We start from the raw sequence: 72,089 nt of genomic DNA on the forward strand, positions 1-72,089 counted from the left end.
TAGAATAATAGTGACGACATCAAAACCATGAAATAACACATATGGAATCATGTAGTAACCAAAAAAGTGTTAAATCAAAATATATTTCAGATTCCTCAAAGTAGCCACCCTTTGCCTTGACGACAGCTTTGCACACTCTTGGTGTTCTCTCAACCAGCTTCATGTGGAATGCTTTTCCAACAGTCTTGAAGGAGTTCCCACATATGCTGAGCAGGTGTTGACTGCTTTTCTTTCACTCTGTAGTCCAACTAATCCAAATCCATCTCAATTGGGTTGAGGTCGGGTGATTGTGGAGGCCAGGTCATCTGATGCAGCACTCCATCACTCTCCTTGGTCATATAACCCTTATACAGCCTGGAGGTGTATGTTGGGTCATTGTTCTGTTGAAAAACAAATGATAGTCCCACTAAGAGCAAACCAAATGGGATGGTGTATCACTGCAGAATGCTGATGTAGCCATGCTGGTTAAGTGTGGCTCGAATTCTAAATAAATCACACAGTGTCACCAGCAAAGCACCATCACACCTCCTCCAAGCTTCATGGTGGGAGCCACACATGCGAAGATCATCCGTTCACCTACTCTGCGTCTCACAAAGACACGGTGATTGGTTCCAAAAATCTCTAATTTGGAGTCATCAGACCAAAGGACAGATTTCCACCAGTCTAATGTTCATTGCTCGTGTTTCTTGGTCAAAGCAAGTCTCTTCTTCTTATTGGTGTCCTAGTAGTGGTTTCTTTGCAGCAATTCGACCATGAAGGCCTGATTCACTCAGTCTCCTCTGAACAGTTGATGTTGAGATGTCTGTTACTTGAACTCTGTGATGCTTTTATTGGTGCTGCAATCTGAGGTGCGGTTAACTCTAATGAACTTATCCCTTGCAGCAGAGGTAACTCTCGGGCTTCCTTTCCTGTGGCGGTCCTCTTGAGAGCCAGTTTCATCATAGCGCTTGATGGTTTTTGTGACTGCACTTGAAGAAACTTTCAGAGTTCTTAAAATGTTCCGTATTGACTGACCTTCATGTCTTAAAGTAATGATGGAATGTTGTTTATCTTTGATTATTTGAGCTGTTGTTGCCATAATATGGATTTGGTCTTTCATCAAATAGGGGTATCTTCTGTATATGACCCCTACCATGTCACAACACAAACGATAGGCTTAAACGCATTAAGAAGGAATTAAATTCCACAAATTAACTTTTTACGAGGCACACCTGTTAATTGAAATGCATTCCAGGTGACTACCTCATGAAGCTGGTTGAGAGAATGCCAAGAGTGTGCAAAGCTGTCATCAAGGCAAAGGGTGGCTACTTTGAAGAATCTCAAATATAAAAGATGTTTTGATTTGTTTAACACTTTTTTGGTTATTACATGTTACATGTGTGTTATTTCATAGTTTGATCTCTTCACTATTATTCTACAATGTAGAAAATAATAAAAATATTTTTAAAAGCCTTGAATGAGTAGGTGTGTCCAACATTTTGACTGGTACTGTATAGAAAACTCAAAGCATACCTTGTTGATCCATTAGAACTGCAGTAGCATGGAAACGAAGTCAGAGGGAGCATTAACACTGCCTGTTGCTATTAAGCCATTCCTGCATTGCAGAGTACACATTCCACATACTGTACCTGAAAATACCCTTTAGTTTGTAATGACTTAGATGGAACTTAATTTTTCATGATATGATTAAGCAGGCACACTATCTTCCTTCCTGTGTACTAGTATTTATAACTAAGTAGCCTACTTTACCCAATTACATGTTATACAACCACACTTGGAACGGCTTGGCTCGCTTGACCTTCTTGGGCTGCGCTGCCATTGCAAACCTCTGTGCCATTTTCTGCTGTGTTACACAAGCACATTACTCACATCAAGGGCTTTATTATGTCTAGTGAATAAGGCACCTACACACCCAGTGGATGGCCCGGGCCAGGTACTGTTATGTAAAGGCTGTTCAGCTGCAGCTGTCTAAGTGCAGATATGTCAGCCCAGCCATTTGCTTCTATGGTCAGAGTGTTGAAGGGTTACAAACCTTATTAAATGCTAGGTATTATTTATTTTTGACAACTTAGTGAATTGAGCTTCACCTCACTAAGAAGTGTGATTCTACAGTTTTCCTGATGTCCACAGTGTCCACTTTTTGACTACTGGACCGTACTGACAGTGACCGGGCTGAAGAGGGGTATTTGTTACATCATGCACATAAAAGCATGTACAGTGCTGTGAAAAAGTATTTGCCCCCTTCTAATGTTCTCTACTTTAGTATATGTTTGTTTGATACTGAATGTTATCAGATCTTCAACCAAAACCTAATATTAGATAAAGGAAACCTGAGTGAACAAATAACACAACAATGACTTACTTATTTCATAAACAAAGGTATGCAACACCCAATGCCCCTGTGTGTAAAAGTAATTGCCCCCTTACACTCAATAACTTGTTGTGCCACCTTAAGCTGCAATGACTCCAACCAAATGCTTCCTGTAGTTGTTGGTCAGCCTCTCACGTCGCTGTGGAGGAATTTTGGCCCACTCTTCCATGCAGAATTGCTTTAACTCATTTGTGGGTTTTCAATCATGAATTGCTCATTTCAAGTCCTGCCACAACATCTCAATTGTGATTAGGTCTGGACTTTGACCAAGCCATTTCAAAACTTCACATTGGTTGCTTTTTAGCCATTTTCATGTAGACTTGAGTGTGTGTTTTGGATCATTGTCTTGCTGCATGACCCAGCTGCGCTTCAGCTTCAGCTAACAGATGGATGGCCTGACATTCTCCTGTAGAACTCTCTGATACAGAGCAGAATTCATGATTCCTTCTATTAAGGCAAGTCTCCGGGACTTGAGGAAGCAAAGCCTCCCCAAACCATCACACTACCGTCACCATTATGTCTGGCGAAAACTAAATGTGAAGATTTGGAATGGCCTACTCAAAGTGCAAATCTAATCCTAATTGAGATGTTGTGGCAGAACTTGAAACGAGCAGTTCATGCTTAAAACCCCACAAATATCACTGAGTTAAAGCAGTTCTGCATGTAAGAGCGGGCACAAATTCCTCCACAGCGATGTGAGAGACTGATCAACAACTACACATGTTGTATTCGGCGCATGTGACAAATACAGTTTGATTTGATTGCAGCTAAAGGTGGAACAACCGGTTATTGAATGTAATGGGGCAATTACTTTTTCACACATGTGAATTGGGTGTTGCATAACTTTGTTAATTAAATAAATAAAATAAGTATATTTTTTTGTTATTTGTAAACTCAAGTTCCCTTTATCTAATATTACGTTTTGGTTGAAGATCTGATAACATTCAGTATAAAAATATGCCAAGACAGAAAATCAGACAGAGAAAATACTTTTTCATGGCATTATACTTCCAGATGACAAAAGTGGTTCGGAGAGGGGAGATAACCGAGGCACTGACTCATGAAATCTCTTTTGTGTTCCACAACCTTCCATTTCAGCCCATGGGTTAAGTTCGTGTGCATGGGGTGTTTTGTTGGAGGCACAGATCACACATTCCCAAGAGTCAGGAATGTTTCAGTGGCAGAGATGTTTCCTGTGTTTCAGCTCATGTTGATAGCCCTCTCAAACGTTGCTTTTGAAAAGCCTTTGCAATCTAATGGCCCCCTCATCTGGTGTTTAAACAATATGTATTTATTTTAATTGAATTAGAGTAGACAAGTGTAATGCAAGATAAGACTATGGCCACATACACAATACAACTTGTACAACTGATGTAAAATGCATTTGACACAATGGTTGTGATACAACAGTCTGCCTGCACAAAAATCATTACACAATCATTGGGTGGTGTCTCCACATTGCCTGTGTAAAAATGTTTTTGCGGACAAACTCTCTGTTGTATGGCAACTGTTGTCATATGTTGTAAACTAGGATGTGTACTCTTTAGTTTGACTATTCCTCATCACAGACAAAGCTTTGAGGGATACAAAGACAAACCCTGCAATATCCGCTGCAATATGATAACCATTATACAACACTTTGATTAGGCACATTAAAATAGCATGCATTTATTCGCAGCAGCTTAAGGCTGAGGGCAGGCTGTCTGCACATTACAAGCACAGCCAGCCCAGTGTGACAGCATGGAAGTTTTGGCAGCATTGAAGCGATAGGAGACAGTATCGAAGCCAGAGCCCACCCTCTGTGCCATCCATCCACTGGCAGCATCTCAGAGCTACCAGCCACAGGCAGCAGCATCTCAGGGCTATACATGGAGCACCTAACACTGCATCATACGAGCTTGTGGCACACACAGTCACACACTTCTCACATGGGCACACTCTAGCCCTTTGACACACTGCCCCCTCTCATGCAGTTTCCCACACTTTACAATGGACGATCTAGCACTAAGTGTGAGTTCTGTCGTCACATCAGCACACAGACAGGCACTTAACCTCCCAGATGCCTTTTCTGGGTAAGTTAGGTAACCAGTTTTCCCACAATGCACTGCTTTGCCCTACTTCTGTCAGTGTGCTACATGTTTTATAAAATTGGGGGAAGGTGTATCCGCCAAGTTCCAATAGCAACCCCTCTAGTGGCCTTATCATTTCAGTTACATAACCTTACTTGGCGTGTAACATAGGACTAGTGTTATGTGGCCAGTCTGGCTAGGGCACGCTGATGAGGGATCTGTTTTAAGGCATATGCTGAGAAAGAGTATCTTTATACTCTCTAGTTCCAGTGGGGCTCTCAGTACAGTTGAATAATATCTGGCTTAGTCGCTTCACACCTTTGAGATCCCATTTGTCACTCACTAAAGATTGTTTATGCATTTTTCTGTCCTGAACAAACAAAGCATGACACATGCAAAATAACAAAGATGGGGGGGAGTCCTTGCCATTTTGGCACGATTCCTGTACCGACTGCTGAAAAATGCCCTCTCTCAAAGGCAGACAAGATACCCTGATCCTCTGCAGATGCTAACCCCATTTCAAAGTTTACGTAACGTCTGACTGCCCCGTTATGTAAGCCCTATTAAATATATCCCCATGGCTTCTCCCTCCCTCACTCCCACCAGACTGCTAATTACATTGGTGCTACTTGTCCCCTCTTCCTCAGAGTCCATTATCCCTCCCAGTCAGGGACGTGCGGTTCGGTATGGGTAAGGTCATCTCCTCCAGCAAAAAGGCAGAGCTGCAGAATGTGGGGCAGTGGGGCAAGGGGAGTGGAATAGTGTTTCCTTCCTCCTAAACCGTGACCTACATTCACACTGTTGTGTAAAGTCAATGCAGCCTTACATAAGCTTTCTGTTATGTCCCAACATTCTAGACGTTTCTAAAGAGCTATATTGATACTACTTTAGACTAACACGTAACCAAAGGAGAAAAATGTTGAACACGGGACGAGACAAATTAAAGACCATCGGTTTAGCTCTTATTCCACTAATTAAGAGCCTTTTTTATTCAGACGTGTGTTTTCTGTACATTGTATAACATTGCAATGACTACATTTCCATCAAAACAGAAATATAACGTCAGATAAGATGCCTACAACATACATTCCATTTTTTTTGTAAAGACATACAGTTCGAGGCAATTATACCTGTGTTATACAATCACCCAAAAAAGACTTCATCCGTGGTCACCTCATCTCCATAGAAACAAATGACATGTCCATTTGAATTAGCATGTTCTGTGGTGGAAGAGCTACAGGTCAGTGTGACAGAGGTAGAAGGCTTCAATCATTAGAGCAAGGTTCAATGTGGAATTCAAAAAGGACAGGAAGATTCAACTACCGTTGAATATCTATTGTTTTGGCATTTTCTGATGTAAATGAGAAGAATGCATCTTTGCATAGAATTTGGCTTACATGCAACAGCCATATCAAATATATAGACATGCAAATGTGTGATGTTGGAGAGGAAAAAGAATCTACTTGAATTGACATGCCAATCAATTCACTTTTATCCTGACATTTTTTAACTCAACCAAGGCTCAATGTTGTTGTTGTATCTGAAAGTCCAGCTGAAAATACTCAAATTGTGTTCTTGCGTTGAGATGATTTTCATTTAGTTGGGATAAAATACACAATATAATACCAATATCTGTAACAACAACAATACTCACAATCAACCAGGACTGGAATTGTTTAAATTACTGTTTTTCTCCTCAGTAATAGTTTGGAATTTAAGCCAAGTCTTCCTCGGTGGAACGCTACCTTGAACCCTGAATTCTGCTACATAGTTTGAGCTTTATGGTACTGGCATCATGGAAGAAATCCAACTTAAGGCACTAAATGTTGAAAAAGATTAGAAATCACTGAGTGTTTGATGCTACCGTTTATGAGGACTGCCAGTGGACAACAACTGGAATGACAAGATGACCGTTCAAATGTCAGAAATAACTATTCCAACTCCTTCATGAGCTTTTAGAATGGTTAGACTGCTGCCTGTTTCATCTGACTGTAATGTGTGTTCGGAAAATAATTTCAGAGTGTTTTGGGCTTAGGTCAGGACAACCTAATGCAAAATGTTTTTCTAAAACCAAACTGAGAATAGTGGAAAGTGGTAAGAGTGGCAAGGCTGATAAATCCTGCACGCTCTACAAGTTGATATTTCCCTCGTCTACAGTTATTTGCATGTTCACATTCATGTCGTTGTCTTTTGTATGCAAGCCAGGAATCACGCTGCACAAGTGGTAACCATTATCACTCTGAGTTTGTTCGTCACCTGCGTCATCTCTAATTTATGACCATATAATGTTGCAAATAAGAGACAAGGCAGCCCTATATGAATACAATAACTTACACTTGGCCCTTGGAATACAAAATATTATTGTTGTTCATTAACACATTTCCACAAGATTTAACAACAACATAACCATCCTGGTTCAACATTGTCTGTATAAAAAGGTGATCATCATAACATAAAAATAACAGCAGAAAACTTCTTTTTTTTTTTTTTTAAGTGTCAGACAAAGAATCATGTAACGTCCAACAAAACAATAAAAAGGTTTTCCTTTCTTAAAGGCAAATCCCACGACCCATCTTTGCTCACCATGTGAGTATCACTTATGCTGCTGCTGCAAAGTAGGTCATGTAAATAACAATACACATTCCATCGTAAGTAGGAGATCGCCCCATTCAACTGGAGGTGTATCACACTCATCTCCACCAGAACAGGGAGGAAATCCTGTTATCTGAATGATAGAGTTAAAGCAGCAGCAGATCCTGTGCTGTACCGGCATTTTGTTAACTAACTTTCTACATTTTCAGGGGTTTTGGTTTTGATAATATGTCATTTGTGGTGGTTAACAAAAAGTTATTTATGTAATAGTTTAGAGTTTGTCATCCCTCCCAGGCATGTAAACATGTTACATGCACATGCTGTGTTTATAAATAATAAAGAAAAACTAACTAACTTGTCTTCAAAGCACACTGATTAAAAGATTCAGTCCATAAATATCCTCTTCTAATCCTTGGAAGGAAGAAATAATCAGCATCACATTTTGGTAATCTAATCAAAGCCCACTTGCCAATAACCTATTTACGCAGAAGGCTTTTGTTAACATTTGGTCTTTCTGACAAAACAGACATCCACATGGAGGAGATGGATGGTTGTGTGAGGGTTGGAGTCACCGAGAGGAGCGGTTGCGGGTCATGAAGAGGAGTACTCTGCGGATGCCACTGAGTCTGTCCTTCAGGGAGGTCAGGGCAAGGAAGGGCAGCTGGGCTCGACCCTGCAGAGGAAGGACTGCCAGCAGCCACCAGCACCAGGACGGCCCATTGGGGCTGGCCTACAGGGGACAACCAGAACAATCTATCCATAACCTGTTCAATACAAACTGTGTCGTATCAAAATAGAGTGAACACAAATACGATCTGTATCCAGAGTTCACATATTTACCTGTGGTTCAGAGTTTTTCTCCGGCATGGGCCCAAAGTGACCCACGATCCTCTCCATCTGTTCTGCTCTGAGGGAGTTGACCCAGATTAAGGCCTGGTCGTACACTGCATCATGGAGACTCTGCAGCTCCTTCTCTGTCACACCCTCCACCTATACAGAACAAAAACAGCCTTTATTAGCACAGCGAGATACACTAACACACTTTAAACATGTTCAAACAAGTTCAGAGAACATTCATGCAAATGCTTGAGTTTATGTGATTAACAAATGACCTTAATGTCTTCCAGGTATTCAATGTCTGCTGTGTTGTACCCATCTCTCTGGTGGTGCTCAATGACTTTAAACCTTCTTTTCCCGATGGTGTCAACAACGGAGCGGCCATCTGCAAAGAATTCCACGTTTCGGATCTCCAGGAGGCAACCGTAATCTGCAAATCTATGGGGAAGGGAAAAAAGTAGATATGGTAAGCAAAATAAGACCAAAAATGTGCTTAAGGCATTCACAGGGGGACCAAACAATAAAATAGGCTATATAAACTATCTGAAGTTGCTTATACAAAATGACATGCAAGACCTGCTCAGTTCTGATAATACCCTAATGCCCTCAATGGGGACAAACAAGAGAATTAACCCTATTGGGCCAGACAAGAGAGTTGACCCAATGGGGCTTCTGAGTTGTTAACATGAACTGCCAGATGATGCCGATGTCCCCTGTCTGACTGAGGAACATGCAACACAATGTCTCTCTGCTTTGTACAGGCTTTACTCACCCTTTGAGGTTATCATCGAGGCACATTCCAAACTGCTTGGTGCCCATCTCCATACACCTGCGGATCATCAGCCGGTAACAGGGCTCAAAGACGTGAAGAGGGCATGGAACTGTGGGGAAGGCCATGGTGCAAACAAATATAGGCACGTTCTTGTTTAGACTGCAAAAGAAGAAATCAAAGTAGATAAAATGATTAGTTTGAGGAAATAATATATCCAAAGTTACAGGTGAAGAAACATAAATGCCATGTTACATGTCTTTGTTACACAGTACTGGATCAATGGGGTAGTGTCTGTATGCTGACGTGATTCTTACTTCGATAAGTCTGCAATCTCCTCCGCGTTGACTTTCTGCCTATCTATGAGCTCGGATGGCAGGTACGTGCAGATGAGGTTCTCCACCAAGACAGTCTTGTTGTATTTACTTTCTGACAGATACTCTTTCAGATCCATCTTGCAGAGAGGACACTTGGGGTTGTAGTCCAGACATCGCTCGAGGCATTTCAGACAGAAGGTGTGTCCACAAGGAGTGGTGACTGGTTCATAAAAGAGCCTAGGGTATACCATGGAGAGAAAGGATACTCAGAACGTCTCACACTACTCTAGTGTTGATTACTTTCACGTTCTTATTTATAGTGCATTGCATGTCAATTAGAATGTTTGATAATGAAATGTAAGCTATAATGGTGAAAATAAGGCTAGATGTTTACCAATTCATCTTTATTGCTTAATACTATCAGAAAGGAAGATTGATATCTTGTGTTCACTTGTAAAATAACTGACTTGTATCAGGCTGAGGAAATAACTTTTAATCCTAGAATATCAGAATCAAAAGCAGAACACTATATTACTATCCTTAAGTGGCAAATACTACAATTTAGCTACAAGTATTCTCATGGATGGTAGTACTCACCTCATACACAGAGAACACTCCAGGTCAGTGGGGTCTATGAGGCCAGCAAGCACTGTACTCCAGGAAGTTGCCTGTTCATTCTGGGTCACTTCTGTAAAGGAGAACCATTTGAGTTAGAATGTGAATCTCAACGACTACTTCACTTACAGTAGACATCATGCCAATAAAGCTCCATTGAATTGAAGAGCAGAGACAAGAGGCATTTAAACTTACCATATCTGGAACGCTTGCAGATGTCGCTACTGTCCAATTGGCTGTCCTCGGACGAGCTACGTTTGAGGAAGACGCTCCTGTTGGTGACGCTGGGATGGCAGACATTCACCTGATTTCCTCTTTTCTTTCCGCTGCATGTCTCAAACGAGCCATCTGTCTTAGATTCACTCATCGTGGGCGACAACGTCAACTTCTCGTCAGAGGCCATGATATTCTTGTATTCCTGTGAGAAAGGGTGATGATAGGACATTTTAGTAAGTTCATGAGCTCAACTCCAGGCACTATATGATAGTACTGTATTATATAGAAAAACTCAGAAGATAGATGACTTCTCTTACCTTGTAAGATGTGGTGATGATGCAGCTTGAGGTGTTCAGGGCGCCACCTTTAAATCTACTTCTGGAAGATAGTAGACTTGTGCAGTCCAGGATTCTTCTGTGTACTTGATCAGTGACAGGGGCCAGGAGATCACTCAGAATAGTTTGCGCCTCTGTTTTTGCCAGTTTACTCTCAGGGTCTAATGCAATGACGACCAGGTACTCTCTTAACGCTTCTTCACATTTCCCCAGAGTGACAAGAGCTTGTGCTTTTCTAATATGTCCCTGGAAGAAAAATCATGTTTAGTAATCAGTACAATCCTACAATTTCTTTGCATTGTGAAGTTCTGATGATAGATCTAAATTAAACATGGCAAAACATCCAACCCTCACCATGGACCAAAGAGGCATGAGCTTGCATGCCATCTCTGCATCATGGAGGGCATCCTGGTAATTCTTCAGACTGGAATTGATCTGTGATCGGTTGCTGTACAGAACATGGTCCCTTGGAGCTGGAAAATAAATACAACATACTGAAAATGATAATCTATTAATTATTCCATCATTCTATCATTGAATGTCACACAAGACCAGTGTTCTTTAGATCACAGTGAAAATGTGGGGATTTTTGATTGTTGTTGTTCAACATTTGAAGAAGTATATGTTTAATCAATAATGTCAGTGGAACCAATACTCCTGTGTCTACTGTTGAACTTGAATTACCCTTGAATTTTACTGTTTGTTACACGATCGCAACAAAATGCCATGGCTCACATGTCACTCAATGTTTGGTCGCCAAGCCCAGTGTTTCCCAAACAACCCTGGCCTAGCCTACATAACATTGTATTTAACCTTCACACGCTCATGTCTGACAAAAGCACGATTCTCTCCTAATTAAGGGGTTATAGCCTAGTAAAACAGGATACATTGTTATAATAATTTCCCCATAGAAATCTTACAATGTAGCGCAGTTTACACCACACGCTGCTGATTCAGCTGTCAATTAAACCAGCCCATGGGCACTGAAAACAGTACCCTACATACTGTTGCAACATTGCATAGGATTTAATTTAATTTAATTCCATTTAGAACATTGATTTAAATGAAAAGGTAAAATGCCATACCTATTTGTATTGCTTTGTTGTATTTTTCCAAAGCAGAATCCGTTTTCTCTGAATATAGTCCATTCCCCTCACGTCTCAGATGAACAGCAAGTAATTGAACTGGAAACCACTTTGATAACAAGTTACTAAGAACAACATTCACTCTATAATGGTCCACATCATTGAATTTGGTCATGTCATTGCACTCTTTGCAGCAGACAGGCGTTTTTTCTCTGTCCAGGCACTTTTTGCAAAAGCAGTGTCCACAAGGCAAGGTAACTGGCTCGTATAGAAATCTATAACATATTCTGCAGGTAAATGCATCATATCCAACGCAATAAGAGTTCGTCTCCTGCCTGTTGCTTTGACTGTGTGTCCCATAATTTATTTTAATACTGTTAGAGAGATATTTAATAAGATTCTCCAGATGGACTGGTCGGAGTCTCTCGATTTCAGCCGCTTTTCGGTAGATTTCGAAAGCTTCGTTCAATTTGCCAGCAAATGCCAGGGCATCGGCTCGTTTCACCAACATATCTTGCTGCTTACCAGGGTCACGGAGGAGCAGCATTTGACATTCGTATATGTCTGCTGCGAGCCCGAAGTTTTTAGATTTAAACGCTTCTACCGCAAGAAGCAGCATACAATCTGTACTATCCGTTCCCATGATGACTGCTGTTGTGTAGTATTGTCGCGAAATTAATATTTCCTTTTTGGAAGTAACAGGTCGTTCTCTATTTATCTCATTTTCTGAGGTCTTCGCCCCTGTTCAACTCACTACTCAGACGATATGATAGCACACCATAAATAATATTCTCACTTTTTTAAATAAATAAATAAAAGTTACATAAACTGTCATGTGACCACAGCCAGCTGTTTGTATTGGACAGGTTTCTAACGCGGTTGCCTAATAACAATTCAGTTGTAACAGAGCGTCTGGACTGAAGCGTCAATGTGCTGAAATGGGTGTAATGCGTAATACTTGTATAGATGTACGTAGGCAGATGGCATTCCATCACTGGTCTCTTGGACAGTAGAGCATATGGGGCGGCAGGCTGCCTAGTGGTTAGAGCGTTGGACCAGTAACCGAAAGGTTGCTAGATCTAATCCCCGAGTAGACATAGTAAAAATCTGTCTTTCTGCTCCTGAACAAGGCAGTTAACCCACGAAAACACTAAAATAGGATTCTGAGAATCCTTTTTGGTTCCAATCTGGAACCTTATTTTCAGAGGATTCTCCTACAGGGACTAAAAATTCTACATAGCACTCTTGAGTATGTTGCAGTAGGCTATAAAGTGATATAATAGAGAGGAGGGGGATGAATGAGCCAATTGTAAACTGGGGATTAATAGGTGACCGTGACGGTTTGAGGGCCAGATTGGGAATTTAGCCAGGACACCGGGGTTAACGCCCCCACTCTTACGATAAGTGCCATGGGATGTTTAATGACCTCAGAGAGTCAGGACACCCGTTTAACGTCCCATCCAAAAGACGGCACTCTACACAAGGTAGTGTCCCTAATCACTGCCCTGGGCCATTTGGATATTTTTTAGACCAGAGGAAAGAGTGCCTCCTACTGGCCCTCCAACACCACTTCCAGCAGTATCTGGTCTCCCGTCCAGGGACTGACCAGGACCAACCCTGCTTAGCTTCAGAAGCAGGGCGGCAGGGTAGCCTAGTGGTTAGAGCGTTGGACTAGTAACTGGAAGGTTGCAAGTTCAAACCCCCGAGCTGACAGGTACAAATCTGTCCTTCTGCCCCTGAACAGGCAGTTAACCCGCTGTTCCCAGGCCGTCATTGAAAATAAGAATTTGTTCTTAACTGACTTGCCTGGTTAAATAAAGGTAAAAAAAAAAAGTATGCTGCCGGAATTAATGTGGCACTGTGCTAGAGGCAGTATTACATGGAAAGTGTGTTTTTATTTACTCAAGGACTAAAGACTGTTAGTGGGTTACATTGTTACCCAAATTCCTCCACACAGGTAGGTCGTCTGAGCTTGCAAATGAACTCAATTCCATTTTCAGACAGCCAGGGACAGGTCAACCTTCTTTTACAGTGACTCTGAAAGTGGGCCATCGGTGTAACCCAGTCAGTCTAGACCTGGATGAGGTTTAGCCTTCATCCTGTGGCTGACCCATAACTTTCCCCCATGTCACCTTAGCAATTCTAGGTCAACTTTACTTTGAACTGTAATTTAAATAAACACATGGTTATAAACACAAACAATACATTTACTGTTAACAGCATTATTAAGTCAAGTGCTAATACAAATATCTGATATTTAAAACACAACACCCATTTTGGTACAATTGATCATATTTAATATCTACAGTATGACATGTCAAAATTATATAAATCCTTTTTATGGCAAAAACCTTGCCTGATGAAACCATCTTCTAATAACCTTAATGACATGCACGGTTAATCTTGAATCTTCAAAACGCTTCTCTTCTCCAGATCGTTCATCTCTTTAAGAATAAGCGCAACGTTGTATCGGAGTTCTTGGAACTTGGAAACAGGCACCTAGAGAGAAAAAACCCAGACATATTTAAAAAAAGGTAGACTGGTAGAATGACGTTGCCATGAGCAGCATGCAGTGTTCTCTTCACTCATTTACAACGTGGTAGCCACGGAACCAAAACAGCGGAGAAGTTGAGCCTCGTGCTTCAACGTCAACGTCCTTAGTTGTTGCGGAAATTGACCCACTATGCTGTTTTCTTTCTGCATCTAGGTCATATTGCTGAGTCTACCTTTAAAATCACCCAATTGTATTGAAGGAAATAACACTATTATTAACACTATGAATGCTGATATCAAGCTCTGTCATACAAATGGACTATGGAATAAATGCAATGTCTGATTACTTGTTTGAACACAGTACAATATTTATGTTTGAGGGAAGTGTTGGACATGCCAGACAGTTCCCATAATCCTTCACCATAAGATGTTGATAGTCTAAAACAGATGTAGCCCATATTCTAGTCTAAATCATGTTGTACACAGTTGTATAAAGCAGGGACACACTGTTACATAGTAACCTACTTGCAACTGTGATAGGCCAACATATTTACAGGCCGAGTAATTACACACATCTTTACATGCATTAGACAAACTTAAATCAACCCTCACCCGAGTAAGCCAGTGAGGAGACGTGCATATGAAAGCCATAACCAGCAAGTTGTTTGTGTTTTTACCTCAAAGCGATGGGCCTTTCCATCTGAGAGCTTCATCTGCATTAAAATGGAGGGCTGCAAGGCACGAGCTACGGAGCTTCCAAGAAAATAACAGACAATGTGATGCATATATTATTAAATCAGAGCCTTCTAAGCAATACCGTTTGCTTTTTAAATTCTCACTACACAATGAAATGTGTTAACTATTTATCAAACCATTTATTGTACTACTATATAACGATAACACTGCATGCATTTTTTTCTCAGTTTAATTCTCTGTTCAATTTCTCCATCAAAAAGTTGACCCTCCTATTGTGATAGTGAACAAAGTATAGTGTACCTTGTTGATATGGCCACATCCACTCTCCATCTAAAATCCTTCAGGGAGGGTAATCGAGGCCCCTGCTGTGTAGCCACTGCCTCCAGTGCTGTTCGTCTGAAAACCCCCCCAGAGAAAGCAAGGGACAGTGAGCTGATCCACAATCACAGAGTGAGCACCACAGGGGTCTCTGTGCACAATAAACCCACCACTTAAGTGCTGGAAACCTGGATTTTGGTTTAAGACAAACCTTTTCATTAAGTTTGTCATTTCGTACATTCGGAAAGTAAACAGACCCCTTGATTTTTTCCAAACTGTTGCATTACAGCCTTATTAAAAAAATGATTTGATTGTCCCCCCCAGCAATCTATACCCAGTGGTGGAAAAAGTACCCAATAGTAGTCATACTTAAGTAAAAGTAAAGTTCTCTTAAGGATCTGACCCCTTTTTTTCTCTCCAAAAATGACCCAAATCTAACTGCCTGTAGCTCAGGACCTGAAGCAAGGATATGCATATTCGTGATACCATTTGAAAATAAACACTTTGAAGTTAGTGGAAATGTTCAATTAAAATGTAGGAGAACACCACATTAGATCTGGTGAAAGAGAAAATAAAAACGCTTTTTTGTTGTTGTACCATCATCTTTGAAATGCAAGAGAAATGCCATAATGTATTACGCCAGCCCGAGCGAATTTAGATTTTGGCCACTAAATGGCAGCAGTGCATGTGCAAAGTTTTAGACTTATCCAGGGAACCATTGCATTTCTATTTAAAATGTTGTATCAAGACTGCCCAAATGTGCCTAATTGGTTTATTAATACATTTCCAAGTTCACAACTGTGCGCTCTCCTCGAACAATAGCATGGTATTCTTTCACTGTAATAGCTACTATAAATTGGACAGTGCAGTTAGATTAATCTTTCTGCCAATATCAGATATGTCTATGTCCTGGGAAATGTTCTTGTAACATACAACCTCAAGCTAATCACATTAGCCTACGTTAGCTCAACCCCCCAAAGGGGGTCCCACTGATCCGGTATTAATAGGAAAATTACTCAAGTAAAAGTCACTCACTAAAATACAACTTGAGTAAAAGTATTTGGTTTTAAATATACTTTTGTCTCAAATGTAATTGCTAAAAAAATATTTAAAAAATCCATATATTACAGAATTTACAAATTAAGCATTTGTGTTTAGTGAGACCACCAGACCAGAGGCAGTAGGGATGGCCAGGGATGTTCTCTTAATAAGTGTGAGAATTTGACAATTTTCCTGTCTTGCTAAGCATAAACATTTAAGTACTTTTGGGTCTTAGGGAGAATGTAAGGAGTAAAAGTTTTCTTTAGGAATTTAGCAAAGTAAAAGTAGTCAAAAATATAAATAGTATAGTAAAAGTACCTATACCCCTCAAAAACAATTTAAGTAGTACTTTCAAGTATTTTTACCTAAGTACTTTAAACCACTGACAATACCACATAGTGACAAAGCAAAAACAGGTTTAGGCATTTTTACAAATGTATAAAAAAAACAAACACCAAACTTAAATATTACATTTATATAAGTCTTAAAGACCCTTTACTCAGTATTTTGTTAAAGCATCTTAGGCAGCTATAACAGTAGTCTTCTTGGGTATGACAACAAGATTGTATTTGGGGACGTTCTCCCATTCTTCTGTGCAGATCCTTTCAAGCTCTGTCTGGTTGGATGGGGAGGGTCGCTGCACAGCTATTTTCAGGTCTCTCCAGTGATGTTTGATCGGGTTCAAGTTCCGGCTCTGGCTGGACCACTGCACTTTACTCCGTTCATCTTCCCACGATCCTGACTAGTCTCCCAGTCCTTGCCGCTGAAAAACAGCATGATGCTGCCACCACAGTGCTTCACTGTAGAGATGGTGCCTGCTTTTTTCCAGATGTGACACTTGGCCTTCAGGACAAAGAGTTCAATTTTGGTTTCATCAGACCAGAGAATCTTGTTTCTCATGATCTGAGTCTTTACGTGCCTTTTGGAAAACTCCAAGCGGGCTGTCATGTGACTTTTACTGAGGAATAGCTTCCGCCTGGCCACTCTACCATAAAAGGCCTGATTGGTGGAGTGCTGCAGAGATGGTTGACCTTCTGGAAGTTTCTCCCATCTCCACAGAGGAACTCTGGAGCTCTGTCAGAGGGACCATCGGGTTCTTGGTCACCTCCCTGAACAAGGCCATTCTCCCACAATTGCTCAGTTTGGCCAGGTGGCCAGCTCTAGGAAGTGTCTTGGTGGTTCCAAACTTCTTCCATTTAAGACTGATGGAGGCCACCGTGTTCTTCAGAACCTCCAATTCTGCAGAAATGTTTTGGTACCCATCCCCAGATCTCTGCCTCGGACCGCTACGGACAATTCCTTCGACCTCGGGGCTTGGTTTTTGCTCTGACATGCACTGTCAACTGAGGGACCTTATATAGACAGGTGTGTGCCTTTCCAAATCATGTCCAATCAATTTAATTTAAATAAAGGTGGACTCTAATTAAGTTGTGGAAACATTTCAAGGATGACCAATGGAAACATGATGCACCTAAGCTTAACTTCAAGTCTGAAAATGTACAGTACCAGTCAAAAGTTGACACACCTACTCATTCAAGGGTTTTTCTTTATTTGACTATTTTCTACATTGTAAAATAGTAAAGACATCAAAACTATGAAGTATAAATAACATCATGTAGTAACCAAAAAAAAGTTATTCAAAGTAGCGTCGCCTTGATTACAGCTTTGCACACTCTTGGCATTCTCTCAACCAGCTTCATGAGGAATACTTTACCAACAATCTTGAAGGAGTTCCCACAAATGCTGATCACTTGTTGGCTGCTTTTCCTTCACTCTGCAGTCTAACTCATCCCAAACCATCTCAATTGGGTTGAAGTTGGGTGATTGTGGAGGCCAGGTCATCTGAGGCAGCACACCATCACTCTCCTTCTTGGTAAAATAGCCCTTACACAGTCTGGAGGTGTGTTTTGGGTCATTGTCCCTTTCAAAAACAAAAGCGCAAACCAGATGGGATGGCATTTCACTGCTGAATGCTGTGGTAGCCATGCTGGTTAACTGTGCCTTGAATTCAAAATAAATCACAAACAGTGTCACAAGCAAAGCAGCCCCACACCTCCTCCTCCATGTCCATTGCTCGTGCTTCTTGGCCCAAGCAAGTCTCTTCTTCTTCTTCTTATTGTCCTTTCGTAGTGGTTTATTTGCAGCAATTCAACCATGAAGACCTGATTCACAGTCTCCTCTGAACAGTTGATGTTGAGATGTCTGTTACTTGAACTCTGTGATGCTTTTATTTGGGCTAGTCTGAGGTGCAGTTAATTCTAATGAACGTATTCTCTGCAGCAGAGGTAACTCTGGGTCTTCCTTTCCTGTGGCGGTCCTCATGAGAGCCAGTTTCATCATAGTGCTTTATGGTTTTTGTGACTGCACTTGACGAAACTTTCAAAGTTCTTGAAATGTTCCAGATTGACTGACCTTCACGTCTTAAAGTTCTTGCCATATAGGGCTACTGTATATCACCCCTACCATGTCACAACACAACTGATTGGCTCAAACACATTAAGGAAAGAAATTCCACAAATTAACTTAAGGCACACCTGTTAATTGAAATGCATTCCAGGTGACTACCTCATGAAACTGGTTAACAGAATGCCAAGAGTGTGCAAAGGCGTCAAGGCAAAGCGTGGCTACTTTGAAGAATCTCAAATATATTTTGATTTGTTTAACACTTTCTTGATTACTACATGATTCCATGTGTTATTTCATAGTTGATGTCTTTACTATTATTTTACAATGTAGAAAATAGTACAAATAAAGAAACCCTGGGATGAGTAAGTGTCCAAACTTTTGACTGGTACTGTATGTAAATAAGCAAAAATGTCCATAAACCTGTTTTCGCATTGTCATTATGGGGTATTGTGTTTAGATTGATGTGCAAAATGTTTTACTTTATACATTTTAGAATAAGGCTGTAACGTAACTAAATGTGGAAAAAGGGAAGGGGTCTGAATACTTAACGAATGCCTTGTATAACAACAAAATGAATTGTGGGAATATAGGATAATGTTAATCCATAACAAGTCAACATACCGATTGCCAAACACCACACTTGCAAAGTCTGTGATGAATTCCTCAGGTATCCTACAATGAAAGAATGGAATGTCAGCTGAAAACAATTCAAAACATGTCCAGATAATATTTTGACGGCACAGTATTGATCATTGCTTTGAATAATGTAGACTGCCAAGTGTAGTCAGTGTTTCATATTACAATAAATGCAACAACAAACAAAAAAAACAACCTTTGGGGTTAATTTACACAATGATATTTTGTAATAATGTGTGTATTCTCATATACCACCAGCTCCTTCTGTGATAGGCAATCCAAGATCGACATAATTTGTTTATTGTAGGGTTCCCCAACTGGCGGCCTTGTGGGACAAATTTGTCCAGCATGTGGTTTTATTTGGCCCCGTAAGTTATCTGAGCAAACAATAGACTGTAAAAACACCAGGAAATCAGCTTCAAGTGATTTTAATTTGGGAAATCTGTTTCCAAGTACTCCCACACATAAGTGACAGAATTGATCATATACAAATACAAGCAGGGTTTGAAATTATTATGTTTTGGTCAAATCTATTTGGGCTTCACGTGGACAATTTGCAGTCTACAAATTATTTGTAATTAGGCCCCCGACCATCCTTGGCTGAATCTAGTTGATGATCTCTGGCCTATTGTAAGAAGTTGTTCATGTCCATGATACAGGCAAGATAGATAAACTGATGCTTCACAGCTTTGAGATGTGATGAGGTGATACATGGAAGAAGCTACCTTAGTTCCCTTAGATCTTCTTTGAAGACCTAGAAGATGTAAAAATATATATTTTATTGTAGATGTTATGTAGGAGTCATGAAATCAGACGTCATCTAGAAATCCAATCTGACCATGGTCTATGAGAGTATGGTTTCAATACAACATAAACAATAACCAGTTCTTTACCTCTTGTTTTAACGATGATGTGGGGATACGTAATGCCTCTTTTAGGAGTCTGTACATTCCAGCCACAACATAACTCAACCGTTCTTCAGGGAGGGCAGCATTTTCCGCGATAGCCTTCATTGCTTCTCTGGAGTCCTTGCCCTCAATAGCACTCACCACCGCTGGGAATAGACACAAGAAAAGTGATGTCAAAATGGTTTGCGTGTGTGGACAAACGGAAGAGAAATTAAAACAAATTAATTTAACAATATACCAAAGTTAATGGCATGCAATTTAACAAACCTTTCAGTATTTTTCTAAACATTTCTTGGTCTAAATCCTTCAGCTGTTTAGCCATGATTTCGATTTCTGATGGTATCCTTCCTCCCAAAAAACTTGAGTCTTTGGATGCACCAACCGCGACTTTGGCATGGCTTGACGACATTATACTTCATATATAGCTAAACTTCTTGAACAAACCTAAATGAGCGTAACCTCTTTTCAAATGATGATGTTTGAGTTGACTAGCTTGTCGGTTTATTTATTCCAGAATATTTCTGTAATGGTAGATCACATGACATGCCTTCTTCTAATGGCGGTCTGCAAACAACCGTGCCTCTGCCGCCACCTACTGTAGTGGAGGGTGTGGTCAAGCATAGTTTACAGACTAGAATAAAATAAAACAAACAAACATACATACAAATAAAAATTAAACCCCCCTACCTAATCATGTACTACTAAGTAAATTTAAAAAAGTTAACAAAGAAACAAACCCTCCTGTCTCTCCAGAATCCCTTCCAACCTTCCCCAACCGAGATGCATCCATCTGCAGCCCTGCAGCATAGCCTCTGACTAATATTAGTCTGTCACTGGACCCAATACCATTTATCGCCATCTACTGGTCGTGGTTAATCCCTTACACAAACTGTACATGTGAACTCCTCCTTGTGAACTCCTAGATTACTTTCCTTCTTCCCTCTCTCCCTTTCCTAATTTCCTTTCCTCCTTTCTTAGCTTCCCTTGGCAGCAGGTAACCTAGCATTCCTAGCAAGTCCTTCCTGACTTCCTTTCCTAGCTTCCTTTCCTTTCCTCCATTTTATTCCCTAGATACCTGCGCTCCTTTCCTAGCTCCCTTTATTTTCCTCCTGTCTAGCTTCCTTTCCTCTTCCCCTAACTCGCTTAATTTTCCTCCTTTCCTAGTTAGGAAAAAAGGGAAAGAAATGGAGATAGGGAAGGAGGAGAGGAAAGGGAGGTAAGGGAAAGAAAGGAAGCTTGGCAAGGATGAATGGAAGCTAGGAAAATATGAATAGAAAGGAAGCCAGGAAAGGAAAGGGAGAGAGGAAAGGAATCTACCAAATAAAAGGAGTTCACGTGTATGTGGTAGGGGTTAAACATGGTCAGTAGATGGCGATAGTATTAAAATAAAATAAAACTATTTACAAGATATGCAGTGCCAACTCTGGGAGCATGTGGTCCTTGAAAACTCCTCTAGTCCAGCAATATGAGTCTGCCAGAGGTCATCACTTTGGATGGGAATGGTGATGGAGGCTTTGGTGGCCCACACAACGAAGAAGCAAGTGTCCCTTCCAGTGATGTGGAGCTGCCCATGGACCTGGTGCCAGTAAGGATGGTCTTCAGAGACTGTAAGACCCTCCCTCCTGGATATAGAAATCCTTCGACTTCACTGCCTTTTAGCAATTTAAAAAAACGTTTTCTAACCTTTATTTAACTAGGCAAGTCAGTTAAGAACAAATTCTTATTTTCATTGACGGTCTAGGAACAGTGGGTTAACTGCCTTGTATTTGTATTAGTCAAAGGGGTCCAACACAGTCTCTCATTAAGTATGGATCAGGGGTTCGAACAAACTAGGTGGGCAGAGCCAAGCACGAGCTAGCGAGAGCCTATTGGCGCGTTCTAGCATTCAATTGCATATTTCCGTTAGGACACGCCTACTCTGAAGTGCGCAATAACGCAATTAGCCTTTGCACTCCTAAACAACGTATTTTGGCAAAGGGTAAAGTCTACAAAACTTAGTCCACTATGTCCGTAATAGTTTTATAGTTTGGATAACAGAAAGTTGTATTGAGATGAAATGTTGCATCGATGAGAACATTTTCAGACTGTCGGCTAAAATCCATCTAATTTCATCTTCTCCCACTGCCGACCTCTTTGCTTCCTCTGGAAACGCCAGGTGGATGCTCCAGATTTATACATTCGGCGAAATAGAACAATGAAACAGATATCTGTCCTTCTAGTAGTCTTTTCCATTACATGCCATCTACTTCCTATTTTCACTTGCAAGGGGGCGCAGTCGTTTTCAAAGCGTCGAATTGACGTGTGTGATTGCGGAGTTGCGTAGTGTTTGCAAATGGAGGAGGAAATAACTGTTTTTCTCTGAACAACTGCAGGTTTGTTGTTTGGTCAACTTCTTTCGACCAGGCCAGGTCTTCCGTGGCAAATAATGTTGGGCATATTATTAGCGAGTTGATTATTATATCGAACAAGCCAGCTAATGTTAACTCTCTACCTTTTCGATTTCGCGGAGGATTTAGCTAGCGAGGCCTCGTTGTTTGCCTTCAAAATGATGTATTTTTCTCCCAAAATAACTAGCTAGCTAGATCATTAGCATGTAACATGTTAACATTTGAAATTGACAAGTTATCCATGTACTGTACCTTGTTAGTTAACTGACTAACTAACTCGGAAGCTTGCTGTGGACGCTAGCTAACTAGGTAGTTAGCCGGTGTTAGCAATGTTTTGTTAACAGACCGCTAGTCGCTACGCTGCCAGTTAATTTGTCTTGCCAGCCAATCTCAGATACACTATGTACAAAATGTGTCTACCGCTTCAAATGAGTGGATTCGGAAATTTCAGCCACACCCGGTGTATAAAGTCGAGCACACAGCCATGCAACCTCTATAGACAAACATTGGCAGTAAAATGGTCTTACTGAAAAGCTCAGTGACTTTAAACGTGACACCTTTCCAACAAGTCAGTTTGTCGAATTGCTGCCCTGTCAACTTTATGTGCTGTTATTGTGAAGTGGCAACTTCTAGGAGCAACAACAGCTCATCAGAGAAGTGGTAGGTCACACAAGCTCACAGAACGGGATCGCTGAAGCTTGTAAAGTGAGTAAAAATCGCCTGTTGCAACAGTCACAATAACTGTTCATTGGGGGCTTCATGAAATGTGTTTCCATGGCTGAGCACGGCTGGAGTGGTGAAAACTCACCGCTAATGGACTCTGGAGCAGTGGAAATGTGTTCTCTGGAATGATGAAACACGCTTCAGTATCTGGCAGTCCGACGGATCTGGGTTTGGTCGAATGCCAGTAGAACACTACCTGCCTTTGTGGAGGAATGATGATGAGTCTTGGGCTGTTTTTCATGCTTTGGGCTTGGCCCTTTTGTTCCTTTGAAGGGAATCTTAATGCTACAGCATACTACAACTTGGGGAATCAAGTCTCCACAGCAATGCTCCAACATCTAGTGGAAAGTTTTCCCAGAAGAGTGGAGGCTGTTATCACAACAAAGGGGGGACCCACTCCATATTAAGGCCCATGATTTTGGAATGAGATGTTTGATGAGCAGGTGTCCACATAGTTTTGGTCATGTAGTGTAGGTAGGTAGCTAATCTGCTTAATTATCCAAGTGGAAAGAGCCTTGTTTAACATTTCCCTGGCTAGCTAGCTACCTATAAAACATTTTCTAATTACACTTATTTCTCACTGTTTTTCTCAGGTGGAGAAAACGAAAATGTCTGAGGCTCTTTATGAAAAGTACCTCTCTCCAGAGGAGCCCTTTCCACGGCTGCTGTCTCAGCGAGGGAACATCAGTGAGACGGGCACATTGGATGTCAGTGACTTTGGCTGTCAGTTATCCTCTTGTCACCGGACAGACCAACTGCGCCGCTTACATAGTAACAGGTAAGGCTGATGGCTAGCTACCTGTTTTTGACTTGCATTCCACTTTTTAATGCAAGACGGTAGTGGAACAGGCTAAACTAACCACACCAAAATGTTGCTTTTGTTGACTGTTTTCAGATGGAACCTGACGTCTTGTGGAACCAGTGTGGCCAGCTCTGAATGCAGTGAGGAGCTGTTCTCCTCCGTCTCTGTGGGAGACCAGGAGGACTGCTATTCCCTTTTGGATGACCAGGAGTTCACCTCCTTTGACCTGTTCCCGGAGGGCAGCGTCTGCAGCGACGTGTCTTCCTCTATCAGCACTTACTGGGACTGGTCAGACAGCGAATTTGAGTGGCAGGTATGTGCCCCCCAATGTGATAACTTGACAAAAATATTTATGTTATGTTGGTAGTTGTTCCATTTGGGTTAATGTTTTTTGTTTATCCACAGTTGCCTGGAAGTGACATAACCAGTGGAAGTGATGTACTCTCTGACATCATACCCAGTGTTCCGAGCTCCCCATGCCTCTCCTCCAAGAGAAAGACCAAACCACATAGAAATCTGGATGAGCTCCCTTGGAGTGCTTTGACCAATGATGAACAGGTATGGAGACCAGCTCTCAAATTCACAATGCCAGAATTGTAAAGCAGTGGTTGCAGATGTTATAGACTTTGTCTCTCTGTCAGGTGGAATATATTGAATATCTAAGCAGAAAGGTCAGCACAGAGATGGGGCTACGAGAGCAGTTGGACATCATCAAGATCATTGACCCGTGTGCACAGATATCCCCCACAGACAGCGAGTTCATCATTGAGCTCAACTGCCTGACGGATGAGAAACTGAAACAGGTGAGTGAATAGCACATATGGTACACATTTTTTTTTAAATATTGGATTGTGACACTGTGCAGTGTATTCACATCTAAAGAAATAGTACAACTTTTCAGATGTAAGTTGAACCTGAAGCTTTAACATTCCTATCCTCCAGGTGAGGAACTACATCCGGGAGCACAGTCCGCGGCAGCGCCCCAGCAGCACCCGAGACAGCTGGAAGAGGAGTGGCCACAGCAGTGCTAGCACTAGTGGGGTGAGCAGCAGTAATGCTAGCTTGGTCAGCAGTGCCAGCAGCTCCACCGGATCCACAGGTTCCACCGGCAACTCCACGTCCAACTGCAGCACAGCTAACATCAGCCGCGCCCACAGCGACGGGAACCTGTCCAGTGCAGCTGAACGCATCCGGGACTCCAAGGTAAGGCAGGGACTTCACTCTGACTGTTGAAGTTCACTATGGCTTTTGAATAGCTCCTCAAGTTTTCCATACCTACAGATTAAACAGCAACTAAAATTGAAATTGCAATTTGACTGAAATCAACAACATACAGTGCCTTGAAGGATGATCTTTGGAAACAGGATGCACCTGAGCTTTAAATAAAAACAGACAGAAGTAGGTATCCTCCCTAGAAAAATGGACCAATGATTTGGACATCTCCCTCGACAGGGAAGCTCAGAGGAGAGGAAAGTATCTACCAGCGCCAACAGCATCTTGCGTAATTAAAAACCACATTTGATCTAGTATTACGCAGTATTTTATGTTTTGCTAGCTTAATCTCCCTCTAATAGGTTTTAAATAAAGAGATGAAGATTATTTACATGAAGTAATCTTCCTTCCCTCTTCTTCCTGTAATTTATTGCCTGGTTGAGTTGTTAGCTTAAAAATGCTAAAAACTGTGCTAGCATACTAGCTACTAACCCACGGATGGGAGGCATAGACAAGTGGAAAAATAAACCAACACTGAAACGGAGGATGTTGACAAAGCAGAGGGAGACCTGCATTTTGAAAAAACACAAGGAACGAACATTCACTTTGGAGGCTACAGTGAGGTTCAAAAGTATTTGGACAGTTTGTTTTAGCTCTGTACACCAGCACTTTGGCTTTGAAATGATACAATGACTGAGGTTACATTCATGTAGAAGTGTTTAGAAGCATATTCTGAAAAGATCCTCAGATTAAAGCTGACACTGTTTTACACTTTAACCTCATAGTCATTTAAAATCCAAGGTGCTGGAGTACAAAGCCAAAACAAACATATGTCACTGTCCAAATACTTTGGGACATCAATGTATGTATTCCTCCTTGCATTATTATTGCAATCACTTCCATGTGGCGTCAATGTGGTGCGCGTTACTCTACATGAGGTATTCAAATGGGTTTCTATTTGATATGTACACACTCCTACAGTTTTGCACAGTGATAACATGGAAATATTCTCAATATGTAGGTGACCTACTGTAGGATGAAGTGACCAGATATAATGGAAAATGGATCTCCTGCCTCAAGTAAAAAAACATTACCCTACATTTGAGTCATGGAACCTGTAGCCTGAGCCTTTGTTTTGCACTGCTTGGTGTGCTGTCTGTTCTCTTGTGTGTGTGCCACTGCCACACATTGCTTATCTTCTTGTCCTATTTGTGTTGGAAGAAACGCTCTAAGCAGAGGAAACTGCAGCAGAAAGCCCTGCGTAAGAGACAGCTGAAGGAACAGAGACAGGCCCGCAAGGAGAGGCTGAGTGGCCTGTTCCTCAATGAAGAGGTGCTGTCACTCAAAGTCACCGAGGAGGAGGACCATGGAGAAGATGTGGTGGACGTCTTCATGTGACAAGAATGAATGAGTCAGTGTTCCCTCTAAGCCTCACAATAACGTCCTCCGCTAACATCACAGCTGGTCCCACATCCTAGAGCCCCATTCACATTGAAGCAAAGCTGCCCTATTGGGACCATTCTTGAGTTCTAGTTTATATCCTTAGAATTGGACACCTGCACATAATTATTATTTTTAAATTAAGCACCTTGTTTTGAAGAATCTAGTTCTCTTTTTTCTTTTTTAAAGTTGTCTTAATCTATAAACATTGGTAGTATGATCCTGCTGAGGGAAAGCATTGAGCACTAATATTGAATGAGTATTCAATTAAAACTACCAAATGTATCATAAGATGAGGTTAACTTCCTAATTCTGTGGTTCATTTAATGTTGAAGGCATAGATGGAACACTGAGTCACTGCATGGGAAGTGATAACTCAATGCCAACAGAGATAAGTGCTTAAACTGCTTTTTTTTTTTAAACATTTTTTTAAAAATAAATGCGGTTAATCATAAAGAACAGTTTTTGCATCAAGTCTTCCCTTTAAGTTAAAATATGAAGGCTTACACATTCATAAATGCAACATGGTAACACAGTGTTCACCGCTAACAAATCTTTAGTTTTTTTTTCTTGTGTTTTGTGCATGGGGGCTAGGTTTGAGCATGACATGTAAAATAATGCTGATATCCATTGCATTGCACACAGGAGATATTTTTATGTTGCCGAATGACATGAAACTTCAGTATGACTGTATTGTCTGTGAATGGGAAGGTATTTCATGATGTCTTGGCTTACTCTCCTTGGCTACTGATCCTGTCCTGTAGAAGTCATTACTCTTTCCACTTCAACAGTTAACACTAACTGCTGTACATTAGAACATGTATTTACCTTAAAGAAACTTTACTTCGCTTTGTCTTTTTCCTGTATAAAGTTACGCATTTAAGTAATTCTGAAAACAATATAATAGATCAACTAGATATTGTGAGTAGATCTTTATTTTGAATGAAAGCAATGAATTGCCATAAAACAACTCTTTATGTGTATATTGTACCATTCATTCTAGGGAGGAAAGTTCAACGGACCAAGATGGGACGTTTTCGTTGGTTCTTTTTTGGAAGTCCAATTTAAAATTGTATATACCACAACCATGTATTACTGACCTGACTGCGGTGTTGGAAATAGTGTTGCAGAACAGACGCAAACCAGAACTGTTTCTGTGTGATGTACTCAATAGTAATGTAACGCATAACGAGAAATAAATTGACATCGACGCATCATATTTTCCTTGACGTTTCTTTTCATTTTCATTAGAGAGAAATATATCAATGGATAAATTACTTCTTGATTGGCTTATGCAATGCAAATTGCAATGTCCAATATTTGTTACAATGACAATTTACAGAATCTCAGACAAATTAGAATTACACCTCAATATAAATGTATTCACAAAAGACATGCTAAATTTAAGCAAGAAGGCACCAGGAGGTGTGGTATATAGCCAATATACCACGGTTAAGGACTGTTCTTGTGCGCAATGCGGAGTGCATGGATACAGACCTTAGCCATGGTATATCGGCCATATACTACAAACACCCAAGGTGACTTATTGCCATTATAGACTGGTTACCAACGTAATTACAACAGTAAAAATAAATGTTTTGTCATACCTGTGGTATACGGTCTGATATACCGTGGCTGTCAGCCAATCAGCATTCTGGGCTCGAACCCCCCCAGTTTATAAATGACTATTGCACATATCATTTTACTAGCCTATACTTAGTCATTACATGAACTGGTTTCTTCGGGGGCTGACATTTCTTAAGACTAATATACTGTATGTCATTGTGTAACAGCATGCAATGGCTAAGGAGTTCATCATTTGAGCTTCATTGCAGATCAGTTTCCTCTGTCATAGACTGAAGGTCAATAGATAGTGCATTAGAAGAAATACATTATAGGTTTAAACGGACACAACCGTTCTAAAGGGGAAGATAGTGTGTGAATGAAAGCAATGAAATTGATCGGTGATTAATCAGTGTGTTAGTGACTCCTCACTGTCCAGGGTACATTAGAAATGTGTTTGCTTAGCTCCATTAGCGTTATCTGGAAGAGATACAAGCACATACTCAGCTAGACTGTAATGGTGATGGAGGTGCCATATATTGATTGGATCCTAAAAATATATATATTCCACTACCTAAAAACAGTGGATGCTAAATGATCTGATTAAACTTAGCTTGATACGATGTTAATCAAGAGAGTAATAGTTCATGTAGCCTATCTGACGTCTACTGATTTAGAGACATATTTCCCTGAAATTGATGTCTGAAACTCAAATAAAATCTGGTTATTTTGTCTGCAATGGGATTAAGGTATAGCAAGTATATCTATCACTCCGGTGTTTAATTGCTAAATTGTAATTATTTCGCCACTATGGCCTATTTATTGCCTTACCTCCCTAATCTTACTACATTTGCACACACCGTATATCGATTTCTTTCTTTTGTGTTATTGACTGTACGTTTGTTTATTCCATGTGTAACTCTGTGTTGTTTGTGTCGCATTGCTTTGCTTTATCTTGGCCAGGTCGCAGTTGTAAATGAGAACTTGTTCTCAACTGGCCTACCTGGTTAAATAAAGGTAAAAAAAAAAAAAGAGGAAGAGACGAAGCGAGATGATTTACTCCACCCAAAATCTGTCCTTGTGAGATAAGCCCTTTTTGTACGGAGGTCTATGAGGGAGTGTCGATTTACAACAGCCCTATCTGATGGAATATACGTTTTGTAATGTTTAGGCTGTTACGAATGTACTGATATAAGTGGATGCATGTTGCATTCCGGGCACTTTGAGAAAAACGACGACTGTAAGTTAGATGTGCCTGCTGTTCACACGCGCATCTGTCGTCTAATTGGCTAGAATGGTCCCACCTGATTTCCCCTGCCTTCTATCTTTGTGTACATGTATTTCCATTGTTAGACCAGCTACTTGGCTGTCTTGTCAATATAGTAGGTTATTTTTGGTATATCCCATTATTCCACTGCCATAGTTTTTGATGGGAGGTTTTAAATTAACATTGAAGTTAATTGGAAGCAGGTGCAGATTTCAATATAGGTGCTTTTCACTGTAATTAACTAGCAGGCATACTGGTGAATAGGAGGGATGGGAATTGCCAGGGACTTCACGATACGATATTATCACGATACTTAGGTGCCGATAAGAAATGTTTTGAGATTCTACATGTATCACGATTTATCAAAATGCTATATATGTGTTGTGTTTCGATACTGCGATTTTTATGGAAATGTAATTGTTCTGCGGCAGAGGGACAAGAGAGAGCTATAATAAAAATGAGTTTTGATCAGTCATGAAAATAAAATTGCTGTAAAGGTTGGCTGGACATTTAAAAAATAAGATTGAGGCCAAACTATCGGCGGTGAAATACTAACGCTTTGGCATAGGTACAGCAACTAGCGTTAGCTAACGTTAACTACCTCGCAAAAACGGTCTGAGAATGGCTGCCACAGGGAATGGGACCGTTGCACAATTGAGCCATCGACAATACTACTGCAACACCAATGCATCAAGCCTTATATCATGAACAATGTAATGTCTTTTTATAATCAATTCTCTGTTGGCCCAAACAATTGAATAGTATACAATTTATGGAGCAAGAAATGCTGAAGAACTGATGTAAATAATAGGGCAACTCACTGGCAGGAAACAGGATGCCAGAGCATAAGCTTCTTGTGATTATTTATACTTACAAAGAAACATAGAAATCTTACTGAGAAAGGATAGTCCCTTTTCAAATCACCACATCCTCTTTTCCAAGAAAAGCATCAGATACATTACTGATGAACCCACTATTTCTCCGAATTGCGCTGAGGGTGGCAAAGTCCGCATAACTTGAAAAAATAATATGTATGAGGACAAGCTACTGCCAATGTTGCCGCTACCTTCTGTTTTCTGTAGTGTATGTACACAGACAGACTGTCCTGCAGAAACAAGTATTTGGTCATGCGTCATTGCCTTTCTGATGGTTGTATTTGTTCCCATCCAAGAGAATAGGTGAATCAGAGCCACAAATTGGTCCCTGTGCTTCTTACTGAATACTAAGCACACCAGCAATGTTTACAAACCTTATCGGAAGCAATACACTTCCATTCATGTATTTATTTTAAGAGAACATAATGTAGGAACACTAGTGCTGATGATATCAGTTAGAGCAGATGGGGTGAGTAAAGTTTATTTTGAAAATACTCTTGAGTCAAGATGGGGTCGTGAACGTCAGTCTCATCACCCATGAAACATTTGAGTGGCCCCGGTCTGCATGGCTAGTTGAATAGTAATGGTCAACAATATGTGTGTTATTTGTCTGTTAAGTTAAGGCAGGACCTAAGTCATTCCCATCTGATTTCAGCAGGCATTTGAAGCTTTGCAGTCATTTATTGCCTTAATTGTTTCCCATTGACAGGTAGGCTGCTCCTGAAATCCAAGCTGACTATTGTTTAGAGGAGCCTAACGGACTCGTCTGTCAAATCATGGTGTCCCATTGTTAGCTGGTCTATTGCTTTTGAAATTGTGTTTTTTTGTGTGCAAGACATTTGAAGGACGTTTTGATTGACCATCAACTAGAGTGAATTTTAAGTCTCGATCCCTTTTAACAAAGTCAATAATGTTATCTGAAAGCTTGGTCAATATCATTTGTGGATGAACATAACCTGGAAAAAGACATACGTGTCCATATGCACTGTACTGTATTTGCCACTAGTTCCGTCTCTATGATAAAAATGACAGACCTCTACATGCTTTGTAAGTAGGAAATCCTGCAAAATCGGCAGTGTATCAAATACTTGTTCTCCCCACTGTATATAGTAAATGTATTTTGTAAGATGTCCAACATCTTTACATTCAATCAATAAACCATACAGGTCACACTACAAATACTAAATCAATAAACAATACAGGTCACACTACAAATACTAAATCAATAAATCATACAGGACACACTACAAATACTAAATCAATAAACCATACAGGACACACTACAAATACTAAATCAATAAACCATACAGGACACACTACAAATACTAAATCATACAGGACACACTACAAATACTAAATCAATAAATCATACAGGACACACTACAAATACTAAATCAATAAACCATACAGGACACACTACAAATACTAAATCAATAAACCATACAGGACAAACTACAAATACTAAATCATAAAGGACACACTACAAATACTAAATCATACAGGACAAACTACAAATACAAAATCAATAAATCATACAGGACATACTACAAATACTAAATCATACAGGACACACTACAAATACTAAATCAATAAATCATAAAGGACACACTACAAATACTAAATCAATAAATCATACAGGACATACTACAAATACTAAATCAATAAATCATAAAGGACACACTACAAATACTAAATCAATAAATCATAAAGGACACACTACAAATACTAAATCAATAAATCATACAGGACATACTACAAATACTAAATCATACAGGACACACTACAAATACTAAATCAATAAATCATAAAGGACACACTACAAATACTAAATCAATAAATCATACAGGACACACTACAAATACTAAATCATACAGGACACACTACAAATACTAAATCAATAAATCATAAAGGACACACTACAAATACTAAATCAATAAATCATAAAGGACACACTACAAATACTAAATCAATAAATCATACAGGACATACTACAAATACTAAATCAATAAATCATACAGGACACACTACAAATACTAAATCAATAAATCATACAGGACACACTACAAATACTAAATCAATAAATCATAAAGGACACACTACAAATACTAAATCAATAAATCATAAAGGACACACTACAAATACTAAATCAATAAATCATACAGGACATACTACAAATACTAAATCAATAAATCATAAAGGACACACTACAAATACTAAATCAATAAATCATACAGGACATACTACAAATACTAAATCAATAAATCATAAAGGACACACTACAAATACTAAATCATACAGGACACACTACAAATACTAAATCATACAGGACACACTACAAATACTAAATCAATAAATCATAAAGGACACACTACAAATACTAAATCAATAAATCATACAGGACACACTACAAATACTAAATCATACAGGACACACTACAAATACTAAATCATACAGGACACACTACAAATACTAAATCATACAGGACACACTACAAATACTAAATCAATAAATCATACAGGACACACTACAAATACTAAATCATACAGGACACACTACAAATACTAAATCATACAGGACACACTACAAATACTAAATCAATAAATCATAAAGGACACACTACAAATACTAAATCAATAAATCATACAGGACACACTACAAATACTAAATCAATAAATCATAAAGGACACACTACAAATACTAAATCAATAAATCATAAAGGACACACTACAAATACTAAATCAATAAATCATACAGGACACACTACAAATACTAAATCAATAAATCATACAGGACATACTACAAATACTAAATCAATAAATCATACAGGACATACTACAAATACTAAATCATACAGGACACACTACAAATACTAAATCAATAAATCATACAGGACATACTACAAATACTAAATCAATAAATCATAAAGGACACACTACAAATACTAAATCAATAAATCATACAGGACACACTACAAATACTAAATCAATAAATCATACAGGACACACTACAAATACTAAATCAATAAATCATACAGGACACACTACAAATACTAAATCAATAAATCATACAGGACATACTACAAATACTAAATCAATAAATCATAAAGGACACACTACAAATACTAAATCAATAAATCATACAGGACACACTACAAATACTAAATCAATAAACCATACAGGACACACTACAAATACTAAATCATACAGGACACACTACAAATACTAAATCAATAAATCATACAGGACACACTACAAATACTAAATCAATAAATCATAAAGGACACACTACAAATACTAAATCAATAAATCATACAGGACATACTACAAATACAAAATCAATAAATCATACAGGACACACTACAAATACTAAATCAATAAATCATACAGGACATACTACAAATACTAAATCAATAAATCATACAGGACACACTACAAATACTAAATCAATAAACCATACAGGACACACTACAAATACTAAATCATACAGGACACACTACAAATACTAAATCAATAAATCATACAGGACACACTACAAATACTAAATCATACAGGACACACTACAAATACTAAATCATACAGGACACACTACAAATACTAAATCAATAAATCATACAGGACAAACTACAAACATTTGAACTGAATCTGATGATGCTGACATTCAGCTAACTGCACCAATATAAACCAAGCATGGACTGGATAATGTCCCTTAATCTGTTGGACTACTGTCTGTGGACAGAGTACTGCTCGGTGTGGGCAGTAGCCTCCTGTCATTACCCAGTATGGCAGCTGGTCTGGTCTGGGATGGTCTGGTAGCTTTGGTCATCAGGGTTGGAGTGTTACCCGAAGGATTCATCACAGTTAAAAACCTTAGGAGATAAAAATAACTTCAGGTTCCTATACTTTTAGGAAAAAAAGTGCTATCTAGAACCTAAAAATGGTTATTCGGCTATCCCTATAGGATAACCATTTGGAGAACCCTTTTTGGTTCCAGGTAGAACCCTTTTGAGTTCCATGTAGAACCTTATGGAGACAGCCGAATAACCCTTTTGGAACCCTTTTTTCTAAGAGTGTAGTATATTGACAAATTAAAACACCAAATGCATAGTCCCATCTCCCACATGGCGTTAGGGTTGGGTTTAGTCTGTCTTAACCATTACCAAGATGTGTAGCTATGCAAGTGTTTTTCAGATCAGCCACTGAGTAAATCCAAATTCTAATCGCTACACATTACGTAACATATGTCCGGCTCAACAGAAGACTGATATATACTACCTGCTGAAGTTTGGATGGATAAGAGGATGTCCACACAGTGAGACACAGGCCAGAGTGCCAATATCTAGGGTTCCCACAGAGTCAGGCCCATATAGAGAGACTGTATGTGGGGTTCCCCCCCAGGATGGCTCCACCACAGAGGCCTGGTGCAGGGGGACATCCAAGTACAGGCTCAGGGGGTTGGTTAGAGGTAGCCCAGGGACCGAGCTCAAAACACCAGCCTTCTCAAGCTTACGCCACTTGGCTCTGCGGTTTTGGAACCACACCTGGACACACAGGTGTAGCAAGTGGAGAAATGTCAGGAGCCTATTGATGGATCCATGTCTGACTACTATGTGTTGCAGCCTCACACTAAATAAGAATCAGCTCCAAGACCAACATTTACAGTATAAAGGGAAAAAACAAATGATTGAGTATGTGTACCTGGACTCTTGCCTCCGTCAAAGTTAGACTTGTCGCCAGTTCTTCTCTAGGGAAATAAAGAGCCATTGATCTATGAACAGTTTGAATTGTCTTTTAGAATAAACATGATTGAAAGGTGAGGTATGTGGTATACTACATAGCAACAAGACCCCCACTACTCATGTCAATAACCAGTAGTAATGATAGCATAATGTTATTACCTGGCAAAAATGTCTGGATAATGAGATTTGTGGAAAGCCCTCTCCAGTTGGTCCAGCTGGAAATGAGTAAAGGTGGTTCGATAAAGTCGTTGCTTCTTTGAGTTGATGTTGTGTCCATCTAGGCTTTCTGCTGTCAGCTGCTCTGTTGGGTCTCTGCTGGAGCCCAACTCTGTCTCTCTACTAGTATTTACTGGGAGCTCCATCCTGGTATCTTCTTGTAGCTGTGAAGTAGCTTTTTTGTTCTCCTCAGGAGCAATACGATGTGTTACTGATATCTGCTTGGACTTGTTGGATTGACTCTCAGTCCCTTTGAGAGATGTAGGACCCATTGTATCCACTGCTTGGAAAATGTGCACAGTTAGTCATTTATCGTGTAACATAATTATTTTCACCTTTTTTTTTAGAAATTTCACCATTCACAAACAATTTCCCCTGCGCCACTTACAAAAGTTAATTGACAATTTTCCCTAAATTTAGTTTAGGTACAGTACCTCTGTCGATCCCAGTGTCTTTGGTTGCATCTTTGCCCAGAATGGAATCAATCAAATAAGACGATGAAAATGTAAATGTCTGTAGCCCATGTGATGACTTCTGGTTTGTAGGATGGTTCTTCTTTTCCCAATCCTGTGGTTTAGGAGACCACCTTACAGCCCTCTCACTCATTTCTGTCCACTACAGATGAGATCTTTGAGGTACTCTGACAGAAGAGTTAGATGTGAACAAAGCATTGGCTCTCAAATAGTGGAAGCTGTGCTGCTCTCTATTGGTTCATCACTGTAGGGTTGTCAATGTCATTAGCATCTTTACTTTTCCATCTGCCAGGATAGGGAACATGCAGGATGAAGACTTTATGTCCAGTTGTTTGTGAATTTGTAGATTGATAGCCCTACTTTACCATGAATGAGCAAAAATAAGTAATACTACTAGCAATATTAATATAATTTGTTTTAGTATCAGCTCTAGCAATATAACAGTAGCTGTAATAGATAACTGTAGCTGTATCCTTGTAACGGGGTTGATTGGTACTGAATTATTTTATTATGAAAGACTTCAATTTACTGACCATATAAAGTAATTACACTTCATTTGAATTAAACCACTAAATGACATTCAATGATGATGGGAGATGAGTGCACTCTAGTGGCCACCTGTGGAAATCAATGTGGAAAGAAAAAGATATCTGAACCACAGTTTGTAAACCCAGAGGCGCAACATTGCGAGACTTCCGGGTACGCTTGCGAAACAGACCAGGCAGGGGTTTGATGTTGGAGAATCAAAGACAGAATGGAAAAATCTTTCCTTAGTTGTCAATTTTCTCTAACTCTAAAGGCACAACCAAGATTCGAGCCGACGTAAGTAGTTGAGGACGTTGTTACTCCGACCTCGTAAAAGTGACAAACTGACACGTATATAACTTTGTATCGAACGAGTGCCTTTGATTTGACGGCCTGCACATGCGCAGTTCGCCGTGAGACGACCGTTAGACCCTTTGACGTTTTTTACGCATGAGCTTAGTTAGTCAACGTAACCATGACATCACCTAAAAGTGTGATAAGGGATGTCTATTAGAGAAGCAGTTTTAGCCCATCGTCATACTGTACTGTCTTTGTCTGAACAGCAATTTATATCAAATGAAATCAGTTTATTGGTTGCCTACACAGATTTGCAGATGTTATCACAGGTACAACAAAATACTTATGTTTTCTAGCTCCAACAGTCAGTAATATCTAGCAATACAAATGAAGTCGGACGTTTACATACTTAGGTTGGAGTCATTAAAACTCCTTTTCAACCAATATCAGGACTATGAAAATCAGCTAATTTAATTTAATCAATGAGGAGGCAGGCACATGGAGGCCAGCCCACAAGTTGGTGTAAATGTGGTTTAATTAAAGCATGGAGGGGCCTCTGATAAATGTACAGATTTATGACAGTAACTATTAGTAGGGAAGTGCCAGGAAAGGATCCTATTTGAAACTCCAAACCTCAATTTCTCACTTTCTTACGCAAACACAGGGTGTCAATATTGCCACGCACATCGATTTGGAATCCCAGCCAGCCTGTCCTTCAGTCAGCCAGCAATAGCCTGCTCCCTGCTGCACAGCTTTTAGCTGTAACTTAGAAAATGGCAGTATGCAGACTGACTAATTGACCAAGCAGTCTTTTTGATGGTGCCCAGGTCCTATTCGTTTAATCTGGGCAATACTCTGGGAATGTGCACCAGCATGGCTTCACTTATGCAAATCATATTTTTGAATTAACATGCCACAGGAGGGGATATTTGACATAATATGAATCAGTGAGGATAATGTTGTGTGTGTCTGCATGTGCACTGCATCACCATGTTTGATTTTCAAATCAACAAGTTCAAAACTAACCAGTCTGAACCATTTTCTATCAGATTATGTAATTCATTTGTCCTATGATGTTCCTCTCAGGGAGAAAAAGAAGCCTCACAACGGATCGAGTGGTTTATTCCACCGGATGGCAGTAGTACACCATGTGGAAAACTATCTAAGGTACATTCTAAATCTATATTTGTAAGATTTAGGCAATCATATTTATATCATATATTCCACACGAATGAACCCTATGTTTAAGACTTGATCACACAGTGAAAACATGAATATTAAAAAAATGGGTGTGGTCATAAGGGTTTACATCATTAGATTTATTTTCTCTTGTGTAATAGCAAACCATGTTGCTTTATGTTGACACTTGGCCAAAGAAGAATGCTTCCAAGTAAAGTTGGATCGATTGTTGGATCATTGCTCAGAACCATAGCGGTGCTCCTGTCACGTTCTGACCTCAGTTCTTTTGTTATGTCTTTCTTTTAGTATGGTCAGGGCGTGAGTTGGGTGGGTTGTATATGTTAGTTTTTCTATGATTTGCTATTTCTGTGTTTGGCCTGGTATGGTTCTCAATCAAGGCAGCTGTCAATCGTTGTCCCTGATTGAGAACCATATTTAGGTAGCCTGTTTTCTATTGTGTTTGGTGGGTGATTATTTTCTGTTTTCTGTTGTGTGTCTGCACCAGCCAGAACTGTTTTCGGTCGTTCTCTTTGTTCGTTTTGTTATTTCCGTGTTCATTTAATAAATATGGACACATACCACGCTGCACCTTGGTCCTCCTCTTCTTCTGCCGTTACAGCTCCGCCCAATTTAGCCCATGTGGCAGTCAATGAAACACCTCTGGGATCTGGGTCTTTGTGACAAGCAAGGACAGAATGTGCTCAGCCCTGAATTGTTCACTTTTCAGAAGAAGTTAAGCGGAGAAGTGTACATGTGTATCGAGAGAATAGGAAGAGAAGGGGTGACTCTTTGGTTTCTCGGGTGGAAGAGAAGAAATTCTGACATCTTGCTCGGAGACTGTGGAAAACAAGTTATTTTCTGTTGATGTACAATTCAAAAGATTTTTAAAACTGTGGTCCCATTCAATCTACGGACCACCACTCTACCACTGTTCAGTCTTCAAAATCAAATAAAATGTTATTGGTCACATACACGTGTTTAGCAGATGTTATTGTGGGTGTAGCGAAATGCTTGTGTTTCTAGCTCTGACAGTGCAGTAATATCTAACAAGTAATATCTTCTCTTCCCTGTAATGTTTGACATGTCTTTTGTAATGCCAAATTCATTATCTTTCAAAATTCAATCTTACAAGCCAGCATGGAATCATTTGATGATAATCGTTCATCACATTTATTTTTGCTTTAGCTATTCTTCTATTTTCACCGCTTGGGTTTGTGTCCAGATCAGCCTATTGCCCTATATCAGCACACACCATTCCCTCATTAGAGTCCTGTGAGGACTGACCTGTAGAGACCTCATTAGAGTCCTGTGAGGACTGACCTGTAGAGACCTCATTAGAGTCCTGTGAGGACTGACCTGTAGAGACCTCATTGGAGTCCTGTGAGAACTGACCTGTAGAGACCTCATTGGAGTCCTGTGAGGACTGACCTGTAGAGACCTCATTAGAGTCCTGTGAGGACTGACCTGTAGAGACCTCATTAGAGTCCTGTGAGGACTGACCTGTAGAGACCTCATTAGAGTCCTGTGAGAACTGACCTGCAGAGACCTCATTGGAGTCCTGTGAGGACTGACCTGTAGAGACCTCATTAGAGTCCTGTGAGAACTGACCTGCAGAGACCTCATTGGAGTCCTGTGAGGACTGACCTGTAGAGACCTCATTGGAGTCCTGTGAGGACTGACCTGTAGAGACCTCATTGGAGTCCTGTGAGTACTAACCTGTAGAGACCTCATTAGAGTCCTGTGAGGACTGACCTGTAGAGACCTCATTAGAGTCCTGTGAGGACTGACCTGCAGAGACCTCATTAGAGTCCTGTGAGAACTGACCTGCAGAGACCTCATTGGAGTCCTGTGAGGACTGACCTGTAGAGACCTCATTAGAGTCCTGTGAGAACTGACCTGCAGAGACCTCATTGGAGTCCTGTGAGGACTGACCTGTAGAGACCTCATTGGAGTCCTGTGAGGACTGACCTGTAGAGACCTCATTGGAGTCCTGTGAGTACTAACCTGTAGAGACCTCAGAGTCCTGTGAGGACTGACCTGTAGAGACCTCATTGGAGTCCTGTGAGGACTGACCTGTAGAGACCGCATTGGAGTCCTGTGAGGACTGACCTGCAGAGACCTCATTGGAGTCCTGTGAGGACTGACCTGCAGAGACCTCATTGGAGTCCTGTGAGGACTGACCTGCAGAGACCCCATTGGAGTCCTGTGAGGACTGACCTGCAGAGACCCCATTGGAGTCCTGTGAGGACTGACCTGCAGAGACCTCATTAGAGTCCTGTGAGGATTGACCTGTAGAGTCTCCTCATACAACGCCAGACTGGGTGCCATCCCCCTCCATCCCAGGCAGTCTGGTTGAGGAACCTGAGGAAGGAAGAGAGCGAGAAAAAGGGAAAAGAAAGAGAGAGAGAGAGAGGAGACTTCCTCCTCAAAATACTGCCGGGTCACCTTGATCATTCACCAATTTGCTGTCGGAATTAACATTTTAAACTTGGTGTGAATTAGATAGTTTTATGTCTCTACATGACAGTTTTCTATATGAAATGGTTAACAATAATCATATTGTTTATCGTGGGAACATGTTGTCTTGCATGTGAATGAGTCCCAGGTGTTAGTCCCACTCTGGCACATTTCTCAATTACAACCCTCTCTCATATGTCAAGTGTTTGCTTTAATAATGACCTCAAAACACCACTGTCAATTATTTGCCTTCCACAGGATTAGCCCCAAGGCAATCTTGGTTTCAATTCCATTCTATATTTTGCTATGCACCCATTTTTGTCTCTCTTAACTGTTAGGTAGGTTGAAATATCGTTTCATTTTGCAGCTTTTTGATAGTTCACACTGATTTAGATACAGCGCTAATTCATTGGATACTGTCTGATAGAGGAAGGCAGCCATGTGTTTGACACAGTTTTTCTAACACTAGTTTAGGGACGATTATTGGCCCTTTATGGGCTGTACAGTGCTGATTTGCTGGGCAGCAGGGAGTCAGAATTAGTGGGCCATAAACCTGATGGTGCATTACAACGTCTTTAATATGCAATAATGGCCAAAGATGCTCTCAGGGTAAGAGCCAGAGCCCATGGGGAGTCCTGTTAACTGTACATTACCTATGTACTGTGTGGGTTGTTTGCAGTGTGTTTGCTTATATAGTCCTATACAATATTGTCCATGTTGTGTAATAAATGTACAGAAATTAGCGCATAGTAGTTTTTGCAGTATGTTGTTTAAGTTAGGGTTCTATTGGCCATGCTAGTTTTCACAATACAATCTTCAATTTCATGAGAATTATACTCTGTAGACTGTTGCATCTATACATGCGTAGTTGTCATGAAACAGATAGCCTTCATAGATTGACTCATCCTATCTCTTCTTTCTCAATATGTTCTCATGGCATATTTAAGATATTGGAATTATGGGAAGGAGAAAGTAGGCTACATAATAAATCTACATCAGATATATGAACAGAATGTACCCTTTTCCGCTCATAAAATATACGTTTTCCTCTGGAAGAACATTGGGTTTTCCTCTGGAAGAAGATTGTGTTTTCCTCTGGAAGAACATTGGGTTTTTCTCTGGAAGAACATTGGGTTTTCCTCTGGAAGAACATTGGGTTTTTCTCTGGAAGAACATTGGGTTTTTCTCTGGAAGAACATTGGGTTTTCCTCTGGAAGAACATTGGGTTTTCCTCTGGAAGAACATTGGGTTTTCCTCTGGAAGAACATTGGGTTTTCCTCTGGAAGAACATTGGGTTTTTCTCTGGAAGAACATTGGGTTTTCCTCTAGAAGAACATTGGGTTTTCCTCTAGAAGAACATTGGGTTTTCATCTGGAAGAACATTGGGTTTTCCTCTGGAAGAACATTGGGTTTTCCTCTGGAAGAACATCAGGTCTTCCTCTTCAAGCACACCCCAAATGTGGCTAAAGTTGACATGATTGAAAGGTATAAAGCAATAGTCATATTTACGGCTGTGAAAATGAATTCAGAAGCAGGATTTAGCCTCATGCCAGATACGAAGAACTAGACGTTCAATTACATTTTCTGTATATGTTTCTTAATGTTGACAGTAATTTGTGGTCTCCGAAGGCAGCTGTGGCACAGCGGTTGAACCAACTGGCTTTCTGTTTCCTTGTTCATCTAAGAGAAATGCAATTTAGGCTAGAGACAACTACTGTAGTCTGGGCTTCTCTCCTACTTGTTGTACTTAATAAAGTTTATGACAAGCGTGGCTATGTTTTGATTAGAGTGATATTCCTAGCTTTAGCAATAAGATGGGTAAAGCAAGCACACTGTCTGCTGAAAGAAAATACAATTGCTTCTTTAAAAAAATGTGTTGCACTGGCTGTACATCTAGCTGAATGCTCTTTAGGGACCAGTGTTTGAGAAGAGTTTTAGACCTTATGAGCCACCTTTGATCACCGGTTCTGTCTGTGTTTCAGATAATTGGACACTAATTACAAGCATCAAACACATTCTGCTCTCACTGCAACATATCTGTTCCTCTTCAGGTCTCACTGTGTACAACATAGCTAGACTGTTTACTTCTGTTGTGGTAGGTTCATGTTGTTGTCTTTTTCATTCAAATCATTAGACTATATAGGAATGTATCACACTATAATGTATGTATAAAACCAGCCTCTTGAGCTCCATGTTTAATGGCATCAAGAGCCAGTGGTTCAAGGCTGTCGTGCGTGTTGGGCGATGTGGTGTCATCACCATCAGCACATCAACTAGAGACACCTTAATGACAGCCTTCTCTCTTGTTCTCTCTCTCTACACACACACACACACACACACAGATCCCCCCCCTCCAAACCCAACAGTAAAGTCACCTACGAAGCCCATCACACAGGGAAGCAGGTCTCTGAGAACAGCACAGACCCTGTCACACTTAACTGATCCATCAGGCAGGCTGAGCTGCCAGTGATAGCAGAGTGGGCCTCACCATCTCTGCTTCCTGCCCAGGAGGGTGTCACCGGAGGAGGGGACACTGCAGATGGGTCTAATGTCACTTAATGTGGAGGCATGAAGGCTCCTCTTAATTAGCCTGTGAGTCTGATTTCTCGGATGGAAACAAAGAGGGCACAATAGGAGGGCTCCTTAAAACACGTGGCATTTGCTTTTCTCCTTGATTATAGGAGTTGCAGTGTGATGTAGGCCACCTAATGGGCACACTGTGGTCCCCAGCGCTGGCTGATGTATGGCATCACACTCTGAGGATAGTCATCACTCGACTGGTTCCTCAGTTACCGTGTAGAATCACAAAAGGCAGGTATAAATTATTGTTAGGCTAGTGTTTAGCAGGGGCTAGACTGGGGAGGATTATTATCAAATCTAAATAAAGGATACAATTGCTTGGGTCTTAATATTCTCTTGCTCTCACATAGACATTTCAAATGTTGTCCTCTGATATTGACTGTACCTTTAGGACAGTGAGAGAGTACACTTATTAGTGAAATTAAGCAATAATCCCAGTGACTATAATTGCAGGTGGAGGAAATTTAGGCGTTGATTGAATGTGATTCTTTTCCAGCCTCTAGCTACCAGTAGCTGGTTTAAGTTCCTGAACTCGGAGATGATCAAATCCTAGAGCCTAGAGCCAGCCTCGATGATTGTAGGTCATGCCAGTCAACACGAGTCAACACTAGTCTCATCAGGCAAAAGTAATCCTGACAGGAGTGATGAGGCAGTGGATGCATGCTAAGACCATCCTGGTTGATTGACACATGACAGAGGAGAAAGGTTTCTCGGGTAAATGTAAAGTACTGTATATTATAGTGCTGGAATTCATTTGACATCTATGTGTCACCGTATTGTTTTATGTATCCATCCGATATACGATAGTATTGTCGTAGCATTGACTATCATTAAATGTTAAGACTGTTATATCATCAAATCTATGTGTAATTATTCCTTACGTGATTAAGCTAATCATGTAACTTTAGTAACTTTAATTAACTATGAAGTCGGGACACCACAGGAATTTGTTTATAGTCTCTTATTTCCTGAATGAACTCTTCAGATATTTTCATATCTTGTCGATTACAGTCTTCTATTAATGTATTGTTACCTCATCAGTCTCATTCCTGAATGTCGCAAACCCTTTGATATCTGCACGAACTCTAACATAAATCATGAATCAGCGATATAAACATTGGCTTAATTATTTATTTACTAACTAATCAATCACAGAATTGCATGAACACACACACAATTAGTTATACATTGGGTACTAACATGACACAATGAAACGTCCCTAGTGGACGAAACCAATATGACGGCTTGGTAGATAAAGGAAAGGGGTGGGGTCAGCTCAAGAGTGGGAAAACTCAAGAGTTTTTAACTACACTCATGGAAATGATAGCACTTTTAACATGAACAACTGCTCATTCGAAAATACATTGCAATTGACATATTTACGAGTGAATGCTTTTGTTGTCCCTCTGCAATCGCCGGTCCGTCTGCTGGATAGTTAGTCAACAGAAAGCCTCTGGTTTCTCCACCAGAGATCAGAGTCTGTCGAAGTTGTAGGTTGATATAATGGATACGTCACCGAGTACCAATCGGGAAATATTCTTTGATCGGATGCATTTACCAGACTAAAGTATTTAAACAGCTGCAGCCTGAGTCATTGATCTTTAGTTTGTAGATTTCTTCACCATTTCAGCGTTGGGAGGATCTCCACGTTCTCTGGTTTTGTCCTATGTAGTTTAAACCACTTCACACGCCAGCATCACCGGCATGTTTTGGTCTAATGTACATTTTGTCGGAAGTAGGTTTTATACTTTTAGTAGAAAAGGGGGCGTTCCATGACGCCGATGTAAATGTCTGTGCTCACGGGGTGTGGTCACTGACTAGTTAACTTTTTATATGAAAACCCATACTCTCATTTAGAAGGCCAACATCACATTTCATAATGTCAAAAGTATCCATATACTCAATAATTTATTTTATACAACATTCAGATGCAAACCCCATACTTGAGAAGTGTATACAAACAAAGAAACAGTAATGTGTGTCTCCTGTCCTTCATGAGGTCACCAAATGAAACAAACTCGACATGACTGTTCCTTAAGTGTCCACGGACCACTCCAACTGCTTGGAATACAGAAACACTGTTCAATTATTCAACCTTTTGACGTTACCGTACTGAAAAGTATTTTTCTGTGGTAACAAAGGGATTCTCAACCTTCATTTTGGCCGAGTGGGATAAAGAGTTTTAGGTATTTATGACCGCCATAAACCTTTGGTGGGAGAGAGAGAGAGAGCTATGATCCTCAACCAAAAAGAGCATGTCGTGACAGTATTTTTGATGGATGTTTTGATATTTGGATTTCTTGCAGACTACAGGAAGCTGTACTTTGCAGGTCAGAACATGAATCTAAGCACCTCACTGGTTGTATTGCCCTTTCTTAGTTGTCCAGGATCTACGGTTCCTCCTTGCTTCACTTGTTATCTATAGTTGTAACAGCCTATAGGGAAGTCATGTGAATTACAGAAACATTTCAGGTATTTACAGTTGAAGCACACCAGTCAAAACCAACACATATTTTCTAACAAACACACAATTATTTCTTCAGCATTCAAAGACAATGTCACTTTTTGTCCTTTTCATTATTTACACTAGTGAATAATTCCCAGAAGCACAACAGATGGGCTTGTTGAGCTGAAGTTAATGCGTCAGGCACAGTTGATGTGTGTCATCCTGGCTGCTGTGTTTTATCTGCCCTTGTCTCCTTCAGGAGGAACACACCATTAAGGGTTTCTTCTAATTGTCGGGTTGAGAACTCAGTCCTCACACAGAGCAGCTAGCTGAACTCTGATTAAACATGCTCTTTCTTTCTCTCACTCACGCTCATTCTTTCTCTCACTCACGCTCATTCTTTCTTTCTCTCTCTCTCTCTCTCTCTCTCTCTCTCTCTCTCTGTCTCTCTCTCTCTGTGTCCATCTTTCTTTTTTTCTTTCTCTCTCTATCTCTCTCTCTCTGTTGCCCTCTCTCACTCTCTCTCTTTCTCTCTCTGGATCAAAAAGCTATCCTTCATATTTCATAGATGAGAGTTGCAAGGAGATCATTGGTTATGACTTACCATTTTTTTTAAATCACACCAGTGCATTGCAACACAATAGAGCATTTATCTAGGAAAGACAAGATGAAAGATTAAAGGCTATTTTGTAAGCGTTTTTTTAAAGACAGAAAATACCCACCACATGATTGTCTTATTCCTTCAAATATTAATGCAGTAAAGAGATCAATGGAATTTGACCAAAACAATGGAAACGCCACATACACAAAGATTCAGAATCACCTCATTGCCACCCATCTCATTTAGCCTACATTTCGGCTATTGTTTATGTGTATTTCACACATGGGACCAACACTTTACATGTTGCGTTTATATTTTTGTTCAGTGTATGTTCATGTCATCATCACCAATCAACTGAATTACATTTAAAAATGGCTTCAACTACCACCCCCAATTTCTATACTGAACAAAAATATAATCGCAACATGTAAAGTGTTGGTTTCATGAGCTGAAATAAAAGATCCCAGAAATGTTCCATACCCACAAAAAGCTTATTTCTCTCAAATGTTGTACGCACATTTGTTTACCTCACTGTTAGTCAGCATTTCTCCTTTGCCAAGATAATCCATCCACCTGACAGGTGTGATATATCAAGAAGCTTATTAAACAGCATGATCATTACACAGGTACACCTTGTGCTGGGGACAATAAAAGTCCACTCTAAAATGTGAAGTTTTGTCACACAACACAATGCCACAGATGTCTCAAGTTTTGAGGGAGTGTACAATTGGCATGCTGGCTGCAGGAATGTCCACCAGAGCTGTTTCCAGAGAATTTAATGTTCATTCCTCGACCATAAGCCGCCTCAAACGTTGTTTTAGAGATTTTGACAGTACATCCAACTGGCCTCACAACCAGAGACCATGTGCTATCAGCTCATACAAAACAGTAGCATTTAGCATAACTTTTTTTATAAACCAAACCAAGGACAACATCTAAATATTATGCAATGAAAACAGACAAATATATCCAAATCGGATTTTAGTAACCAAATTGTGCACCTATTAGAATGCATAAATAATGATGGATTTAGCGAATATCCACTTTGTTAGATCAAATATTTGGAATGGTGTCCTTGCGCTTTCCCACACTGATCTGCATCCCATTGACCTCTTTACTGCATGTATGCCCACTGTGTTCCATATGTAGACACCTATGAGCATGAGATGTTTCTTCCTCCTGTTGTCAAAAGGTTCTTGGTTATGGTTCCGAATTCACTATGAAGCATGAAGCTAGACTTGTTTCTTGCTCTTAAAAAGTGAAAGTGAAATCATTCCTGAGATGTGACAGTAATCTGAAGCTCCTTCGCTTCCCTGGTTCTCCTGCCAGGTTGGAGATTCAAACGTGTTCCTTTAGATCACATCTAACAAGCGGTTCAGTATCTCTCTCTCTACATTATCCAGAGTGACTTATAGTAGTGAGTGCATACATTTTCATCGTACTGGTCCCCTATAGCAATCGAACCCACAACCTTGAGAAAGAGAGAGAGAGAGAGAGATCTGCACTCTGGACAGTGGTGAGACAACTACAACAGGAGCAGGAGAAGAACAGAGCACTAGAGGAGAGGTTGAGGGGGATGGCGTGTGACAGAGAACAACCCACTAGAGGTAGCCACCCCCACAGAGAAGCCAGCAGAACAGCCCACCTCAGCACCCGACAAAAGTCTCGACACCACAGCAGAACAGTCCACACCAGACCCTGACCATAGAGTCAACATCACAGCAGAACAGACAAAAGAAAAACCCCAAGTCCAGCGGCTCTCACCCCCTCTGAGCACCCCCCCTGTCAGCCACTCTGATAGCCCTTCTGACAAACCCCCCACACCCACTGAGGACAAACACAAGACACAGATTGTACTTCTTATGGACTCAAATGGGAAATATATATAAAAAAAAAAAAAAAAAAGACCTGAGAGCACAGCATGAAAGTGTGGCCAGAGCACTGAAGGGAGTGATTGAAAAGGCTTCTTCTACTTTCCCTAACGCACAAGTGGTTATCTCCACCCTGCTACCACGAAAAGACTTCCACCCTGCCACAATTACAGCGGGTAAACGCAAGTATTCCCTGTGACTGTGCCTCAAAACCAAATGTTTTCCTGGACCACCACTCCACCCTGGACAAGAACAGCCTCTATGACCAGGTCCACCTACAAGGCAGCAGTGCCCACCTTTGCCCGGACTCTAAAGGACATCGCTCTCAAACGTATCCCCAACACTTCACACACGAGCAACAGATCAATAGACACCCCACCCAGACCAGCGAGACACCCTCCAAGACCTGCAGGACCCCCTGGACCTGCACATAGAGGACCCACGCCAAGAGGACTTACATCCAGACCACAGCACCCCCAGACACATCCACACCCCCGCCCCAACCAATCAACACCCCCCCACGTCAACCATGCCCACACCCCATTTAGGCCCCCTCCGATCAGACCTATGCCACTCCTGCCCACCCCATGCACCCCACCCCCGCAAAGAGGGCCTCAACATGGAAGTCACACATACGCCCAGGTAGTGAGCGGGCAAACAGGCCCAACCCCCACTCTTACACTCGCCCAAGCCAATGGCATGTACCAGATGCTCAGCAGGCTCTGCTCACACTTACTGGCCTGAGGCCAAACCATACGACCAACAACATTGGACACTTTATGGAACACAAAGCCTTCACTATATCATCCTGGAATATCCAAGGCCTGAGGTCATCTGCCTTTGGCCTAAAGAGCAAGAACCCAGACTTCACCAAAGAAATCGGTAATACAGACATTGTCATCCTGCAAGAAACCTGGTATAGAGGAGATGGACCCACTGGTTGCCCTCTAGGTTACAGAGAGCTGGTAGTCCCATCCACCAAAGGAAATTATCTTAACAGAGAAATGTTTTTTCCCATTCCTCCTTGCAAAACAGCTCGAGCTCAGTGAGGTTGGATGGAGAGCATTTGTGAACAGCAGTTTTCAGTTCTTTCCACAGATTCTCGATTGGATTCAGGTCTGGACTTTGACTTGGCCATTCTAACACCTGGATATGTTTATTTTTGAACCATTCCATTGTAGATTTTGCTTTATGTTTTGGATCATTGTCTTGTTGGAAGACAAATCTCCGTCCCAGTCTCAGGTCTTTTGCAGACTCCATCAGCTTTTCTTCCAGTATTCGGCTCCATCCATCTTCCCATCAATTTTAACCATCTTCCCTGTCCCTGCTGAAGAAAAGCAGGCCCAAACCATGATGCTGCCACCACCATGTTTGACAGTGGGGATGGTGTGTTCAGGGTGATGAGCTGTGTTGCTTTTACGCCAAACATAACGTTATGCATTGTTGCCAAAAGGTTCAATTTTGGTTTCATCTGACCAGAGCACCTTCTTCCACATGTTTGGTGTGTCTCCCAGGTGGCTTAAACAACACTTTTTATGGATATCTTTAAGAAATGGCTTTCTTCTTGCCACTCTTCCATAAAGGCCAGATTTGTGCAATATACGACTGATTGTTGTCCTATGGACAGAGTCTCCCACCTCAGCTGTAGATCTCTGCAGTTCATCCAGAGTGATCATGGGCCTCTTGGCTGCATCTCTGATCAGTCTTCTCCTTGTATGAGCTGAAAGTTTAGAGGGACGGCCAGGTCTTGGTAGATTTGCAGTGGTCTGATACTCCTTCCATTTCAATATTATCGCTTGCACAGTGCTCCTTGGGATGTTTAAAGCTTGGGAAATATTTTTGTATCCAAATCCGGCTTTAAACTTCTTCACAACAGTATCTCGGACCTGCCTGGTGTGTTCCTTGTTCTTCATGATGCTCTCTGCGCTTTTAACGGACCTCTGAGACTATCACAGTGCAGGTGCATTTATACGGAGACTTGATTACACACAGGTGGATTGTATTTATCATCATTAGTCATTTAGGTCAACATTGGATCATTCAGAGATCCTCACTGAACTTCTGGAGAGAGTTTGCTGCACTGAAAGTAAAGGGGCTGAATAATTTTGCACGCCCAATTTTTCAGTTTTTGATTTGTTAAAAAAGTTTGAAATATCCAATAAATGTCGTTCCACTTCATGATTGTGTCCCACTTGTTGTTGATTCTTCACAAAAAATACAGTTTTATATCTTTATGTTTGAAGCCTGAAATGTGGCAAAAGGTCGCAAAGTTCAAGGGGGCCGAATACTTTCGCAAGGCACTGTATATCCCCCCACTAGAATCCCCATACTTTAATGAAGACAGCTTCTCCCTCCTGGAGGGGGAAATCAATCATTTCCAGGCCCAGGGACATGTACTAGTCTGTGGCGACCTAAATGCCAGAACCGGACAAGAACCTGACACCCTCCGCACACAGGGGGACAAACACCTGCCTGGAGGTGACAGCATTCCCTCCCACATATGCCCCCCTATGCACAACTATGACAACATAACCAACAAAAACGGGTCACAACTCCTGCAGCTCTGTCGCACGCTGGGTATGTACATAGTCAATGGTAGGCTTCGAGGGGACTCCTATGGTTGGTACACCTATAGCTCATCTCTTGGCAGTAGTACTCTAGACTACTTTATCACTGACCTCAACCCAGAGTCTCTCAGAGCGTTCACAGTCAACCCACTGACACCCCTATCAGACCACAGCAAAATCACAGTCTACTTGAACAGAGCAAAACTCAATCACGAGGCATCAAAGCCAAAGGAACTGAGTAACATTAAGAAATGCTATAGATGGAAGGCATGCAGTTTGGAAACCTACCAAAAAACAATTAGGCAACAACAAATTCAATCCCTTCTAGACAATTTCCTGGGTAAAACGTTCCACTGCAATAGTGAAGGTGTAAACTTGTCAGTAGAAAATCTTAACAGTATATTTGACCTCTCAGCTTCCCTATCGAATCTAAAAATCTCAAATAGAAAACCAAAGAAAATAAACAACAATGACAAATGGTTTGATGAAGAATGCAATAATCTAAGAAAGAAATTGAGAAACCTGTCCAACCAAAAACATAGAGACCCGGAAAACTTGAGTCTACGCCTTCACTATGGTGAATCACTAAAACAATACAGAAATACACTACGAAAAAAGAAGGAACAGCACGTCAGAAATCAGCTCAATGTAATTGAAGAATCCATAGACTCTAACCACTTCTGGGAAAATTGGAAAACACTAAACAAACAACAACACGAAGAATTATCTATCCAAAATGGAGATGTATAGGTAAACCACTTCTCCAATCTTTTTGGCTCTATAACAAAGAATAAAGAGCAAAAACATATACATGATCAAATACAAATCTTAGAATCAACTATTAAAGACTACCAGAACCCACTGGATTCTCCAATGACCTTGAACGAGTTACAGGACAAAATAAAATATTCACCCTACACACCCTAATTGACAACCAAACAAACCAAAACAAAGGCAAAGTCTTCTCATGCTTTGTTGATTTCAAAAAAGCCTTCGACTCAATTTGGCATGAGGGTCTGCTATACAAATGGATGGAAAGTGGCATAGGGGGTAAAACATACGACATTATAAAATCCATGTACACAAACAAGTGTGCGGTTAAAATTGGCAAAAAACACACATTTCTTCACACGGGGTCGTGGGGTGAGATTGGGATGCAGCTTAAGCCCCACCCTCTTCAACATATATATCAACGAATTGGCGCGGGCACTAGAAAAGCCTGCAGCACCCGGCCTCACCCTACTAGAATCCAAAGTCAAATGTCTACTGTTTGCTGATGATCTGGTGCTTCTGTCCCCAACCAAGGAGGGCTTACAACAGCACCTAGATCTTCTGCAAAGATTCTGTCAGACCTGGGCCCTGACAGTAAATCTCAGTAAGACCAAAATAATGGTGTTCCAAAAAAGGTCCAGTCGCCAGGACCACAGATACAAATTCCATCTAGACACCGTTGCCTCAGAGCACACAAAAAACTATACATACCTTAGCCTAAACATCAGCGCCACAGGTAACTTCCAAAAAGCTGTGAACGATCTGAGAGACGAGGCAATAAGGGCATTCTACGCCATCAAAAGGAACATAAAATTCAACACACCAATTAGGATCTGGCTAAAAATACTTGAATCAGTCATAGAGCCCATTGCCCTTTATGGTTGTGAGGTCTGGGCTCCGCTCACCAACCAAGATTTCACAAAATGGGACAAACACCAAATTGAGTCTCTGCAATGCAGAATTCTGCAAAAATATCCTCCGTGTACAACGTAGAACACCAAATAATGCATGCGGAGCAGAATTAGGCCAATACCCACAAATGATCAAAATCCAGAAAAGAGACGTTCAATTCTACAACCACCTAAAAGGAAGCGATTCCCAAACCTTCCATAACAAAGCCATCACCTACAGAGAGATGAACCTGGAGAAGAGTCCCCTAAGCAAGCTGGTCCTGGGGCTCTGTTCACAAACACACCCCACAGAGCCCCAGGACAGCAGCACAATTAGACCCATCCAAATCATGAGAAAACAAAAATATAATTACTTGACACATTGGAAAGAATTAACAAAAAAATAGAGCAAACTAGAATGCTATTTGGCCCTAAACAGAGAGTACACAGTGGCAGAATACCTGACCACTGTGACCGACCCAAACTTAAGGAAAGCTTTGACTATGTACAGACTCAGTGAGCATAGTCTTGCTATTGAGAAAGGCCGCCGTAGGCAGACATTGCTCTCAAGAGAAGATAGGCTATGTGCTCACTGCCCACAAAATGAGGTGGAAACTGAGCTGCACTTCCTAACCTCCTGCCAAATGTATGACCATATTAGAGAGACATATTTCCCTCAGATTACACAGATCCACAAAGAATTTGAAAACAAATCCAATTTTGATAAACTCCCATATATACTGGGTAAAATTCCACAGTGTGCCATCACAGCAGCAAGATTTGTGACCTGTTGCCACAAGAAAAGGGCAACCAGTGAAGAACAAACACCATTGTAAATGCAACCCATATTTATGCTTATTTATTTTCCCTTGTGAACCATTTGTACATCATTGCAACACTGTATATATACGTAATATGACATTTGTAATGTCTTTGTTTTGAAACTTCTGTTTGTGTAGTGTTTACTGTAAATTTTTATTGTTAATTTCACGTTTGTGTATTATCTACCTCACTTGCTTTGGCAATGTTAACACATGTTTCCCATGCCTATAAAGCCCCTTGAATTGCGAGAGAGATATATCTGGACAGTGGTGAGACAACTACAACAGGAGAAAGAGCAGGAGCAGGAGAAGAACAGAGCACTAGAGAGAGAGAGAGAGAGAAAATATGGTGGTTTTCCCACCATTGGCTGTGTCAATGAGAAATGCTCCAGGGAAATGGTATGTGTAATCGAATCAATGGGAAAGTCCGTTGTACTCATTAAAAGTTCTCCACTGCATTTTGTCCAGATGGTCAAATTTCTCTCCAAATCAACAATTTAGAGAGTCTCCACAAACACCGTCCCTCCTCTAGCATGTTAAAACAAAGATAAAAGATGCTTCCCTGCTGAGGATGGGAATAGGGGACGCGTGTTTGCCTGCATAGGATGAAGCAACTGAATTAAAGTTTAATTCCAAAAAGTGTGTATAACACCAAGTAAGGTGAAAGTTGATTTCCATAACATGCTAATTTCATACATTTTCTTTGTCCCAAATCCTAAAATGCACAGTGGTACAGGGAGCCGTTAGTCATGCTCCACAAATTGGGAATGATGCACTGGGGTGAGGCAGGGCACTGATTGAAGGATAAGGACAGCCCAACGTGTGAGTAAGCCCTCTGTCACTTCTGCTAAAAAGTTCAACAAGTTCAACAAAGCCAACTAAAGACGAGTCAGAACTTCAGAACTTGTCAGCCTTGCCTTTTTGTTTGTGTCAGGGTCTTTTCAGTGCCGGTTAAAGGTTGTCTTGACTTGATGTGATGTCTCTAACATGCTAGTGACACCCGTGGACAGGTTCTATTCAACAGATGGAGGAGGCCAGCTGGATCTGTCTCTTCATAACTATGGCGATGCCCTGTGGAATAATCAAGGGCTGACTGCATGCTGCATCATTATTTATCTAGCGCTAGGTTTTTTGTATTCGATTGTTTCATAAGTGGAGTTTGTGTAATGTCTAACGTAATCTACAGGAGTTACATACTTCTGATGTTACAGTAGCCTAAATGTGGAATGTGGGGGTGTGTGACTGTGTCCCCATTAAAGATGTATGGCTGATGCTGCAGTGTTGGTGGGGAACAGGTGGTGGCAGACCCTCTACTCTGTGGGTGGGTGGATGGGAGAGGAAAATGTTAAAACACTTCCAACCAAAAGAGCCCTCAGTTGAACTGTCCTCTCCTCTGCCGTAAAGCCCAAGTTGTTTCAAAGTTGAAAGGCAACCATAATGCACTATTCCCTTTTTAGATTCCCCCTATTTTTATCAAACTAGAGGTAAACAACCCCATCTCCAACAGTTTTATATCAAACTAGAGGTAAACAACCCCATCTCCAACAGTTTTATATCAAACTAGAGGTAAACAACCCCATCTCCAACAGTTTTATATCATACTAGAGGGTAACAACCCCATCTCCAACAGTTTTATATCAAACTAGAGGTAAACAACCCAATCTCCAACAGTTTTATATCAAACTAGAGGTAAACAACCCCATCTCCAACAGTTTTATATCAAACTAGAGGGTAACAACCCCATCTCCAACAGTTTTATATCATACTAGAGGTAAACAACCCCATCTCCAACAGTTTCATATCATACTAGAGGGTAACAACCCCATCTCCAACAGTTTCATATCATACTAGAGGTAAACAACCCCATCTCCAACAGTTTTATATCATACTAGAGGTAAACAACCCCATCTCCAACAGTTTCATATCAAACTAGAGGTAAACAACCCCATCTCCAACAGTTTTATATCAAACTAGAGGGTAACAACCCCATCTCCAACAGTTTTATATCATACTAGAGGGTAGCAACCCCATCTCCAACAGTTTCATATCATACTAGAGGTAAACAACCCCATCTCCAACAGTTTTATATCATGCTAGAGGGTAACAACCCCATCTCCAACAGTTTCATATCATACTAGAGGTAAACAACCCCATCTCCAACAGTTTCATATCATACTAGAGGTAAACAACCCCATCTCCAACAGTTTCATATCATACTAGAGGTAAACAACCCCATCTCCAACAGTTTCATATCAAACTAGAGGGTAACAACCCCATCTCCAACAGTTTTATATCATACTAGAGGTAAACAACCCCATCTCCAACAGTTTCATATCATACTAGAGGGTAACAACCCCATCTCCAACAGTTTCATATCATACTAGAGGTAAACAACCCCATCTCCAACAGTTGTATATCAAACTAGAGGGTGACGACCCCATCTCCAACAGTTTCATATCATACTAGAGGTAAACAACCCCATCTCCAACAGTTTCATATCATACTAGAGGTAAACAACCCCATCTCCAACAGTTTCATATCATACTAGAGGTAAACAACCCCATCTCCAACAGTTTCATATCAAACTAGAGGTAAACAACCCCATCTCCAACAGTTTTATATCAAACTAGAGGGTAACAACCCCATCTCCAACAGTTTTATATCATACTAGAGGTAAACAACCCCATCTCCAACAGTTTCATATCATACTAGAGGGTAACAACCCCATCTCCAACAGTTTCATATCATACTAGAGGTAAACAACCCCATCTCCAACAGTTGTATATCAAACTAGAGGGTGACGACCCCATCTCCAACAGTTTCATATCATACTAGAGGTAAACAACCCCATCTCCAACAGTTTCATATCAAACTAGAGGGTAACAACCCCATCTCCAACAGTTTTATATCAAACTAGAGGTAAACAACCCCATCTCCAACAGTTTTATATCATACTAGAGGTAAACAACCCCATCTCCAACAGTTTTATATCAAACTAGAGGGTGACGACCCCATCTCCAACAGTTTCATATCATACTAGAGGTAAACAACCCCATCTCCAACAGTTTTATATCATGCTAGAGGGTAACAACCCCATCTGCAACAGTTTCATATCAAACTAGAGGTAAACAACCCCATCTCCAACAGTTTCATATCAAACTAGAGGTAAACAACCCCATCTCCAACAGTTTCATATCAAACTAGAGGGTAACAACCCCATCTCCAACAGTTTTATATCATACTAGAGGGTAACAACCCCATCTCCAACAGTTTTATATCAAACTAGAGGTAAACAACCCAATCTCCAACAGTTTTATATCAAACTAGAGGTAAACAACCCCATCTCCAACAGTTTTATATCAAACTAGAGGTAAACAACCCCATCTCCAACAGTTTTATATCAAACTAGAGGGTAACAACCCCATCTCCAACAGTTTTATATCAAACTAGAGGGTAACAACCCCATCTCCAACAGTTTTATATCAAACTAGAGGTAAACAACCCCATCTCCAACAGTTTTATATAAAACTAGAGGGTAACAACCCCATCTCCAACAGTTTTATATCATACTAGAGGTAAACAACCCCATCTCCAACAGTTTCATATCATACTAGAGGGTAACAACCCCATCTCCAACAGTTTCATATCATACTAGAGGTAAACAACCCCATCTCCAACAGTTTCATATCATACTAGAGGTAAACAACCCCATCTCCAACAGTTTCATATCATACTAGAGGTAAACAACCCCATCTCCAACAGTTTTATATCAAACTAGAGGGTAACAACCCCATCTCCAACAGTTTTATATCATACTAGAGGTAAACAACCCCATCTCCAACAGTTTTATATCAAACTAGAGGGTAACAACCCCATCTCCAACAGTTTTATATCAAACTAGAGGGTAACAACCCCATCTCCAACAGTTTTATATCAAACTAGAGGGTAACAACCCCATTTCCAACAGTTTTATATCATACTAGATGTAAATAACCCCATCTCCAACAGTTTCATATCAAACTAGAGGTAAACAACCCCATCTCCAACAGTTTCATATCAAACTAGAGGGTAACAACCCCATCTCCAACAGTTTTATATCAAACTAGAGGGTAACAACCCCAACTCCAACAGTTTTATATCAAACTAGAGGGTAACAACCCCATCTCCAACAGTTTTATATCAAACTAGAGGGTAACAACCCCATCTCCAACAGTTTTATATCAAACTAGAGGGTAACAACCCTATCTCCAACAGTTTTATATCATACTAGAGGGTAACAACCCCATCTCCAACAGTTTTATATCAAACTAGAGGGTAACAACCACATCTGCAACAGTTTTATATCAAACTAGAGGTAAACAACCCCATCTCCAACAGTTTTATATCAAACTAGAGGGTAACAACCCCATCTCCAACAGTTTTATATCAAACTAGAGGGTAACAACCCCATCTCCAACAGTTTTATATCAAACTAGAGGGTAACAACCCTATCTCCAACAGTTTTATATCATACTAGAGGGTAACAACCCCATCTCCAACAGTTTTATATCAAACTAGAGGGTAACAACCCCATCTGCAACAGTTTTATATCATACTAGAGGGTAACAACCCCATCTCCAACAGTTTCATATCATACTAGAGGTAAACAACCCCATCTCCAACAGTTTCATATCATACTAGAGGTAAACAACCCAATCTCCAACAGTTTTATATCAAACTAGAGGTAAACAACCCCATCTCCAACAGTTTCATATCATACTAGAGGTAAACAACCCCATCTCCAACAGTTTTATATCAAACTAGAGGTAAACAACCCCATCTCCAACAGTTTCATATCAAACTAGAGGGTAACAACCCCATCTCCAACAGTTTCATATCATACTAGAGGTAAACAACCCCATCTCCAACAGTTTTATATCAAACTAGAGGTAAACAACCCCATCTCCAACAGTTTCATATCAAACTAGAGGGTAACAACCCCATCTCCAACAGTTTTATATCAAACTAGAGGGTAACAACCCCATCTCCAACAGTTTTATATCATACTAGAGGTAAACAACCCCATCTCCAACAGTTTCATATCAAACTAGAGGGTAACAACCCCATCTCCAACAGTTTTATATCAAACTAGAGGGTAACAACCCCATCTGCAACAGTTTTATATCATACTAGAGGTAAACAACCCCATCTCCAACAGTTTTATATCAAACTAGAGGGTAACAACCCCATCTCCAACAGTTTTATATCAAACTAGAGGGTAACAACCCCATCTCCAACAGTTTTATATCAAACTAGAGGGTAACAACCCCATCTCCAACAGTTTTATATCATACTAGAGGTAAACAACCCCATCGCCAACAGTTTTATATCAAACTAGAGGTAAACAACCCCATCTCCAACAGTTTTATATCATACTAGAGGGTAACAACCCCTTCTGCAACAGTTTTATATCAAACTAGAGGTAAACAACCCCATCTCCAAAAGTTTTATATCATACTAGAGGTAAACAACCCCATCTCCAACAGTTTTATATCAAACTAGAGGTAAACAACCCCATCTCCAACAGTTTCATATCAAAATAGAGGGTAACAACCCCATCTCCAACAGTTGTATATCAAACTAGAGGGTAACAACCCCATCTCCAACAGTTTTATATCATACTAGAGGTAAACAACCCCATCTCCAACAGTTTTATATCAAACTAGAGGGTAACAACCCCATCTCCAACAGTTTCATATCATACTAGAGGTAAACAACCCCATCTCCAACAGTTTTATATCAAACTAGAGGTAAACAACCCCATCTCCAACAGTTTCATATCAAACTAGAGGGTAACAACCCCATCTCCAACAGTTTTATATCAAACTAGAGGGTAACAACCCCATCTCCAACAGTTTTATATCAAACTAGAGGGTAACAACCCCATCTCCAACAGTTTTATATCAAACTAGAGGGTAACAACCCCATCTCCAACAGTTTTATATCATACTAGAGGTAAACAACCCCATCGCCAACAGTTTTATATCAAACTAGAGGTAAACAACCCCATCTCCAACAGTTTTATATCATACTAGAGGGTAACAACCCCTTCTGCAACAGTTTTATATCAAACTAGAGGTAAACAACCCCATCTCCAAAAGTTTTATATCATACTAGAGGTAAACAACCCCATCTCCAACAGTTTTATATCAAACTAGAGGTAAACAACCCCATCTCCAACAGTTTCATATCAAAATAGAGGGTAACAACCCCATCTCCAACAGTTGTATATCAAACTAGAGGGTAACAACCCCATCTCCAACAGTTTTATATCATACTAGAGGTAAACAACCCCATCTCCAACAGTTTTATATCAAACTAGAGGGTAACAACCCCATCTCCAACAGTTTCATATCAAACTAGAGGGTAACAACCCCATCTCCAACAGTTTTATATCAAACTAGAGGTAAACAACCCCATCTCCAACAGTTTTATATCAAACTAGAGGGTAACAACCCCATCTCCAACAGTTTTATATCAAACTAGAGGGTAACAACCCCATCTCCAACAGTTTTATATCAAACTAGAGGGTAACAACCCTATCTCCAACAGTTTTATATCATACTAGAGGGTAACAACCCCATCTCCAACAGTTTTATATCAAACTAGAGGGTAACAACCCCATCTGCAACAGTTTTATATCATACTAGAGGTAAACAACCCCATCTCCAACAGTTTTATATCATACTAGAGGGTAACAACCCCATCTCCAACAGTTTCATATCAAACTAGAGGTAAACAACCCCATCTCCAACAGTTTCATATCATACTAGAGGTAAACAACCCAATCTCCAACAGTTTCATATCATACTAGAGGTAAACAACCCCATCTCCAACAGTTTTATATCAAACTAGAGGTAAACAACCCCATCTCCAACAGTTTCATATCATACTAGAGGGTAACAACCCCATCTCCAACAGTGTTATATCAAACTAGAGGGTAACAACCCCATCTCCAACAGTTTCATATCATACTAGAGGGTAACAACCCCATCTCCAACAGTTTCATATCATACTAGAGGGTAACAACCCCATCTCCAACAGTTTCATATCAAACTAGAGGGTAACAACCCCATCTCCAACAGTTTCATATCATACTAGAGGGTAACAACCCCATCTCCAACAGTTTTATATCAAACTAGAGGGTAACAACCCCATCTCCAACAGTTTTATATCAAACTAGAGGTAAACAACCCCATCTCCAACAGTTTCATATCAAACTAGAGGGTAACAACCCCATCTCCAACAGTTTTATATCATACTAGAGGGTAACAACCCCATCTCCAACAGTTTTATATCAAACTAGAGGGTGACGACCCCATCTCCAACAGTTTCATATCATACTAGAGGGTAACAACCCCATCTCCAACAGTGTTATATCAAACTAGAGGGTAACAACCCCATCTCCAACAGTTTCATATCATACTAGAGGGTAACAACCCCATCTCCAACAGTTTCATATCATACTAGAGGGTAACAACCCCATCTCCAACAGTTTCATATCAAACTAGAGGGTAACAACCCCATCTCCAACAGTTTCATATCATACTAGAGGGTAACAACCCCATCTCCAACAGTTTTATATCAAACTAGAGGGTAACAACCCCATCTCCAACAGTTTCATATCAAACTAGAGGGTAACAACCCCATCTCCAACAGTTTTATATCATACTAGAGGGTAACAACCCCATCTCCAACAGTTTTATATCAAACTAGAGGGTGACGACCCCATCTCCAACAGTTTTATATCATACTAGAGGGTAACGACCCCATCTCCAACAGTTTTATATCAAACTAGAGGGTAACGACCCCATCTCCAACAGTTTTATATCAAACTAGAGGGTAATGAAACCATCTCCAACAGTTTTATATCAAACTAGAGGGTGACGACCCCATCTCCAACAGTTTTATATCAAACTAGAGGGTAACGGCCCAATCTCCCAACTGTTTTATATCATACTAGAGAGTAACGACCCCATCTGCAACAGTTTTATATCAAACTAGAGGGTAACGGCCCAATCTCCCAACAGTTTTATATCAAACTAGAGGTAAACAACCCCATCTCCAACAGTTTTATGTCAAACTAGAGGGTAATGACCCCATCTGCAACAGTTTTGTATCAAACTAGACGGTAACAACCCCATCTCCAACAGTTTCATATCAAACTAGAGGGTAACGAAACCATCTCCAACAGTTTTATATCAAACTAGAGGGTAACGAAACCATCTCCAACAGTTTTATGAGCGGCTCATGTCATGACTATGAACATCATGCCAATTATTTAGTCAACATTGCTTCTCTGTAAGTTAGCAGAGCATCTCTCTGCTCACATGATTTCCTCCCGGTGGAATGACAAGCAAATTTGTGATGTTATGTTGGCAATCTTATCCACAAGGAGGAGCTGTGAGATTGTGGCAATTAGTTTAAGCATCGCCCTAAATTATTTCAAATTGTGAGTTTTAATCGTTCTGTGCCTCACTGTGCCGTGAGTGAAATATCCAAGTCCCTGTGACTGTACTCATAGTGTAATAAAACACATACTAACTAGGCTTAACACTGATACTGAGTGAATCATTGGGAAAAGGAAAGCCAGCTTCTTCAGCAGGGCAGGACATGTATGTCCTTCCTGTGCTCTACCAATAGTACAAATACTTTTGACTTATGTCTGGGAGGGAATTTAGAAGATGTGTTGTTTTCACTGTCTTGCTATCTTTCTGGAAGCTGCTATGAAGAAAATGTCAGGGTTACAGTATACAAACATGATTTGGAATGAGATATTGTTATCCAGGGGTTTCATGACAACATTATTGTCTCTTTGCTTGTAGTTGTTTTGTACAGTATGATTAGCAATCCAAGTCAGTGGTGGTTGAGGTTCTCACAAAGATGGCAGTTTACTGTGCCTTGTAAAGCGAGGTGATGGGACATGATCCATTGTGTATGTGGCAACCGTACAGGAGGACGGTCTGAAGGGAGATAGTGACCCTCCCTGGACTCTGGTGTAGAATGTAGACTAGACCCCACAGAGGACTGAGGAGGTGTGGGACTGTGTCAGGATTCTGTAACTGCATCACTGTCAAACTGGACCCTGGATCAAGGGGTCTGTTGCAGGTAGACACTGTGGAGACATCCCTGTCATTGACAGCTGAGTGCAGGGGGACATGAGGGGATGTGATATTGGCATGGAATCTAGCCGGCGGTTCAGTTGTGGATGGCTGGTTGTGGCACCTGTCAGTTCACCCTGCCCTACCTCTCCAACTGGCACATCATTACTTGAAACAGCATGCCTGGGTGAGTTAGGATGGTCGTCACTCCAGCATCACAACTCACTCTCAATGAACTCAAACTTTCTTCCTGGAGGACAGAAATCCATTGAATGGCCCCATTGTCAGAAATAATCCATTGAATGGCCCCATTGTCGGGAAGAATCCATTGGATGGCCCCATTGTCAGAAATAATCCATTGCTTTAAGTCTCTGTATATTCGTTGTGTATGCATGGGTGAGCGTATGTGAGCATGTGCATGTGTGTGTGCGTGCATGTGTGTGTGCATGTTTGAGAGCGTGCATGTGTGTGCGAGAGTAAATGCATGTATGTCTGTGACTTAGTCTGCCTTATACATTGCATTCCTTTTTTTTCTGTTACGTTACAGCCTTATTCTAAAATGGATTAAATAAAAACATTTCCTCATCAATCTACACACAATACCCCATAATGACAAAGCGAAAACAGGTTTGTATAAATTTCAGCCCAGCCAAACTGAGCAATCAGGGGAGAAGGGCCTTGGTCAGGGAGTTGACAAAGAACCCGATGGACACTCTCCCAGAGCTACAGAGTTCCTCTGTGGAAATGGGAGAACCTTCCAGAAGGACAACCAACTCTGCACTACTCCACCAATCAGGCCTTTATGGTAGAGTGGCCAGATGGAAGCCACTCCTCAGTAAAATGCACACGACAGCCCACTTGGAGTTTGCCAAAAGGCAACTAAAGGATTTTCTGACCATGAGAATGAAGATTCTCTGGTCTGAGGAAACAAAGATTGAACTCTTTGGCCTGAATGCCAAGTGTCACATCTGGAGGAAACCTGGCACAATCCCTACGATGAAGCATGGTGGTGGCAGCATCATGCTTTGGGGATGTTTTTCAGCAACAGGGACAGGGAGACTAGTGAGGATCGAGCGAAAGATGAACAGAGCAAAGTACAGAGAGATCCTTGATGAAAACCTGCTCCAGAGTGCTCAGGACCTCAGACTGGGTCGAAGGTTCACCTTCCAACAGGACAAGGACCCTAAGCACACAGCAGGAGTGGCTTCGGGACAAGTCTCTGAATGTCCTTGAGTGGCCCAGCCAGAGCCCGGACTTAAATCCGATCGAACATCTCTGGAGATATCTGAAAATAGCTATGCAGCAATGCTCCCTCTCCAACCTGACAGAGCTTGAGAGGATCTGTACTGAAGAATGGGAGAAACTCCCCAAACACAGGTGTGTCAAGCTTGTAGCGTCATACCCAAGAAGACTTGAGGCTGTAATCGCTGCCAAAGGTGCTTCAACAAAGTACTGAGTAAAGGGTCTGAATACTTATGTAAATGTGACATTTCAGTTTTATATATATATATATATATATATATATATGCTCAAAAATGTATAAAACCAGTTTTTGCTTTCTCATTATGGGGTTTTGTGTGTAGATTGATGAGGGGGGAAAACTATTGGATCCATTTTAGAATAAGGCTGTAACGTAACAAAATGTGGGAAAAGTCAAGGGGTCTGAATATTTTCCAAATGCACTGCATATGTGTAAGTGAAACCACGTATGTGCCTCAGTATGTCGTACCATTATTCCACATTTGTTTGTGCGTGATTTTACTGTAACTACCAGCACAATGTCATAGGACATGCTTGGCATTAATCATTACTATTCCAGAACACTGCCGTCGGCAACTGTAGATCAGCAGCAATAGAAATGTAGGGGAAGTGGGGAAAAATATGAATTACCTGTAAATAACATGAGAGCTGTCTTATTTAACCTGTACTGTACAGTTGAGTAGAGTACAGAGGATTCCAGTATTCAACCTGCTGTAAGAGAAGTTACCGGTAGTTGGCTGGGCTGTCAGTGATGGATGCCCTGCAGATGTTCCCAGGTACATCTCATTATGCTGCGTACATTGGAGAGGTTCCCATCTAAAGGTCAGAGAGGACACCACCCCTGCAAGACTTCTATTAACACAGAATCCAGTGTTCAGCAGGAAAGTGAACTCTTGCTGGATTCGAAAAGGCTCCTTTGGTCCGTCCCAAATGGCACCCTATTCCCTAAAGAGTGCACTCCCTTTGACCTCAAATCAAATTTTATTTGTCACATACACATGGTTAGCAGATGTTAATGCAAGTGTAGCGAAATGCTTGTGCTTCTAGTTCCGACAGTGCAGTAATAACCAACGAGTAATCTAGCTAACAATTCCAAAACACCTACCTTATACACACAAGTCTAAAGGGATAAAGAATATGTACATAAAGATATATGAATGAGGGACGGTACAGAGCGGCATAGGCAAGATACAGTAGATGGTAGTAGATGGTATCGAGTACAGTATATACATATGAGATGAGTATGTAAACAAAGTGGCACAGTTTAAAGTGGCTAGTGATACATGTATTACATGAAGATGCAGTAGATGATATAGATTACAGTATATACATATACATATGAGATAAATAATGTAGGGTATGTAAACATTATATTAAGTAGCATTGTTTAAAGTGGCTAGTGATATATTTTACATCAATTCCCAATCCCCATAGGACCTGGACCTATATGTGCCATTTGGGATGCAGTCCTCATCATACAGTATGCTGCAAGGTAGGTCAATGATTGCATATCAAAGCCTTTTGGAATTTTATTCAGTTGGAATATCGATTTACAGGTAGTCAAAGTGTTCTTCAGATACAGTATACCTACACACATTACAACTCTCCCATTCCTTCAGACTGACTGTAGTAACCCTAACCCTTCAGATACCGTATACCTACATTTACATTTACATTTAAGTCATTTAGCAGACGCTCTTATCCAGAGCGACTTACAAATTGGTGCGTTCACCTTAAGACATCCAGTGGAACAGCCACTTTACAATAGTGCATCTAAATCTTTTAAGGGGGGTGAGGGGGTGAGAAGGATTACTTTATCCTATCCTAGGTATTCCTGAAAGAGGTGGGGTTTCAGGTGTCTCCGGAAGGTGGTGATTGACTCCGCTGTCCTGGCGTCGTGAGGGAGTTTGTTCCACCATTGGGGGAACATCACACACATTACAACTACACACATTACAACTCTCCCATTCCTTCAGACTGACTGTAGTAACCCTAACCCTTCAGATACAGTATACCTACACACATTACAACTCTCCCATTCCTTCAGACTGACTGTAGTTACCCTAACCCTTCAGATACAGTATACCTACACACATTACAACTCTCCCATTCCTTCAGACTGACTGTAGTAACCCTAACCCTTCAGATACAGTATACCTACACACATTATATGAAAGCTCTCCCATTCCTTCAGACTGACTATAGTAACCATTACCCTAAACCTTCAGATACAGTATACCTACATACATTATATGAAAGCTCTCCCATTCCTTCAGACTGACTGTAGTAACCCTAACCCTTCAGATACACTATACCTACACACATTATATGAAAGCTCTCCCATTCCTTCAGACTGACTATAGTAACCATTACCCTAAACCTTCAGATACAGTATACCTACATACATTATATGAAAGCTCTCCCATTCCTTCAGACTGACTGTAGTAACCCAAACCCTTCAGATACAGTATACCTACATACATTATATGAAAGCTCTCCCATTCCTTCAGACTGACTGTAGTAACCCTAACCCTTCAGATACAGTATACCTACATACATTATATGAAAGCTCTCCCATTCCTTCCGACTGACTATAGTAACCATTACCCTAACCCTTCAGATACAGTATACCTACATACATTATATGAAAGCTCTCCCATTCCTTCCGACTGACTATAGTAACCCTAAACCTTCAGATACAGTATACCTACATACATTATATGAAAGCTCTCCCATTCCTTCAGACTGACTGTAGTAACCCTAAACCTTCAGATACAGTATACCTACATACATTATATGAAAGCTCTCCCATTCCTTCAGACTGACTGTAGTAACCCTAACCCTTCAGATACACTATACCTACACACATTATATGAAAGCTCTCCCATTCCTTCAGACTGACTATAGTAACCATTACCCTAAACCTTCAGATACAGTATACCTACATACATTATATGAAAGCTCTCCCATTCCTTCAGACTGACTGTAGTAACCCTAACCCTTCAGATACAGTATACCTACATACATTATATGAAAGCTCTCCCATTCCTTCAGACTGACTGTAGTAACCCAAACCCTTCAGATACAGTATACCTACATACATACATTATATGAAAGCTCTCCCATTCCTTCAGACTGACTGTAGTAACCCTAACCCTTCAGATACAGTATACCTACATACATTATATGAAAGCTCTCCCATTCCTTCCGACTGACTATAGTAACCATTACCCTAACCCTTCAGATACAGTATACCTACATACATTATATGAAAGCTCTCCCATTCCTTCCGACTGACTATAGTAACCATTACCCTAACCCTTCAGATACAGTATACCTACATACATTATATGAAAGCTCTCCCATTCCTTCCGACTGACTATAGTAACCCTAAACCTTCAGATACAGTATACCTACACACATTATATGAAAGCTCTCCCATTCCTTCAGACTGACTGTAGTAACCCTAACCCTTCAGATACAGTATACCTACACACATTATATGAAAGCTCTCCCATTCCTTCAGACTGACTATAGTAACCATTACCCTAAACCTTCAGATACAGTATACCTACATACATTATATGAAAGCTCTCCCATTCCTTCAGACTGACTGTAGTAACCCTAACCCTTCAGATACACTATACCTACACACATTATATGAAAGCTCTCCCATTCCTTCAGACTGACTATAGTAACCATTACCCTAAACCTTCAGATACAGTATACCTACATACATTATATGAAAGCTCTCCCATTCCTTCAGACTGACTGTAACCCAAACCCTTCAGATACAGTATAACATACATTATATGAAAGCTCTCCCATTCCTTCAGACTGACAGTAACCCTAACCCTTCAGATACAGTATACCTACATACATTATATGAAAGCTCTCCCATTCCTTCCGACTGACTATAGTAACCATTACCCTAACCCTTCAGATACAGTATACCTACATACATTATATGAAAGCTCTCCCATTCCTTCCGACTGACTATAGTAACCCTAAACCTTCAGATACAGTATACCTACATACATTATATGAAAGCTCTCCCATTCCTTCAGACTGACTGTAGTAACCCTAAACCTTCAGATACAGTATACCTACATACATTATATGAAAGCTCTCCCATTCCTTCAGACTGACTGTAGTAACCCTAACCCTTCAGATACACTATACCTACACACATTATATGAAAGCTCTCCCATTCCTTCAGACTGACTATAGTAACCATTACCCTAAACCTTCAGATACAGTATACCTACATACATTATATGAAAGCTCTCCCATTCCTTCAGACTGACTGTAGTAACCCTAACCCTTCAGATACAGTATACCTACATACATTATATGAAAGCTCTCCCATTCCTTCAGACTGACTGTAGTAACCCAAACCCTTCAGATACAGTATACCTACATACATACATTATATGAAAGCTCTCCCATTCCTTCAGACTGACTGTAGTAACCCTAACCCTTCAGATACAGTATACCTACATACATTATATGAAAGCTCTCCCATTCCTTCCGACTGACTATAGTAACCATTACCCTAACCCTTCAGATACAGTATACCTACATACATTATATGAAAGCTCTCCCATTCCTTCCGACTGACTATAGTAACCATTACCCTAACCCTTCAGATACAGTATACCTACATACATTATATGAAAGCTCTCCCATTCCTTCCGACTGACTATAGTAACCCTAAACCTTCAGATACAGTATACCTACACACATTATATGAAAGCTCTCCCATTCCTTCCGACTGACTATAGTAACCCTAACCCTTCAGATACAGTATACCTACACACAGTACATAGACAACTCTCCCAATCCTTCAGACTGAGTGTAGTATGACATTAAATTCAACCATTTGAAGTTAGGGATTCTCAATTGTAGCCTGGAGCATTAGGCTGGTCTCATAGAACAGACGTAACATAGTAAATGTAAATCCGGGACACTCAAATTAGTATGATACAGTATGTGACTAATTTCAGGAAACGGCGTATGTTGCACATCACTACTTCACAGGAGAGGCATTTGAACTTAAACATTTGTTTTTTATCAAAATTCATTTTTTGGAAGAAATAGCTTCTGGAAAATGTGAACTTTCATGTGCCAAACTTGTATGCCATCTGTAAATACGAATAAAATTGTTAAATTACGGGCCTAGTTGGTTTAGCCACGGAAAAAGACAGGAACCTTCCTGTTAGCCATGATTGGCTGAGATAATGTGTGGGCTGGACATGCCGAGAGAGGAGTTCGGATTGGTCTGCCATGTAGCACGCTTCTATCTATAACATCAGCTGGTCAGTATGTGTAGGTAATCCTTTTCTAATTAGGCTTTTTTGAAATATATCACGTAGTAGAACTGCAAAAGTGTTGCTCTCCACTTTCTGTAGGACCAAGTTTTGAAATCAGTGGAATTAGAGTATGATAGCTAAGGAGATGGAGACAACTCTGCCGTTTGATTGCAAATATGCAGAAGGAGTCAAAAAGAGAACACACAGAAGGCTGTTGTGTAAAACACCTGTTTTCAGATTACATCTTTAAACTAAGGGAAACCATGGCATCCGTGACAGAGGCAGAAGAGTTCATCCATGTAAGAGAGTCTAGTTAGCTACATTTTCAGATATTATACGTTAATAATTTTGTCAGAAAGTTGTTTTAATTTCAAGTTAAAGCATACTTAGCTAGCTAGCTAACGTTAGCTGTCTGGCTCACTAGCTAACGTTACGTGTATGATCTGTGTATTAATATTATTTGTATCTCAGAGACATTTGCATTACTAGGTATAGCCTAATGTTAGATAGCTAGCTAACATTGAACCTGGTTGGTTAGCTACCTGCAGATTCATGCAGGGTAGTAACGTTATGAGTTGGGATTATGGTTCATTGTTTACCTAGCTAGCTAGCTAACAAAAGACTCCACTATTCAAGTAACCATTTCACTGTACTGTTTACACCTTCTGTATCCTGTGCATGTGACAAACAAACAGAGATTTTATTTGATATAGTACATGTTTACCAGAGACGGTAATGTGAAGAACAACATGACCAGCACCAAAGTCAAATTTGGATATAACGTTAGGCCAAGTTCTAAAATTCTGTGGTAGAATTCCCTGCTTTTAATTAGTCACACTCACAACCACAATCTATTTTCTGTAATTGGCTTGCCATTAACTTAAATAATTATATTTTTGTGAGTTTATTTTCCTGTAATAATGAATACAAATATGCTAAAGTGAAAACATGTCAGCTATATGATATGCTCATTAGTTGAACTGGCTAGCCAGCTAACTTAACATTAGCTAGCTAGATAACAAGCTAGAAACAAATCAACATATTGTTGAGAAAGTTGCTTTTAGTTGCCTGGTTTGTTGACATAAACTAAATTCCTTTTTAAACAGGTGGGTTTATTGGTGTTAAAATACACCAGTTATACTATTTTTGGACCACCAGGCTGCTGATGTCATGTAGCCTGTAGTTTTTGTGTTTATACTTTTTCATAACGACAAGTTTGATGTTGGACAACAATAGAATGTTCACGCTTTTAGTATTGAAATCTTTGGTTGTTTAAAAAAACATATTTTGGTTGTTTTGAAAAATACCCCCCCAGCATGATGCCATGCATGATGCCATGCCACCACCATGCTTCACCCATAGGGATTGTGCCAGGTTTCCTCCAGATGTGACGCTTGGCATTCAGGCCAAAGAGTTCAATCTTGGTTTCATCAGACCAGAAAATCTTCTTTCTCATGGTCGGAGAGTCCTTTAGGTGCCTTCTGGCAAACTCCAAGCGGGCTATCATGCTTTTTAGAGGAGTGGCTTCCGTCTGGCCACTCTACCATAAAGGCCTGATTGGTGGAGTGCTGCAGAGATGGTTGTCCTTCTGGAAGGACAACTTCTGGAAGGAACTTTGGCACTCTGGCAGAGGGACCATCGGGTCACCTACCCGATTTCTCAGTTTGGCCGGGATGCCAGCTCTAGGAAGAGTCTTGATGGTTCCAAACTTTTTAGATTGATGAATGATGGAGGCCAATGTGTTCTTGGAGACCTTTAATGCTGCAGACATTTTTTGGTACCCTTCCCCAGGTCTATAACTTGACACAATTCTTTATTATATTTATTTTTAAATTATACCCCTTTTTCTGCCCAATTTCATGGTAGTTATGATCTTGTCCCATTGCTGCAACTCCTGTACGGACTCAGCAGAGGAGAAGGTCGAGAGCCCTGCGTCCTCCAAAACACAACCCAGCCAAGCCGCACTGCTTCTTGATACAGTGCCTGCTTAACCCAGAAGCGTACAACTGGCGACCGTGCTAGCAGGCATTGCGCCCAGCCCACCACAGGAGTCGCTAGTGTGCAATGGGACAAGAACATCCCTGCCGGCCAAACCCTCCCTTAACCTTGACGACGCTGGGCAAATTGTGCTCCACCCCATGGGTCTCCTGGTCTCGGCCAGCTGTGACAGAGCCTGGACACGAACCAGGATCTCTAGACCACTGTGCCACTTGGGAGGCCACCTTGACACAATTCTGTCTCAGAGCTCTACGGACAATTCATTTGACCTCATTGCTCGGTTTTTGCTCTGATTATGGGGCAATTATAATAAGGCTGTAAAGTAACAAATGTGGAAAAAGTCAAGGGGTCTGAAAAGTCTCTGAAGGCACTGTATATTCAGAACCACATTCCTGTAAAGCTTAGAGAGGATCTCATGTTAAATACTGTTGAAGTAATATGTCTACAGGTTCATCTGCCTCGCCTAAAGCCCATTCTTGTGGGAAGCTGCTATAGACCACCAACTGCTAATAGTCAGTATCTGAATAATATGTGTGACATGCTTGATAATGTATGCGATATCATCAGAGAGGTATATTTTCTGGGTCATTTCAATTTTGACTGGATTTCATCAGTGAAATCACTAAAAACTGGTTCAAGTTATCAGTCAACCTACCAGGGTAGTTACAAACAGCACAGAAATGAAATCATCAATATGTTTTGATCACATCTTTACTAATGCTGCAAAAAGTTGATTTAAAGCAGTATCCAGATCCATTGGAGGTAGTGATCACAATATTGTAGCCATATCTAGGAAAACCAACGTTCCAAAGTCTGGGCCTAATATACTGTTTAAGAAGTCATACAATACGTTGTTGCTGATGAAAATAATATTTGCTAGTCTGTGGTGTGTAATGAGGAGCAACCAGACTACACTTGACACATTTATGAAATTGCTTATTCCAGTTGCTAATAAGCATGCACCCATTAATAAAATGACAAAAAAATGGATTGATTGATAAGGAATTGAAATATTGTATGGTAGAGAGGAATGAGGCAAAAGGAATGACATTTTGGGCAGAAAGGCAAACTCGGCTCCATCATTCATCGAATCAGATAGCTAATTCTTCACAAAATCCACTGATATTGTCAACTATTTTAGTAATTTTTTTCATTGGCAAGATTAGCAACAAATGCCGACTCTACACATCCAAGTACAACTGACCAAATTATGAAAGACAATTATTGTTGTCTATCATCAATGACAAGCCACTGGGGTCTGACAACTTGGATTGAAAATGACTGAGGATAATACCGGATGATATTGCCACTCCTATTTGCCATATCCTCAATCTAAACCTACTAGAAAGTGTGTACCCTCAGGCCTGTTACCAACCCTTAATAAACTTTTGGGGAAAAAATTTGTTTGACCAGATACAATGCTATTTTACAGTAAACATATTGACAACAGACTTTCAGCACGCTTATAAGGAAGGACATTCAACAAGCACAGCACTTACACAAATTATGATTGGCTGAGAGAAATTGATGATAAAAGATTGTGGGGTCTGTTTTGTTAGACTTGAGTGCGGCTTTTGACATTATCGATCATATAATTTGCTGTTGGAAAACATGTATGTGTTATGGCTTTACACCCCCTGCTATATTGTGGATAAAGAGTTACCTGTCTAACAGAACACAGAGGGTGTTCTTTAATGGAAGCCTCTCCAACATAATCCAGGTAGAATCAGGAATTTCCCAGGGCTGCTGTCTAGGCCCCTAACTTTTTTCAATCTTTACTAATGACATGCCACTGGCTTTGAGTAAAGGCAGAGTGTCTATTTATGCAGCTGACTCGACACTCTACACATCAGCTACACGTCAGCTACAGCGACTGAAATGACTGCAACACTTAACAAAGAGCTGCAGTTCGTTTCAGAATGGGTGGCAAGGAATAAGTTATTCTTAAATATTTATATAAATATAATATATAATATA

General features: G+C 40.5%; 4 protein-coding genes and 1 long non-coding RNA gene across 11 annotated transcripts; 2 read left to right on the top strand and 3 right to left on the bottom strand.

Annotated features, from left to right (window-relative positions):
- Positions 1-5,390: 5,390 nt before the first annotated feature.
- On the bottom strand, positions 5,391-12,051 carry LOC115129290 (LON peptidase N-terminal domain and RING finger protein 3-like). Its single transcript, XM_029659475.2, has 10 exons — positions 11,207-12,051; positions 10,476-10,594; positions 10,104-10,367; positions 9,766-9,988; positions 9,553-9,643; positions 8,956-9,192; positions 8,642-8,800; positions 8,145-8,307; positions 7,873-8,022; positions 5,391-7,762 (listed from the first exon to the last, which is right to left on the bottom strand). Exons 1-10 carry the CDS (start codon positions 11,847-11,849, stop codon positions 7,601-7,603), a joined length of 2,211 nt encoding a protein of 736 aa, XP_029515335.2. The 5' UTR covers positions 11,850-12,051; the 3' UTR covers positions 5,391-7,600.
- A 1,429-nt stretch (positions 12,052-13,480) lies between these two features.
- On the bottom strand, positions 13,481-20,312 carry commd5 (COMM domain containing 5). The gene is made up of 7 exons (XM_029659483.2): positions 19,972-20,312; positions 19,690-19,850; positions 19,522-19,550; positions 18,782-18,832; positions 14,696-14,791; positions 14,377-14,452; positions 13,481-13,705 (listed from the first exon to the last, which is right to left on the bottom strand). Exons 1-7 carry the CDS (start codon positions 20,111-20,113, stop codon positions 13,604-13,606), a joined length of 657 nt encoding a protein of 218 aa, XP_029515343.1. The 5' UTR covers positions 20,114-20,312; the 3' UTR covers positions 13,481-13,603.
- Positions 20,313-21,239: 927 nt separating this feature from the next.
- Positions 21,240-27,487, top strand: LOC115129291 (protein FAM199X-like). 7 transcript variants are annotated; one of them, XM_029659482.2, is made up of 8 exons: positions 21,963-22,076; positions 23,408-23,592; positions 23,710-23,929; positions 24,022-24,174; positions 24,258-24,419; positions 24,559-24,819; positions 25,850-25,907; positions 26,050-26,127. In XM_029659482.2, exons 2-7 carry the CDS (start codon positions 23,423-23,425, stop codon positions 25,871-25,873), a joined length of 990 nt encoding a protein of 329 aa, XP_029515342.1. In that variant the 5' UTR covers positions 21,963-22,076; positions 23,408-23,422; the 3' UTR covers positions 25,874-25,907; positions 26,050-26,127. The 7 variants fall into 7 exon arrangements, with proteins under 7 accessions (XP_029515339.1, XP_064874564.1, XP_029515338.1 ...); XM_029659480.2 differs by lacking the exon at positions 25,850-25,907 and adding an exon at positions 27,272-27,487 and having other exon boundaries at positions 21,965-22,076; positions 26,050-26,239; XM_029659479.2 differs by lacking the exons at positions 21,963-22,076; positions 25,850-25,907 and adding an exon at positions 21,240-21,311 and having other exon boundaries at positions 26,050-27,487.
- Positions 27,488-33,221: 5,734 nt separating this feature from the next.
- On the bottom strand, positions 33,222-35,558 carry LOC115129902 (aristaless-related homeobox protein-like). The gene is made up of 5 exons (XM_029660699.2): positions 35,359-35,558; positions 34,868-35,204; positions 34,668-34,713; positions 34,245-34,510; positions 33,222-33,838 (listed from the first exon to the last, which is right to left on the bottom strand). Exons 1-5 carry the CDS (start codon positions 35,528-35,530, stop codon positions 33,679-33,681), a joined length of 981 nt encoding a protein of 326 aa, XP_029516559.1. The 5' UTR covers positions 35,531-35,558; the 3' UTR covers positions 33,222-33,678.
- Positions 35,559-36,102: 544 nt separating this feature from the next.
- Positions 36,103-38,353, top strand: LOC115129903 (uncharacterized). Its single transcript, XR_003863696.2, has 3 exons — positions 36,103-36,219; positions 37,306-37,386; positions 38,126-38,353. It is a non-coding gene; the product is annotated as an uncharacterized LOC115129903 (long non-coding RNA).
- Positions 38,354-72,089: the final 33,736 nt, after the last annotated feature.

Source organism: Oncorhynchus nerka, linkage group LG5, assembly GCF_034236695.1.
Source record: "Oncorhynchus nerka isolate Pitt River linkage group LG5, Oner_Uvic_2.0, whole genome shotgun sequence".
NCBI classification, from domain to species: Eukaryota; Metazoa; Chordata; class Actinopteri; order Salmoniformes; family Salmonidae; genus Oncorhynchus; species Oncorhynchus nerka.

Bases quoted from the DNA above. Each gene is read 5' to 3' on its own strand.
- LOC115129290 (XM_029659475.2), bottom strand. From the start codon at position 11,849: ATGGGAACGGATAGTACAGATTGTATGCTGCTTCTTGCGGTAGAAGCG. The intron at 9,989-10,103 runs GTAAGAGAAGTC...CCTTTCTCACAG, and splicing joins TCATCACCACATCTTACAAG to GAATACAAGAATATCATGGC. The intron at 7,763-7,872 runs GTAAATATGTGA...TGTCCCCTGTAG, and splicing joins AGAAAAACTCTGAACCACAG to GCCAGCCCCAATGGGCCGTC.
- commd5 (XM_029659483.2), bottom strand. From the start codon at position 20,113: ATGTCGTCAAGCCATGCCAAAGTCGCGGTTGGTGCATCCAAAGACTCA. The intron at 18,833-19,521 runs GTAGCTTCTTCC...CTTTCATTGTAG, and splicing joins GAAGATCTAAGGGAACTAAG to GATACCTGAGGAATTCATCA. The intron at 14,453-14,695 runs GTACACTATACT...TTTTCTTGGAAG, and splicing joins GATGTGGCCATATCAACAAG to CTCCGTAGCTCGTGCCTTGC.
- LOC115129291 (XM_029659479.2), top strand. From the start codon at position 23,423: ATGTCTGAGGCTCTTTATGAAAAGTACCTCTCTCCAGAGGAGCCCTTT. The intron at 23,930-24,021 runs GTATGTGCCCCC...GTTTATCCACAG, and splicing joins ACAGCGAATTTGAGTGGCAG to TTGCCTGGAAGTGACATAAC. The intron at 24,420-24,558 runs GTGAGTGAATAG...CCTATCCTCCAG, and splicing joins CGGATGAGAAACTGAAACAG to GTGAGGAACTACATCCGGGA.
- LOC115129902 (XM_029660699.2), bottom strand. From the start codon at position 35,530: ATGAGTGAGAGGGCTGTAAGGTGGTCTCCTAAACCACAGGATTGGGAA. The intron at 34,714-34,867 runs GTAATAACATTA...TTATTTCCCTAG, and splicing joins TATCCAGACATTTTTGCCAG to AGAAGAACTGGCGACAAGTC. The intron at 34,511-34,667 runs GTACACATACTC...CTGTGTGTCCAG, and splicing joins TGACGGAGGCAAGAGTCCAG to GTGTGGTTCCAAAACCGCAG.